Genomic DNA, 72,089 nt, shown 5'->3' with positions numbered 1-72,089 from the left:
ATGCGCAAACTTCCCCTATCGTGCACACAGGCAGGGTTGCCGAACGTCTTAATGTTGTGTGAGCACCGAGAAACAATGCGATCGACTTGCCTGTCTTCATTTAAAGTGTGTGTTTGTTTTGTGTGCAGTGTACTTGCTAGCATGGAAGCTTGCAGTTCAGAGAAAGCAAGTAAACTCGGTGGACGGAAAGTAATCCACAGCCAAGGGCGAGAAATTGTATATAATGTCAATGCATTTAAGAAAGCCCAGGTGGGAGTTCGTATGTCCGAAAACCAATTGCAAAGGAGGGTGGATCGCGCATGTGGTGTTTCCTTCAGCAGTGTGAGAAGAATTGTACTAATAGAAAGTAAAGCATGCACTACGTTGAAGAAACACTTTCATACGCCCCATAGAACACGATCTCGCCGAAAAATCAAAAGTCATATAGACGAGTTCGATAAGTGTGTTGTTAGGCGTGTTGTGCACGAATTTCACCTTACGGACGGGGAAGGTATCCGAAGGGTTTTGAAACAAAGAATAGAGTTCCAAGGCAGTGTCTGGTGTGTGCGGAAGATAATACGTGACCTAGAGTTTAAGTGGGAAAAGCAGAAAATAATAGACAATTGCTTATAGAAAAGGACGAAATAAGAAGTTTACGTTCATCGTACCTCAAAGCCATAAAAATCTTTCGTCGACAAGGACGACCCATTGTTTACGTTGACGGACTTATTTTCACAGCTCGACAACAAAGAAAGAAGCTTGGGTGGATGGAACCGCGGCTGCCGTCAAAGCACCGGTGTCTAAAGGGCAACGTGTAATTGTTGTACATGCTGGAGGTTAATGTTCAAATCTGGAAAATCTTTTGGCGATTAATACCACAAATTTGACACGAAACAGTGTTGTTGTTGTTGACAACGCCTCATGCCATAACGTACAAATAAATCCTGCGACTTCTTCCTCCTCCCGAAAAGACATTATGATTCATTCAGTGGCTCGTTCAAAACAACACCCCCTTTGACGCACACCAGAATTGCATTCCTTGGTGAAAATTAACAAACCCCGTTTGAAGATGTTCAAAATTGATTCCATCTTAGCAAAACGCGGTCATTCAGTTGTATGTTTACCACCATACCACTCAGATCGTCTTGCTTAGTTTTCTTGTGTTCTCGTTCTGCGTAGACATTTGACCCGTATGCACTGCCAACCCTGCTTCTGTGCGTCCTTCCCCTACGTATGGCTTGGGCGTGAGGCCGCGAGGAGTTTCTTGTCTTACCTATTCTACTGTACAATGGTCATTGATAAGATTACAAACAATGAGATTGCTCAGTGATCGTGATTGTTTAGTTTCTGGTAACTATTTATCACTACTCGCCGGCAGCGTTTGTCGTCGGGGGAAAGGGAGAGGAAGGCTTCTCCGTGTGAAAGATGAAAAGGCCACCGACTATTGTTATTCCTTGTTTATTGGACGCAGGAGACCGAATGGGCCAGTATAGAGCTTGACTTTTCCGTAGTGACTTTCTTTCGGTCCATGCAGTGGTATACCTTGTAGCATGGCATGGCCTTTTGCTATCAAAACGAGCTACGTAACATTGTACACGTAATTTTTAGTCAAGCAAAGCAAACTTACCTTTTCTTTCAAGTCACATGTGCATACTACGTGTACATGCACGCGTATACACCGTGTGCAAGTAATATAACTGTCCCCTTGCAATATGTTCTCGCCCCCTTCCCCCCCAGACATTTTCCCCGTAACCACGAAGCGCCGTCACTGTATATTAGTACCGCTGTTGTATTTGAATCAACGGGTCCGAGGTACGATCCCCGGTGGAGGAAAGTTGCACAGTGGTATGGATTGGTTTCCAATACTGTAGGGGGGGAAGGGGAGAAGCGAGGCAGAGATGTTTTGTGGGGTTTCAGTTCCCTATCCCGCCTGGAACACCGTCCCTGATAAGGTGGACATAAGGGAAGAGAACGAGGACAGTGCAGTTGGTAACAGAAAAGGCGTAACATCAAGTTGTTGAATGTGAAAGAACATTTTTCTACTTTGCAGCAAATGATGCAAACTAGAGGTTGAGTGCTCTATTTATTCCCTGAAATGTAACAGTTATTTAACAAAATAGTCCTGGACATTATTTTTATGGGATGGAAAAACTTTTTGATTCTCGGTTAGTGCAGTGGCGGCGATTAGGAAGGCATGGGAATTTTTCCCGCTTTTGCTCCCGCATTATGCTAAACTGTATGTACCAAGAGAAAGTAAATTGTTCTTGCCCCCCCCCCCCAAGTTTTGGAACCCAATCGCCTCCAATGCATTTAGCTGTTGATGAATAACACAAAGCTTCAACCATTGCAAGCAGTTGCTAAAGGGTTCTTATTTCTAATTCCCATCCATATCACAACAGAAGTGAGTGGCGGAAGACTTTAGCTTTCCGTAGTTCATAAATTTGGAACTTTTTGAACTGAAACGGCCAAATCATAATTTTAATATTCTCTTCACATGTAGCTCTTCTGTTTTCACATGCTGGAATCGAAATGGGCTACTATGACACTGGAGAAATTATTTTGTAACCTCAGGAAGGAGGTTAATATAAATCCAACCAACTAAATACTGCAATACGGTTCAAAAATCAGCACGCTTGCGAAATGTAGGCGTACTCCTAAGACTCCGAAAGAATTAAATTGTCCAAGCCACAGGCCCATAACCAGGGGGTGCAAGGGGTCATGCCTCCCCACCTCGAGCCATGAAATACTTTGATGCAAACCTACAAAAATAACATGGATAATTTTTAAGATTTTGCAAGAATTTAGATTTTCTTCTTGTATAAATGAATGGGTTGTCTCTAGAAAGAGGCAAACTCCAGAAGTCTTCAATCTACTATATTTAGTAATTTTTGTTTTATAACCATTTATGCGAAGCTACTAAATGTTCCAATTTGGTCGGGACAGTTCACCACATTTACTCCCTGTTTTGGCTTCTTTCGAACTGCAGTCTTGATGAGAAAGTGTCCTCTTTTTGTGGTTAATTCACATTCAAACGTGTTCTTCATTATAAGGATAATTCCATAGCATTGGTGGTCACATTCATGGTACGAATTCCCATGGCAGAAGGGAGATCTCTCACCTTCCACCAATGATCTTGTTCTATTAAAATGTTTCCCCCTATTAAAATTTTCCGAGGGTAAGAGTTTGTGGTATAACAAAGATAAGCAATTAGTTTGGACATCAAACATACTTTACTAAGAATAACATCATAAATACATACAAAGAAGGAATAACAAAGAATGGTGTCTGGCTGTGTGTGAATGTTGCTATTCTCTCTCTCTTTTTTTAGGGCTTGTAACAGCATGGGGTATAAACATACTTCTACAGTCATAGAAAAGATTTTAAAATTATATCAAATTGGACTAGTAAGGAATGGAGCCGTAGTTGGCTCCATTGTGGTTGTCATCGTCACCTTAGGCCTCTGGAACACAGAAAGTAGACCATCTTGTCATTTCTCCTCCATTTCTCACCTCCTTTCGTCGGGAATAAAACATAGCATTTACATGTTAATTTAATAGGAAACTAATGTTTTCTTAAAGTTTCTCATTTTTTGTCCCTCCACCAAGTTATATTTAATTTGCAGTCGATTTTGCAGATGTGAACAATAACACACCCTGCTTCAATGAAGATGGTGTGGGTTGCACAACCGACTGTCCTTTTATTAGCCACATTTCGTGAATGCTAAGTTTTCTTTCATCGGATTCAGCGGAAAAGAGTAAGTACATTTAGGAAGGGGGGGGGGGAGGGTGCGAAAATCATTCTCATCCTGGGTGCTGAAAACTTTAGCTACAACTCTGACAAGGAAATCCTTTCGAAAGACCATATAGATTTACACCATTATAAAAACATAACACAAAAAAAAGTATGAACATTTCATTATCATGAACATTTCATTATCATTTTTAATAAAAAGCAATAATGAAATAATATGCAACATTTATTAAAAACATTTCACTTATCTTCTAATTTCTTGACATTTTGAACCAGTGGTTAAAGGAATTAATTTGCTAGTTTATAAATGTAGCAAATTAATTTGCTTAAACATGTTTATATATATATATAAATGTATTAATTAATTATAATAATTATTTAATAATTGACATATATTTGATGACAATTATATATATAGCCAAGGTTTCGGGCTTGCCCCCCCCCCCTCAAAAAAATCCTGGGTACGGGCCTGCCCAAGCGTGCTGACTATTGCACAAATTGCAGTATTTTAATATTTTTAATTCATAGTTTGTTAACTCCTTGATTTCATAATATCGTATTTCTCTCTCTCGGAATTTTTAGCGATAAGGATATACGTATACAGTGCCTTTCACGGCCGAGGTGGTCGTGGGCGGCTAGCGCATCGGAAAGTTAAGAGCACATCTGTCGGCATTTAAACCCACAACTGTACACTGACCTTGGCATTGGACACGTCAGTGCTTCAGTATCCAGACAGCTGTTGTCCAGTTTACACGTGTTTGTGAAGTGCTAAATTATTAACAAGTGTTTTAGATTATTTTGTTTTAGTTTACGTACAGTATTACCGTTTTTCCTGCAGTCGAATAATGCCACGCTATCCGTACAATTTTAAACAACGAATTTTTATATACGACTCTTACGTCTACGAATTCTTGTAGGGAAGTTAGAATTCGTTTTGCAGCAGAATACCTAGATGTTCATGTTTCACACAGAGACAGTGTTCTGTTACTTGTGAACAAATTTACGAAAATAGGGTAAAAAGGCATGTGCTTACTTAGGATAAACTAGACGACGTTGGAACACGATTGAAACATACTCCTCAGAAATCTCTCTGGCGCCTTGCACAAGAAACAGACCCATTTTTATCGTCATCGTGCGAGCTACCAAGTTTTTATACCGGAAGCCATATATTAGAAGAATTGAAAGAAAATATGAAGAAATAAATTGAAGCAATTTCGGAAAATATGTGGATGCAGGAGAACATTTCAAACACCTTTTGTAACACGGTATGTGTTCATTTTAATTGTAACTGTCAATGCAATTGTTCGAGCTTATTTAATTACATAGTTGCAGATGCGTTCCTACTTTCCGGCGTGCTAGCCGCCGCTCCACGGCCACCTCTGCCGTGAAAGGCACTGTATAATTATGACACGAATGAGAGAACATTGCTAACACTAATATTGTCGGTACTTTAATGAGGAACTAACTAACAAACAAATAGAAAGGTAGTGCCTGCTGCCACCTTCCTTTTCTGCTGTAACCTCAAAAGAGACATGCGCGAGGCAGCAGACTCCGTCTTTGTTTTATTGTGATTTCATCATGATGCTATGTATGCAATTACGTCTGTAACACATACTGTGAAGTTTTAGCGATTACTTACACAAACATGTTTTAAGATTAGGTACCTTAGCATTCTTCTAATAATAAAACTAAATGCTCTCGTAATCAGGTTAGGTTCTGTTAGTATTAAAATAATATCGCTAAATGCTTTCTAAAAAAAAAAGGTTCTAAATTACCTGTACATTCTTTCCCACTAGTCATAAACTTGCATTTTTCTCGTCTTCATCTGTTCTTAAGATTTGTAACATCCTCTTAGCAGACGAATTACGTGGCAGGAGCAAATTTGATGCTTATTCTTACTGCTGACACGCGCATGGCAGCAGACTCGGCCAAACAGAAATGAAGCTTAAAGGTTCATTAGATGTTGAACGTCCTCCTGCTTAAAAAAATATTTTCTCACCTGTTAGACCTATTCTAAAAATAGCGATTCGATTTATAGGGGAATTACACACATTTAGCTGTATATGCACTGGCGCAGGAACGTTTTTCAATTGGGAGGGTACAAAATTTTATACATATATAAAAACACACACACTACCTAGCAGGCACGTATGTAGACATACATTTCGGGGGTCCAACCAAGTGTCGCAATAATAATTATATTTAATTAAATTAAAATATTAATTAATATTTAAATTAATTAATATTGTATTGTTATTATTACATGAACAGGTAAAAGATAGTAAAAGAATATAGATATAACAGCACGTATTCATTATCTAGCTTACGTGTAGTTAAGATCGCCAAGATTTGCATAAAACAACTGCCCTGGCAAGGATTATAATGTCAAATAGAAAAAGAATTGAATATTTATCGAATAACAAAAAAAGGAGTTACATCAAATTAGCGAAAAATGATGTTCCTCATTAATATTTTACGGATATTATCATTAGTAGTGTGCATAAATATTTGGAACCCTCAATGCCGTATGAGCCAAATTCCTTGTCTTCCAAAAAGTTCAGCGGAAATAACTATCGATTATATAACAAATGCTAAACAATTATATTTTGATTACTTACCATTACTACTTGGTAAGTCTTTCGGGGGGGGGGGGGCGTGGACTCCCTGGACCTCTCTCAATACAACATTGGTACCTAGATATAATGTGAAGCCATGAGAAATATTTTATTTTAGAACAGCATCCACGAATATCCTGTTGTTTAAATCAAAATTTGCATAAATATTTTTGTTTGTTTTTAGAATTCATGTTTATTTTTTTTAAAAAAAAAAAAAACAGATCTTAAAACCAGATAACAATTCTGAAACATAAAACTGTGGACCTCGTTCTGGATTTTTTTAATTTAACGGAACGGAAAATCAGGAGTTCGAAATGTGAAAAATGCAAACCAAGACACATCTATTCATTTGAATGCAGGTTGAGATTAAAGGGGGTGAGGAGGATCTTGAACCACCCCAACCATCCCACCCACTGGATATAGAAACCACATTATTGAATATATCATACTTATAGAGTTCCAGTTCAGTTCATTTTAATTTTAAAGTCCCATAGCTACGCATAAATACAATCTTAAAACATATTTATGGCGAATGTGTACCCCCATCCAATGCCTTTTAGAAGTCATGTATTTGGTATTTTCTCAGACATCTATAAGGTGTTGTATTAAAAAGGAAAAAAAACTGATTTGAGATGGTTCTTGATGAACTCGTAAGAAGGCTAACTTTGAAATATTTGTGAAACATTTGACAAAGCATTTATTTGTTATATTATTAGCTGTATCTAATGACACTCATCAAGCACTGAAAGTACTATCAATAAATATTCAAAACCGAAATCCTTCAGATCTCAGAGGAAGCAAGAAAAGCCATACGTTTAAAAGTTTTTTTTCTTTTCAATCGTTGGTGGACAATATGAAGAGCCGGCCAAGTTTTTTTCATATGTAATGTATTAAATGCAGGTGCATGCGTGTGTTTTTGGGTTACATGTCAATTTCTCGTTTATGTGAAAATGTTAACTTTAATATACGCAATAGCAAGTGTGCGTCACAGTTAAAGATTTTCGCATCTATAAAGCAAGTCCAATACACATTCCCACCTCGCCGGCCTCTGTGGCGGAGGGATTAGCATAGTGCGCTATGACGCCAGAGGTCCCAGGTTCGTATCCCGGCCTGGGCATGGGTGTTATTTGGGATTTGTGAGTGTCCATCAATTTCATAATATACTGACTCATCCTCATCTTCACGATTAGCCAAAAGTGGCAGAAAAGTGAAGTGAAATAAACCAAATAAATCAATCAAACATTCCAATATCACTTGAAGACCTTGTGAATTCAATCAAAAATCTACCAATAGAACCTGCAGTGAGTCTCACCTATCTGGTTCATTCATCTGACTAATGTAATTTCCTTACAGTTTGACTTTAGGGTCCAACTTAAAATTATATTATTTTCGTGTTGCATTCGATATCAAACTTAGATTTTAAGCAATTAATGTCCAATTATAAGTATACCTAATACATAGGTAAAAATACCCCTCCCCTGATAAAATCGCAAATTGCACTCTATTTAAATGTCTATGGAAAATGTCATTTCACCTAGGAATGATATGACTTTGCGATGGGTCGAGAATTTTCACAGCCTCAACTCGTCTCCTGTGTGATGAGATCCTTCTCGTTCTTATTTGTGTTTATTTTTGTTTCGGTTTCAACTCTGAAGTTATTAAAACTTATTCTAGATTCACATCATGCTCAGATAGGCTAGTCGGGACTCTATTTAAAAAAAATTAATATATAGGTTTAAGTATAGGTTTCCGAACACCCTCTTACAAAGTTATAAAAAATATGGATGAGGTACAGGAGTACATTTTAACTCCCAAGTTGGTCTGTCGTGTCTCGTCTCGTTCGTGTAAGTATTTCTATTTTAAATATGCAAAAGAAAATGGTGTCAGTCATATACTCTTCTAATGAAGATTCATATCTTATCTTCGAATCGACGTGACCACATCTTTAGAAAGTGTATCCACCCTTACGCAAAGAAGCATTCGTCTGCAGCGTGATTTTCTGAGAGCAAGTATGATTCCATCGTTCCACACACATTTAAACATTTTTCATCTCCTTAAAGAGGTTTGCAAGAACATGGGTCAATGAACTAACTAGTAGCAAGTACTAGAATAAGTTTACAATGGTTTGAATTTCTGTGCTAAGGAAGATAATACTTATAAGTTATAAACAATATCCAGTTTTTTTATTGGGTGAATTGAAAATAGGTTAACAGTAGCACCTTGCATCTGCTGTCAAATTACCAAAGGGATGGGAGGTACAGGGGGGTGCAAGTCGATTTATGGTTTTATAGGGTATAGTGCCCCCTTCAAAAATTTGAGGGTACAATGAACCCCTGTACCCCCCCTCCCCGCGGTTCTTGCGCCACTTTGTATATGCACATATTCTTCGTCACCCTTTGAACCTCCAACCAAAGAACAACCACCAAATACATCCAACTATTAAAAGATTGTACCAGTATATAAATATATGTGTTAAGTAATCACAAAATATGGTTTTCTCACTCAATATTGGTACAAAATCAATGGAAACTTAAATTTTGCTGTCTAATGCACGCAATTCCTTAAATTATTCTCCTTATTTCTTATGTTCATATAAGGCTGTGTATTTTGAAAAGGAAAACACGTTTGTTAAAACCTCTTCATGCACAATCTACATTTGTGACAAAAATTCTAGCAACCCTTCTGCTGTGAATTTATATCAGTTGCAGATAAACCCTGATGTTTGGGAGAGACGATGTTTTGAAAGCTTCTGTCCAGTGGCTATCACAAGGACTCTGTGTGAAGGTGGGCGGGAGAGATAAAGCAAAGGGACCCTCAGTCGGTTTCGTACCATAGTCATCAAGGAACATTTCTTCCTCATCAACAATATAACGAGCATACAACGTTCCCGTCTATGAAGTTAAAAGCAGCTTGCTAGAAAGCAGAAGGAAACATGACACTTCATATTGTTTACGAATCCATTGTTTGAGCTTTGGGGCAAGAATCAGGTGCTAATTATGATATTGTTTTGATGTCAGAAGGTACGCGTGCGGCGCGAAATCATCGAATCAATGAAAATACCACTCTTGCGCAACAACCATGGCTGATAAGAAATCTAAAAACAAGATCGACGAATGTAGGCATGTTTGGTCGAAACAAAGAACAGCTGTAGCTTCATGATGCTTTATCACAACACTAAATCCTATTCATGGAGCGAATCAAGATATAAATTGCACCTAGGCAAGTTGGAGTTTTAACGCCCCTCTACTTTCCACCCTAGTACTCACACCCGTCTTCTACTCTGCTCCTCCTACTTTCTGCCTTCCTCCAATACAAAACATGACTGCATTATAAATTAACTGATTTAATGACAAAAAATAAATAGAGATGTTTTTGCCATCCATGTTTTTGCCGTTCATGTTTTTGGCGTCGATGTTTTTGCCGTCAATGTTTTTGGCGTCGATGTTTTTGCCGTCAATGTTTTTGGTGTCGATGTTTTTGGCGTCGATGTTTTTGTCGTCAATGTTTTTGGCATCGATGTTTCTGCCGTCGATAATATGTCGCACGACCCCCTTCCCATTTAAATTTCTGAAGTTGATTTCAAGATGGCGGACATCAAGATGGCTGCCGACAATGCAGGTGACGTCAATGTGGTTCCCCCTTGGCCAGGCAACGATTGGTCATTGCCATTTTCAAGTTCCATGCCGTAGTGGCCTTGTACTGGGGGGTGTTAAGTGACGTATTGAGCCATAACTTTGTGGTATTGTTAACTCTGCAACAATTAAAGTTAGGTGAAAACAAATGTCTCAGTTGTTTTCCTGGTGAAATTCTAGCCGATTTTGATATGTCGCACGACCCCCTTCCCATTTAAATTTCTGAAGTTGATTTCAAGATGGCGGACATCAAGATGGCTGCCAACCATGCAGGTGACGTCAATGTGGTTCCCCCTTGGCCAGGCAACGATTCGTCATCGCCATTTTCACGTTCCATGCCCCAGTGACCTTGTACTGGGGGTGGTAAGTGACTTATTGAGCCACCCTGTATAACTGTTTTTGAGATATTTGACAATTAGTTATTTTTTTTTTCTACATGGGACAAAAATTTCCAAAGCAATAAATCTGGTGTGAGGGTGACATATGCCGAATGTAGTAGGACTTGTTAGAGAGTATCGATGCCATGCTAACAGTGAAATCCAGAGCTCTCTGCACGCAATAGTTAAAAAATTATGTACATTTTTAAAAAATCAATATTGGACGACGAAAGTTAATATCTATTTGTTGACATGATACATAGGAGAGACCATGATTTCCGGTTGAGGTTAGTTCTGTTCGGAGATAGACAGGACCCATATGATCCTTATCATGTCCCTTCATCAATTTCATCATATCATCACTTATTCTGATCTTCATGATTTGCTAAAAGTGGCAGAAATGCGAAGTAAAATAGATGGTAGGTGCCAATGGCAGTCAGGATTGGCAGAGGTTATAGAGACCACGGCAAGTGCAAATCTGAGTTCTCTGCGAGGGATGGTGTCGAAGATATTCGATAATTTGTGATTTTTTCACATGGGACTTGGGAAAAGTTCTGAGACAACAAAACTAGTGAAATGATAACAGGTCTTGATTATAACAAAGAGTATCGAGACCAGGTTAATCTTTCAAGTCCGGGCTCTCACCAGTCGATGATTCAGATATTACTGACATTTTTTAAATAATTGATGGCAGTTGAAAAAAGTTACTTTCTATTTGTTGATATGATACAGCGATGAGACCTTAATTTTCAGTTGAGCACAGTTCTGTTCAAGCTGCGGTGATCTAGCCGGTGGGCTGTTTGACTTCCATGTGGGAGACCCAGGTTCGATTCCCAGGCTGGGTGATCGGAGGATGGAATTTTCCAGCCTTGTCCCTGTATAAAGTGGTTCTGGGGCTCACCCAGCCTCAAATCAATGGGTATCTGGGGCAACCCTGTGGGGTAAAGGTGGCCAGAGTGTGGTGCTGATCACGTCACCTTCAAAATGGCCCAGATCGAGAATGTGTGGGGCCCTACCCCCACATTCCCTAATTATGCCTTCATGGCATGGTGCTATATGCATGGGGAACTTTACCTTTCTTACAGTTCTGTTTGGAAAAAAACAGGTCACCTATGATCTACAGGTAATGGACAAAATAATATGAAAACCTTGGTTTGCAAAGGCCTATATACGCCGTCGTGGAAAAGGAACAACACTCAGCAGAGATTCCAACCATCTAGTGGCGATGAAAGCAAACATATCAGTCTATCAGAAGCTGGCGTGAGAGTTGCATGCGAGCAGTCAGCTATCCGTCAAATGCAGGTATGTCCGACCTTTCAGACTTCAAAAGAGGCATGATCATAGGAGCCCGCCTGGCTGGAGCAACTGTGACAAAAACAGCTACACTTGTTGGTGTAGCACGGAGCACAGTGTCAACTGTTCTGACAGCCTACAGACAACATGGAAAGACAACGTCTGCAAAGGAGAATAGTGGGCGAAAAACAAAGTTATCCAACAGGGATCGACGTGTGTTGAAGCGAATAGGGACTCGAAAGCACAAGACAACACTGTCCCAGATAACCGCAGAGATGAACAATCACCTCCAGGACCCTGTATCAACGAAAACCATTCAAAGGGAGCTGCATTCTGTGAACATTCATGGCAGAGTTGCCATCCCCAAACCGTTGGTGACTCCACGTAATGCAGTGACACGAAGAAGGTGGTGCCAAGAGCACAAGAATTGGACACAGCAGCAATGGGAACATGTGATATGGTCAGACGAATCGTCTTTCACATTATTTCAGACCACAGGACGTGTTTATGTGTGGAGAACTCCTGCTGAAGCATTTGATATTGACTGCTTAGTGCCTACCGTGAAACATTGTGTGTGGGGGGTCTGTGATGGTTTGGGGGGCTATATCTTGGAATGGTGTTGGCCCACTTGTCGTCCTGCGTGGGAGAATCAACGCAGAGAAGTACTGCACCATCCTGGGTGACCACCTCCATCCCATGGTTCAGAGTTTGTTTCCCGATGCATGCCATCTTCCAAAATGATAACGCCCCTATTCACACTGCTAGGTGCGTTGATGCATGGTTTGATGAGCACAGTGATGAGGTAGAACATCTCATCTGGTGTCCACAGTCCCCCGATTTTAACATCATTGAGCCTTTGTGGGGTATTTTGGAGGCCAAAGTGCGTAATCGGTTTCCACCTGCAATGACACTTTCGGAACTTGAGACTGTTTTGTGCGAGGAGTGGCTACGTATTCCAGTTCACACTGTACAGGACCTTTATTTGTCTATCCCACGTAAGATACAAGCTGTCATTCAGGCAAGGGGGGGCCCAACCCCCTACTAATACACGTTTTCTGCAATTGCATTGGTGTTCATATTATTTTGTCCATTACCTGTATATCACTAAGCATTCTCAAGATACTCGACTATTTGTGGCTCTTTACATAGGACAAAAACATTTTGTAGCATCAAATCTGGTGACATGACAACTGGTGCCAATTGTGATCAGGATTGGCAGAGCAGCGTTCCATGCTAAGAATGCAAGTCCAGGATCTCTGCGGTTGACTGTACAGTAGATATTAACAATTTTAAACAACCGATAGCGGTTGAAAAAAATAACATTTATTTGATACGATACAGCACTGAGACCTTTATTTTCAGTTATCTAGTTCCATTCAGGAACAGGCCACACATGATCGGTATCTATAACCGTTCTCGAGATATTTGGTAATTTGTGATTTCTCTTTTAAAATGGGGCTTGGAAACATTTGCAAGGAATCAAAATTAGTGTCATGATAACATGTATTGATCATGGTCAGGATTGACAGAGAAGTTCGATTGATTGATTCATTCATTGATCTGGTGTTTTAAGTCCACTTTATGCAAATCGGCTAATCGGGACTGGACCTACAGTTTTAAAGTGGGATCCGAACCACTATGTACCTCCACCAGGTCAGAGAATTCGAGACCATCCTTAGAGTGAAAATTCAGACTCTCTGCTTCACACTGATATATTTTCGGATATTCTCCATAGATTTACCATACACTATGGTAAAAACCATTAGTTTTAAAAAGGCTTTGTTGAAATCAGATGTGGACAAGGTGGGATGTCTTGTGTTGGTTTCTACATGGGGCTTCAACCAGTCCAAGTGTTCGAATTTCAAAATGTGATGCACATTTGCTTTTTCAAGTCGCAGATTCATATATTGCAATTTTTTACAATATAGGATTCAACGTCATAAAAAGCTTGGACTGTTTTGAATCAGACAGGCAACATTCACTTGCTGGCAGCAGATCACTGCATTTAGTGCATCGTCCAAGTGTTTGGGTCATTTTTACGAACAGCTCACACGCAAAGAGGAGCCGAGCATCGACGCCATTTCAAACCTCCAAATGGAAATCAAAGATGTTATAGGTGAGAGAAAATTTGAAAATGCAAAAAAAATTCTCTTGAGTTCCAAAATATATATTCCGATTATTTTACATATTTTCACATACCTTCATACATCATAAAAACTACCGTTTACCTTACGTAATTGAAACTATCCATCATATGCTGGCAGACCAAACTGTTCAGGTTTAAAGTCATTTAAAGATTTCAACACAACAGTGGCTCCTTCATGCATGGATTCTGGAACATGAGGATCTGGGACCATCACCACCTGCATTCCAGCAGCCCTTGCTGCCTTTACACCATTAGGGGCATCTTCAAATACAAGGCACTAACGAAAAATAATTAGATATTAGTACACATTTAATAAAAAATCATTAAAAAAGTTTTATCACATTTATCAAGATACAGTAACAGTTTTCACCGATTCTGGTAATACAATCCATTTCCTTGGTTCTTCCAGGAAATTTCCGAAGTATTCTACAGTGCTTAAAGATGCTAATAACCAAGTTGTAAGTATTCACCTACACTTGTTATTCAAGAGGATCAAGTTGTTCAACCATATTCAATGTAAATAAACTATAAAAACTATAAATCTTTATTATATAAAATATCTTCCATAAAAAAAATGATTCAAAGAAAAAGTTGAATCTATTTCTTTTGACAAATCCTGGAAAGTACAAAACACTTGTTTTGTCGGACTTTTCCACACTTTTGAATTTTTCTTTTCTTTTTTTTTTTTCAAAATTCCTTTGCTCTTCTGTGAATTTAACTCATAAGTTGATTCTCCCTCCTGTCTCTTATGCTACAATTTCCGTTGATTCCAAAGAGAGGTACATGTTCCATACCAGAATTGAGTATCTATACAGTCATTGAAGAGCCAAGTAGCTTCAGAACAAATAGGTTTTTAGCCTACAAAAACTCAAGATGGGGTTTCTTCAGATGAGCATAATTTCTAGTGAAATCATGCATATTTCTGGCCAACTGAATAGGTCAATGTGTAAAGATGAAAAAAATGAACATTCACAGCAACAAAGAAACCCCAAAAGAAAAGGAGATATTAACATAACAAGCTCTTTGGACAGTGGCTCCTCTCCTTGTAGGAGAAGAAAAGGAAGATAGCCAACATTACGCTTTATATATCCTGGTACTACTACTACTACTACTAATGTCTAAATCACCATCCCTGAGACCTTCTGTAAACAAACGGTCTCACCGATTCGATGTATCACTCCGCGTCAGCTGATCCATGACCGCAATCATCTGCTGTTACACTCATAGTTCGCCGCACCTATTCATTTTATATAAGAGCCTCTGAATCTGAGAACCCGTTCTCAAAACATCAGACGAATATGCAACCGCATACATTGTTACTCTTCCGGTCATTCTCTCTTTCATAACCCTTAAAACTGCAGACACTGACACACCACTGCACTGGGATACCAACTTAACCACTTAATTACTGGTTTCTCAGGATACTACTGACAGAACGTTACATAAATATTGAGTAGAATCTGTTTCTCACCCCTTTTCAAAGGCTGTCCTTGCTGGTATTTTGAAAACAAGCTCGGAGAACACGGAGACTTTCCCTCGCGCATAGAACTCGGCATGTTATTTTTCTAAGGCTAAGTCAGGCAATATTATTAAGTTGCACTACTTCCTTGCTGTTCACATGATTATTTTTAGAAAATAACCAATGTTATAAAATATCATTATGTACACAAATCTCGAAGCTCATTGAAAGTTATATTACTACAAAATGTTCACACTTATCTTGCCTTGCCATGTCACCAAGTTATTTTACGAAGTGCACTATATTTGGCGGAACAAAAATCGTTATTAGGATGCTTGTCAAAGTTTCCAACCGCAATAAATTTACGAACTTTTTGTCTTGTTTTGATCATCATCAATATATTTATTGGACTTACAGCAATGCATATGGCTGTTTATGCCCATTATATATTTTATTTACATAAGATACAATTTACATAAAATGTACAAACAAATTTCAAATACACTCCTATCTATATCATCCTTAGAAATATACATTACCATGTTATATCATTTTGTCTAAAAAATGCAAGTAAAATATATTCAAAGAAAGAAGCCAAATTTATGGGAAATGATTACTGGTGCAAAGAGTTAACCATAAAGGTGAAGCAATAAGTAAAAAAAGAAAGAGCATTGGGTTTAAAGTGAGACGTCATTTGCGGCAGCGTATCCCATACTACAAATTTGCCATTGTTTTACCTTACGTAATGTATCCTGTAACATCGCTGGATTTTCGTGTGGATTATTTTACTTCTATGAGTTTGCAATGCTTTCTGCATGCAGGTGGTTTTGTTTACAGAAGGTGTCAGGGTTTGTGATTTAAACTATAGAATAGCAGGTCTAAACTCTATGATTGATTTGCTTTATTTTACTTCACTTTTTGTGCCACTTTTGGCTAATTTGCGAAGATGGAGATGAGTGATGATGTGATGAAATTGATGAATACACTCACAAACATCCATGAACAGGTCGGGAATCAAACCCGGGACCTGTAGCGTCGTACTGCAATGTGCTAATCACTCCGCCATGGGGGCCGGATAAATTCTATGAAAAAAAAATTATGGCAATATTATTTAAATTTTGGCTGAAATATATTTAAAGAAGCTAAATATTAACTTTGAAAATCTACAGATTCCTCAAGAATAAATGCTTGAAATTATTTCACATCTGCTAACTGGACTAGCATAAAATCCATATAAAGGACTTCTGCACTTCTCTGATATCTGCCAGAAGTTCAAGAAGAGTTTTGCAGCCACAGAAGTGATTGAGAATGAATTGGCATTTGTGAAGACCAAGTAGTAAAATAAGCAGAATGATAACAGCATAGATGGAATATGTTTTGTCAGAGTACTCCAATATAGATATTTGGGTAATTGTTGCACTGAACATGATGTAGTTAATCTTATCAATGGACAATTGCCTTTATAAAACAATTATACCTGGCTGGCTCAGTCAGTAGCGCGTATGACTACCATGCTAAAGGTCCCAGGTTCGATCCCCAGCTGGTTCAAATCCGGGAACTTTTTTAACATTGGAAGCGGCCCCGGCGCCCACCCAGCATCGAATGACATGGGTACCTGGGGAAACCCTGGGGGGTAAAGGCAGTCAGGGGTGCGATGCTGATCACATCACCCCCACTCACGACTGGATCAAGAAAGTGTGAGGTGTTACCCCCACACCCCCTATACTTCTTTATGGCATGGTGCTAAGCACATGGGAGCACTTTACCCTTTTTTTTTCATGCAATGAACATCATGTATCTGTTAGCTGATTTCATTAAAAGATATGAGCAAGCAGAACAGGATGCTTGGTGATTAGCATGAAATAAGAGAATGGGGCACAACGAAACACCAGAGGCGTGTAAAGTAGCTCTGAGGTTCACCTAGTTCAATGGCAAAACACCAGTAGAAACTATATTGAAGATTTGGTACCTAGAAAATGGTAATTGTTATGTCAGCAGCATTTGGTTAGGTAATGCATGATATATCCCAAACCCATATATGATCCTTAAAAGAGACCACATCCTAATAAGTTTTCTTTCACAAAGTTGATGCATATCTCTGCCAAGAGATGACTGCAGTGGTCTCAGAATTGAAATTACAAAAAGAGGCATACAGAGGGATGAAATATGTCCCAGTGCTGAGCAACAGAGTAAAGTGAAGTTAACAAGGAACTTCTGTTGGACAACATATACAGGGTGATTTTGTGACAGTGTTACAGACTTGCAGGGGTGATGGAAGGGAACAAACGCAACAAAACGATAGGGAACCCAGTCAAAAGTTACAAGCCAAAACACTCGAAGGGCAGGCAACCACGCACAATGCAGAGGGGAACCATAAAAGATGTATGGGAAACTGGAAAACAAACACAGATGCATGGGCGTAACTTGTCTCCTAATTTTGAGGTGGCAGAGGGGTAGAATCATACTGGGCCTAATTTTAAGGGGGTAGTATCAAACTGGTACTAATTTTGAGGGGGTAGAATCAAACAGATTAATTTTGAGGGGGTAGAATCAAACTGGGATTAATTTTGAGAGGGTAGATTAAAAAAAGAACTAATTTTGAATGGGGTAGAATCAAACTGGGACTAATTTTGAGGGGGTAGAATCAAACTCGGACTAATTTTTAGGGGGTAGAATCAGAATGGGATTAATTTTGAGGGGATAGGATCAAACTGGGCTTAATTTTGAGGGGGTAGAATCAAACTGGGATTAATTTTGAGGGGGTAGAATCAAACCGGGACTAATTTTGAGGGGGTAGAATCAAAATGGGACTAATTTTAAGTGGGTAGAATCAAACTGGGACTAATTTTGAGGGGGTAGAATCAAACTGGGACTAATTTTGAGGGGGTAAAATCAAACTGGGACTAATTTTGAGGCGTAGAATCAAACTGGGATTAATTTTGAGGGGGTAGAATCAAACTGGGACTAATTTTGAGGGGGTAGAATCAAACTGGGACTAATTTTGAGGGGGTAGAATCAAACTGGGACTAATTTTGAGAGGGTAGAATCAAACTGGGACTAATTTTGAGGGGGTAGAATCAAACTGGGATTAATTTCGAGGGGGTAGAATCAAACTGGGACTAATTTCGAGGGGGTAGAATCATAGAATCAAACTGGGACTAATTTCGAGGGGGTAGAAACAAACTGGGACTAAATTTGAGGGGGGCAGAATCAGACTTGGGGCCTAATTTTAAGGGGGTAGAATCAAACCTGGAGCTTAACTTTGTGGAAAGAGAATCAAAAAGTTTTCCATCTCATAAAAACAGCATCCAGGATTATTTGCTAAATAACTGTGACGTTTGCAAAATCACAAATATTAGTCTTTATTACCTTGCTCCTTAGGTCCCCTAACTTGTAAATTTAATAAACGTGGAAATTTGGGGGGGACAAGAGCCCCCCCTTGCCCCTTCCAAGTTACACCTATGCACAGAAGAATCACTGTAATGGCTTTAATGAGTAGTAACTGCAGCCATTATTACAGCAGTTGTTCAAAGTGATGCCCCCTGCCTCAATATAAGCATGACAGCATCGAAATACACTCTGTTGCATCCGCTCTAATATTCCAGGAGGCATTCAGACAAGATCACAGGTTGCAAGGATTCTTGCCAAGAGTTCCTCTATACTAGTCACAGGTGTCTCGTAGACAATACTTTTGACATGACCCCACCAAAAAAATCGAGTGAAACAGATCAGGTGAATGGGCAGGCCAAACAACAGGTCCGCCTCTCCCTACCATCGATGAGGGAAGGTCTGCATCAGAATATCACAAACACAAGCTACGAAGTAAACTGGGGCTCCATCATGCTGAAATCACATCCGTTGACAAACGATAAGTGGGACATGTTCACAGTGTACACTGGTCCAGTTAATCGTGGTGGTAAAAGATACGGATCTATTAAATGTTCGCCGACATTGCCCGCCCACATGTTTACAGCAAATCTGTTTTGATGGTCCTTCACGATTGGGGCATTGGGATTTTCATTGGCCCCTACATGGCTATTGCAACTATTCAGCATCCCATCTTGTGAAACATGCCTCATCATGCCCACGCACACAGGCATGGAACTGGAGGTTGACCACACAGCACTGCAGTAACCATTCAGTAAACATGACGCAGTGTGCGAAATCAACTGGACCCAAGGCATGGACACGCTGTGAATGGTGCTGCTGATGCTCCCTCAGAACTTTCCAAACAGTACTATGGGCCACACCAATTTCACGTGCCACAGCCATTAATGGATGGTTGTCCTTCCACCCGATCCAGCACTGCTTCTTCAAAGTCTGGTGTCCTTGCAGTTCTTCGTCCTCCTTGCTCGTGGAATTGAGGTCGCACTTGCCCCGTTTCCCGTAATCTTGGAAAAGTCTGGGAAACGTGGTGTGCACTGGATGTCTGCATCGTGGATACGTGGTCCAATACAACCTTTCTGCTTCCCTACAGTTCCCATTTGCTTGTGCATACACAAACACCATATCAGCCAGTTCCTCTACTGTACCTATATACTCCATTGCACTGATTACAGCTGCGCTATTCCTCCGTACACAGTGTTTCAAAATGAAGTGAACTATTTTAACTCGTTACATTTTATTCATAAATTGTTAAAATAAGACACAATTTCACACATATGTAAAGTAACTGTCCAAGTTTAAGTGACAATGTTTAACATGCAGTTAACTCACAAATGCTCAATGTGAGAACCCTTCGTTACTCTCCACATGTCAATACGGTAATCTAACTCCATCCAGGCACATTTCAGCATGTTGTTCCTGTCAATGGTTTGCACCGTAGCGCTAATGTGATGTAGTTATTTGCTGGTGGATCTTTGTGAAATCATATTTGAAATTTCCCTTTCCTGTTTTCTTGGGGGAATTTTTATCAGAAAATTTAAATTAAATTTTTGAGAAAAATTCTCAAAAGAAGAATCAAGTAATTAATTATGGCATATAACGTGCTTGTTACTCTACATAATACCAACAGTACGGATATATATATATATGTATGTAAATACACTAAAACTACTACTTAAGCTTTAGGGAAAGCCATACCCTTTTTCACCACAATAGCTTTTCTTTTCAATTTAAAAAAAGTTCGCACGAGTGGACTTGGTGATCCCACGGCACTCAAGTAGGTCGTGATATACCTTTATTACCTCTTCTTCTTCTCTCTTACGAGAAGCGAACTTCCAGCCCACCAAATCGTCTGCTGGTATGTTGTCGACGCCATGCATGCAAAAGTTTGGGTGGTTGGGTGATCCTACTTCACTATCTTCTCCTTCACTTAAGATTTCTCCAGGGCTCACTTCACTAAATCCTTGCACAGTTTCTTCTGGTTAAAAGGGTGTCACTGGTTCGGTTTGTACTCCCACAGACACTAACTCCAACCTTGGCGTGCAATATTTTGAACTGGCCTTTCTGAGCTCTCAAGAATCTATCATGTTCTTCCGTAAAAGCCGACACTGTCTGTTCAAACTTATTTTCCCATAAAGCCATCTCTGCTCGCCTCACCTTTTCCTCACCTTGGAACACTTTTCCCAGGGTCTGGGTTTGTCTTGCCATGTCAGTCTTCCACCAGTCTTGGACCACTGACTAAATGGTCGAATCCACTCATCATCGCCTTCTTAACCTCTTCTAACCCCGTTTCCTTTTGGCCAAACACAGTCAACCTTTCCATTAAAGTTCTCATGTCCTGTTGCACATTCTTGATTGTCTGAAGTACTTCGGTTCCATCACTATCCCAAAATTTTCCATCCATAAACACTCTTCGTAGTCTTGTAAACTTCCTCCAGGTCATTTTCAATCCACTTTTGATTTTCCATACTCAATTTCTCTTTTTCCTTCTTATAATCCTAAAAGAAAATACATACACACATATATATATATATTTACATTTATATCCATTTAATTTATACTATCATCATAGCTTTTATGCCAATTCCTGTATACTATTTTTTTATATATATATAAGCAGTGCAGATTCCCTTTCTCTTTCAAGCTCCAACGTTATGGCGCCACTTGCAACGAAACACGGCAGTCAGCCCATCTCCAGGCACACGACACACCGGCTCGGTCCCATCGAAAGACCAAGACCGGGCGTCGCTTCCTACCATTTTTCTTTTGTTATATGCCTCGACTATGATCAGTACCTGCGGGTCATGAGAGTCTGCATCTCAGAGTTCGGGTAAGGGTCTGCCTTTAAATAATAAAATTAAAAAAATATTAAGCTTACTTATCTAAGAACTTTAACTCTAATGCAAGGTAACCATTCTTATGATTAAATTCTCATCGTGACCGCACCCACATCCCACTGACCAGTGAGGTTACGCTTGCCAGTCGCAATGGAAATCAACATAATTGAAACTGACATCTTGTGGATCGATAAAGCCTCCGCCCCACTGAACATTGACGGCGGGACACCTCATCAAACCAAAAGGATGCCAGTTACTATGTACTTATAATCCTAATTTATCCTCAAGGAAATACCCATTAAGAATTACAGAATTTTATTTACATCTCAGATTTCAAATAAACATTCCAAGAATGACAGGAGAGAAAGTTCTATGTTTAATCCTTAATCAAAGTTTTCACAGTTCGCAACATAGTTAGAATACAAGAAAAATATACAAACTTCTGATCAAAAAAAAAAACTACGACAATGCCAAAATAAATTTATATCATAACGACTTCCGTAATATAGTCAGAAACTTGCTATTGAAAAAACATAAAACCAAGAGCACTCTCTTCTATTACATGTCCAAATCCCATCAAAGATCTAATACAGCTGTAACCTGATTTCAATAAACGGGTGACAATTTATTCACTTGCTAATGGTCGACAGTATTACTTGTAAACAAAACCAAAGAAAATTTGCATAACATCCATCGCAAATTCCTATTCATGCTTTCGTCATCTTTTCACATCTACATTACGTTCTATAGAATTCATGAGGTATACCACCATCTTCACAGTAGACCTCTAAAACATTCATAATAAAATATATGGGGAGCCTTTCTCTACCCTTAACCAACACCATATCTCGACCACAAATTATAAATGTTCACGTGGAATTCCTTTAACATAATAGGGGGATCTATGTCTACCCTTTATCAACGCCACTGGCTACTCACATCACGAAAGCAATACAATAGAATATTACGTAAATAATTTCTACAAAAACATATATTCGACCTGTCACCTATTGTGGCTGTTCAAAATTACATCTAACATCAACCCAAATAAAAGAAACCATAAACTTTCCTCACTGTTCCGGATACTCAGACTTTAAACGGATATGTAAACTATATAAGCTTTGAGATTTAAAATGCACCCTCTGACAAGCGGTATGCTCTCGGATTAATGTCATAAAGAATCAATTTTTTATTTAATTGAACCTCCTGACCAGGAGAATTCCAAATGATTTAGAATAAAAATTAACTCGACGAGAAGGTTGTATATCTTTGATGAGCCTCATTTCTTTATCTTGAATTTACATCGGAGTCACACTGACCAGTGCTAACTCAAACAGAAATTACAATTTATGAATGATTTTAAATTATTAAGATTAAATACTTATATAAGAATCAATTATTTATAAGCCCGCTAAATCCCCTTTAAGGAACATGCTGACCAGCACTAATCCTCAAAGGTGGCTTTCGGAAAATCTCGTACATTGTGGAAGGGAGAGCTGACCAGCCAATCCCCACATAAAGCCCGTATTCTCCAAGCCCTGGACCTCGACAAGCGATTTAATCACCTAAAAATTCCGGAATATACTACTTCTGCCAGCGAAACGGCTGGTATTTATAGTCGCGGGATTACACAATTCCTTCCCCTGAACAAAAGATTTGGACAACGGAAAGTTATTTTTAGCCTTCAACAATTACCCCTTCCAAAAACGCATAGCAAGAAAAATAATGCAGCGAAATTTACTGACAAACACACGTAGCGCCGACCGAAAAAAAAAGCATTGTTGATAAGAAAGAAATGAATGCAAGCTTCAACTTCCTTTGCGTTCTTTTAAGCTTAGCAGAAACTGCGTTACAATTTAACTAAGAACGAAATATGCATTCAAGAAAAATTTGAACTCTTTAAAGTACTTATATGAGGGCTGTCTAAAAATTAAATACAAAATCATGAAAATTTACCAAAATTTCTCAATCGTAACAAATTGAAGTTGCACAGTCACGACTGACCTACTCCCACAAAATGCTTTCTCCTCACCACTGACAGCCATTTCGAAACTGGTCAGCCTGGCACCGTTCCATTAAAAAAAGAACTTAAGGATCTGTTTGAATGCATTTCACTGGATATTCAATTGGGATTACGTTGTATTGTTAATGGAACGTGTTTTTATCGTTCAAATCATTTTGAAACACCCTGTATAATCACCAGCATTGTTAGGCAGTTACCATTCTGGGAAACAAGGTTTTGTAGAACCTCATTAAGAGCTATACCAGAGCTATTTTTGTACTTCATTCTTCATTTCAGTCAATCGACTTGGAACTTCAAGTGTAAGAGAGATGGAAGTCACTTGCTGTAAAATCCAGCCTTTACGGTGGTATGCTTAAATTATTCCCATCAAATGGCATGATAGGTGGCAGATACGGTAGCTGTCACCTATCCACATGGAAGTACCTCCCTTACCCCTCACAGCCTGTACCTCTCAAGTACTACATTCAAAAGCTCTATATTGTCAGAAATTTTGTGGCAATAGGGAATGTACAAGAAAAAATACTATGACTTACAATTTTCGTACAACATTCATACACATACACAGTACGTTCAGAAAGTAAGTTCCGTTTGCAATTTGTGCTGCAGCAGTATTGCAATCGTGAGGGTGCGCACGGGCACCGAGTTGGCAAGGCACAGATATCAGTGGGAGAAAAGATAGTAGTGCAGATACTTTACAGTGGTTTGTGATAATGTTCAAGAAAATTGAGACGACCGCACATGTGAAGTGCAGTCTGTCATCTGATATGTGGAATATGTCGGCAGCTGAAATTCACCATCAGATTGGTGAGGTGTATGGGGAATAGATCATGAGTGCCTCAATGATATGGAGATGGGTTCAATGAAGAGTGGAACAATATGTACGATGAGGAATGCAGTGGATGGCTAGCAACTTGGTCCATGTAATGGAAGAGTAGATTACAGACAAAAGACAATTCACCCTGTCAGCACTTGCAGTGCATTTTCAACACATTTCCTGGCCACTGCTTCATGAAATTATGTCTGACAAACTGAAGCTCCGTAAATTGCGTGTCCACTAGGTACCACACTTTGATACGCACCCACTTAATTTATGAATTCAGTGTTTAATATGTTAATTATAAAAAGAAATACTTGTGTTATTCTAAGACGTCATAATTTGTTTTACTCAGTTTTGTAGTATGTGTAATGGTTATTGACTAACCTTGTTATAATTGAATGTTGGTTGTTATGTAATGTATATTATTGATTCTGATGGCTGAAGTAAGTGACTTTTAAACTAAATGTTTTAATTTGTGTATTCGAGTAATAATTTCGAGCTTAATACAGTTTTAATTCCAAAAAGAAGTTTAATTTCAAGTGCAAGTGTGTGTTATGAAGATCAACTGAAGTTTTAAGGTATTTTAATTGCGAGAGATTTAATATATTTTACATAAACATACTCGTAAGTGATTCCCACGCCTTGAGAGGTCTCATAGTAGGCTGATATGTCTTGTGTTCACCGGAATGGATTAACTGTAAGTATATCCACAGAGTATAACAAGAACGTAACAAGTTGCCTACAGAAGAGAGCAGAAAGAAGTATCTAGACAGTGCATTACAGTCTTTGACACTGTACTGTGAAAAGGATGATGACTTTTTGAATTGTATCGTGACTGGGAATGAGAAATGGGTGTTGCATGAGACTCCTGAAACAAAACGACAGTCCATGGAGTGGAGGTACATGTCATCATCATGAAAGACCAAAGCCAAAGAGGGGCTGGCCACTCTGAAGTTCCTGTGCACAGTGTTTTGGGATAGACAAGGTGTTTTATGTGTGCACTTCTTGCCACGCAGTGACATCATTAAAGCCAACACCTATTGTAAAACACTGAGGAAATTGTATCGCACGATCCAAACAAGTGACGTGGCATATTGAGCTGGGTTGTTGTTTTCATTAATGAAAATGTTCATCCCCATATGACGGCTGCAACACAACACCTCCTTCAGACCTTTGGCTGGCAAAAATTTCCTCATTCCCCCATATATCCCAGACCTTGCCCTGCCTGATTTTCATTTCATTTTGCACCTGAAATCTATCCTTGGTGGCTTTGATGACAATGATTGTAGTCCACTTCGTTATCATCACAGACATCGCTCTACAATACAGGTATGCAAAAGTTGGTGCCTCGTTATGATAAGTGTCTGAACAGTGGTGTCAAATATGTTGAAAATTGGTCCAAGGTATGTACTTCAGTGTTCAATAAAGTTCTCTACATTTTCAGTTCTTTTCATTGGCAAACAGAACTTATTTTCTGGATGACCCCTGTATTTTGCTCCAAGCCTAATCTACCAATAAGTATTCTTGCATCTGTTTAAAGTAACTTTTTGCCACATCTGATTAATTGGGACAATGTGGATGAATGGTGAATAGATTAAATTAATAAAGGGCAATCACACAAGGAATGGTCATCTAATATAAATTTCACCTTTCTTACATCTTTCTTACATCACTTTTCAGTCCCTTTTAGTTAGTCATGTTGATAAGGATGAATGACATGAAACTGATAAATGGACACTCACAAAGGAGTACCCATTTCCAGCAGAGCACTCGAACCTATACCCTGTCACAGCTATCTCTAGAGCAAGGTTGCACATAGTGGCAGCGAAGGGAGGAAATCGAGTGGGCAGAGTGAAGCAATAAACGCTGCTGGGAAGGCTAGTAACTGCAGTCAATCCCCCCATGCAATGTCGTTCCTCTCGTGTTCATTAGTTGAGCCGTCTCGTGTCACTACCTGCGCAGAAAATTGTTTTCGTTCATCTGCTCCAGAGATAACTGGGACAAGAGTGTAGGGCGACAATGTTAGTGCATTATTTCAATGTCACCATATTTTTCTAGAGGCAGCAATGTTAATAACAAATACATAATATTACACACAAACAATCTTACTAACAGGTGTAGTACCCTTAGTTTCACAGGGTCATGTGCCCCTCCATCCTTTATGTATCTAAAAAGAACTACAATTATAACAATTTACGCTTGTGTGCAACGCTTGTATTTTATTTCCTTCGCCACACGCACTCTTTTTTCGGAGCGAAGACAGCCACAGTGGTTGAACGAAACTTGGCAACATAGCAAGGGTCACATTCTGGCTGTGGACTTCCTGTCTCACTGCTTTAGCATCATCCCTGCATTCCGAGCTGTGAGGGAGGTCAGAGGGTTTATGGGTGTTTTCATTGTGAATGGTCACAATATCGCTGAGACCCAGGACCCACACTTGGGACATTGTTTTTCGATTTCCCGCTAGATGGTGGCTGGGTCCATTTACCGTAGCTTACCGAAGGAAAGGAATGGGGGGAACTTTGGAAGATGGAGGTGGGGAAGTCTTATCGAGCTTCGATATGCTTTGAAAAGTTTTCATAAATTTGTGTTATGAGTTCTTTACTGGTGAGTTGCCGTGCGCGTGAAAGCGAAATTAATCAGGTGAGATATTACAAAGTCAAATTTTAAATCACCAAGACCAATTGTTGGTCAAAGAATTGAGATCGCCAAAACCACAGCTTTGCCTAAATCAAGTGTTCATTGTTCAAAGATAAAAACAGAGCAGAACATACAACAAAAAAATAGCTAATTCTCCCCTTTTTTCTCATGTAATACAAGTATTACATATTTTTAACTTGATATTTATTAAATGCCGCTGGTATGACTTCATTAGTTCTAAGATGTAACCTATATTATGAATGTTCCCTACACCTTGCAGACCCCACGAGCCACCACTGCTTACTAATAATTACAAGTATGTGCGACTAATTTTGATACTCACCTTGGCATTGTCTGGCTTATCTGGGAAACGTGAAGCACATACAAGAAATATACAAGGATCAGGTTTTCCCTTTAGTACTTCAGGATCGGTACTTCCCATCACTATGTGGTGGAATAAGGAGAAGAATTCCTTGTGTCTGGTAGTTTTCAAGTCAAAACTTTCCTTACTACTACTTGTGGCTACTGCAATTGGGATTCCTTTCTTGTGTAAATGTCGGACTAGTTTTTCAGCTCCTATTTGTGGAAACAAATATGTAAATTAAGATCACTGAAAACATGTGAAATTTTATCTTCTACAACTATGTGGAATACCTACACTAAATTAAACTCTATGGTACAACAGCCCTCTGAGGGGTTACCAAGCAGCTTTTCATTCATTCTTGCATGGTCAGTAGGGGTGTGCGGAACAGGATTTTTTGGGTCAGGACGGGAAATGTTTTAAATCCAGACATTCAGGCTGGGAAAAATTCGCCACGGGAAATGTTCAAAATTTCCCGAAGCTCTGGAAATCTCGAATTCTACACATCGTTTTCACTTTAAGTGATTGTTTTTGCATTTTTAGTACAAGAACTAACAATTTCCGATAAGTTCCAGACATTTACAATGCCAAAAACGTCGAGAATTAACCACTTTTTAAAATGATTATTTGGTATTCCCAATCCCGGTCCCAACTTTTCAGGATCCCGCACATCCCTAATGGTCAGTGTATCGAGTCACATCGCCGCAGTTTTCTGGCTTTTGAGACCGGAGCCCACTGCTTCTTTTCAAGCAGCTCCCCAATTGTGTTGCCATGCTGTCTCAACAATGGAACTTTGTGTTCCCACCAGAAATCGAACTGGGTTCACTTGCACAAAAGATAACTGTGCTAAGCGTGTGGCTATGCAGAAGGGCCTCCCGATGGGAGCCGTGGTGTCATTGCTGCCTTGTAATCAAGGGGTCCCAGGTTCGGTACCCAGTGGAGGCACAAGTGGTTTGCATCCCACTTTAAACTGTAGGTCAAGTCCCAATTAGCCTTACTGTGCATAAAGTGGACTTAAAACACCAACTCAACTCAACTCAAAGCTATGCAGGACCCCTCTTGCGTATTACCCCCAATGAAGATATTACCATTCACCATGCTACCAATTAGCAACACAAATTATTATTATGAAACGTTCTGAAAACTTTCAATTGAAAATTATAATAATTGATATGATACTCAATTTCTTTCAATCACCAGCTTCCTGTCCCTTTGCTGTTTCTCCTTGGTACAATCTGTGGAATATTCTTTAAATTTTTCTGATTATTCTTATGTCTCAATTCATTTTGCTTCTAAAATAATTTTATTCAGACATCTGATAAAATATAATTTTCATGTCTTATGAATGTAATTGTTTATATTAACTCTTTCTTTCTTACAATTCTATAAACTTATAATATCCAATTAATTTTCCAGCTCATCACAGTTCTGTCACAAGTTTATTTATTTATTTATGTACCTAGTACCTAGTACAGGGTGTTCCATTCAAACCTCCCACAGTTCGTCATTGCTAAAAGGTTATGAAACATAATGGAATGCGAGTGGTACTAGACGAAGGAGAAACTCAAGAATTTTATTGCATGAAGCACTAAACACGAATACACCAGTATACCTCTACACTGAACTCTAATACACCTCTATGTATGCACCGTTTGTAGCACGAATAATATCCAATCTGACAACCTCCGGATTGTTTATTAACACTTCCAGTTGCCAAAAACTTTGCACACCATGACTTAATGGTTTTCCCATCAGGTGCTTCACCTCCATTTTCTCTCCGGTAATTTCTTTGCATTGTAATGATTGATTTTGTCTCTGCATACCAGAATGCAGATTGTGTGTGATCCTACGTAGTCGCCACTGTGCTTTATGCGATTGTGGCACTGCATAGTGAGAGAACGGCAAACTTCAAGGTCATGCAATAAAATTCTTTGAGTTTTATCTTTCGTCTAGTACCTAGCATTCCATTATGTTTCATAACCTTTTAGCAATGATGAATTGAAATGTGGGAAGTTTGAATGGAACATGCTGTACATGTAAGCATCATTCACGTAATCATCACAATTAAATCTCCTATGGTAGAAACACAATTTACAACAAACAAAAAAAAATACAATGCAATATTAACCTTTTCTTAGTCTTTTGTGTCTCTCTTTTCAATTCTATAATATAAAGGGTACAAAATATTCACTGATTTTGGGCCTCTTAATCTACAGTTTTCATTTTCTGCATTTCTTTTATTCTTTTCTGCAAACACAAATCTGGCAGACTCACAAATAATTAATAATTTAGAAAATAAACAATTGAAGAATTCAAAAGATATTCGCTCAAAATACACATATTATTAATGTTGATTATCTCTTTACGTTCTATAGCTAGGGTTTGAAGAGTTACTGGTAAATATTTTCTAGTTAATCTACCCAAAATAGGTAAGTAACAGGGTAAATATTACTAATGAAGTTCCTGGAGTTCATAATAACTAATAACTAGACACACTACTAAATCTTGGAACCCAGCAAATGCATTTTTAAATTTTGATTTCAAACACAATTCATGTGATTTTTCTATTTCTTATATGCATGTAATAAAAACTGTTAATAAAATGTCTACTTTTTGTGTATTGTTGCCCTTATAAATGGTGGTAAACTGATATGAATAGGTTTCAACTTTAATCTTACTCTTTTGCTTGTGGGTAGCATACATTCTTGTTATTTCAGTGTCTTGCAGAAATTGAATGATCTCAGCTATGATTAACCACAAAGACCTGAGATATAAAACAATCTTTTTCATTAAAGCACAAGGTCCAATTTGAGTTCTAAAAAAGTGTATCAAACTTCATCCTCAATGCTAAACTTTCAGCATAACTTCATCCTGATTATTTTTTTTCAGGAGGAAAGAAGAAATATATTTTCAATTTAACTCCAGCAGGAGACATGAAAGAGTAAATGCAGAAGACTTCAAAGCTTAAATAGTTTTTCAGCATCCTAAATTTGCCAAGTTTTCATTATTTTTTGTTTTAAATTTTGGAGTTCATTACCTTTAGCAAGGTATTAAAATGATGTTAAGTGACTGGCTTGAGTGAGATAATTAAAATTAATGGGTGTATCTTCACATACAGCCATTTTGCACCCTACACATTACACACCCCTTATTAAAAATCCTTACCTAAAATTGAAAAAAAAAAAAGCAGTGTAAAATTACTATGTAAGACTAATAAGGGTTAATGGGTAAGGTAAGGTCCTGATTATGGACTGGATAGAGGAATGAGATATGCCAGGTACAAATATGTGGAACAAAATAGCGTAACTATTAAAATTGAAATAAATGGAACATGTAATTTCAAAATATATAATTTTAAGTGCAAACAACACAAAAACAATATTTCACTGTCAATATAAACTAATATTAATGAATTACATCAAGAGAAATAGCTACAAAATAATAAAAATTAGATGAATGAAAATATTCACTTTTAAAAAAAAAAAAAATCAGTTCTTACTAATTTGTTGATTCAAACTACCTTAGAACTTAATTTAGTGTATAATTTGATTTGGTTGGGTTGGGTTGGGAAGATGAGGATGAGTAATGAAATTGATGGACATACATAGACAGGCCAGGATTCAAACAGGGGAACCCCTGGCATCATAGCATGCTGTGCTAACCACTCTGCCACACAGAGGTCGGCTTTAGTGTGTAGAGAATAAAATTACATTTATTGTCATAAATGTTTGCCACATGTAAATGTAAACAAAATAGGTACAGAGCATTCCGACATTCGCTACGAGACTCTGTGGCAAGCGGCCCGACCTTGTCATTGTATACTTTATTTTTTAGATTTCCCCATAAATAAAAATCGCAGGCTGACAAATCGACTGAGTGCTGTTAGCAATTTTGTTTTGCGTCATAACATGACGATGTAAGTAAAACCATGCTTCATCTGTAAAAATCAAAAATAATAATAAATTTTGGATCCACAATGCCATCGACAACACTTTGTAAAACCAAGTTACAAAAATTCACACGACTCGCATTATCTCTAGGCTGTAATTCATGCACTATTGTCACTCTGTAGGGCTTAAATTTAAGAATTTTAGCGGCTCTAAATGCTGTGGTTTTTGAAACACCTGTTTCTTGTGAGAGGCAGCAGATAGATTTCCGAGGAGACTGTTCTAACCTTTGTCTTATCTCAAGAGTAGATAAATTTCCGAGATTTCCTATCTCAAGAGTTTTTCCTCAGTAAGTACACGTGGGTTTTTCTTTCCACTTTTATTCAGAACTGACCCTGTTACTCTAAACTTTTTTACGAGGTTTAATATAGTGGTCCTATGTGGAATGGGAACACCAGGAAATTTTGTTGCAAAATGTCGTCGCACTTCTCCACAATTCCTCTTTCCGAAGTAACACTCGACAAGATAAATCCTTTGTTGTAATGTAAACTTTTGTGGTGCCATATTAAGCCACAATCTTCACACACGGACGCGACACAACACAACTTCCAAGGGAGGATTATACTGGCGTTAGTCTGCAACCTCAACAGAAAGGAAAAGAGAGCGAAGGCAAGGAGAGAGAAAAAAACAGACTGTCGCAGATCCCGTTCACCGGGAAAGACAATCGCTGTCGCTGGGCCGCTTGCTGCTGAGTCTCGTAGCGAATGTCAGGGAATGCTCTGTATAATATAAATAAACGAAGACCTACTTCAAACTTCCGACACATCAAGGTAATGGCATATAACAAATTATTTTTCTTTTAAATGGTTGGGCAAAGTTTGCTGAACCATTGCACAAGAAATGACCCAGCTGCATATTTACACGATATAAAATTGTGGCAATAATATGTGTAGAGTATTTCAATAAAATGGGCATCTTTATATGCAACACAAGAGAGAGACCCATTTTATTGAAACAAACACATTACAGTCTTACACATTGCTATATCTCAACAACAGACACAATCATTGATTGTTTTTCTTGTATGTACGCATTGCTTGCATGATAGAATTATTTTCCTGTAGTTTACGGTTATTACAAGCATAAGAAAACAGTTTTTTCTTTGTGACGTTTCAGGAGAACACACGCTCCTTTCATCAGACATTTATTTTCATTTTGACTAAAGATACAGTTATAACAATGGTTAGTAATTTTTAAACAAAAAGAATCTGTTATATAATGGATGTTGTCAATGTTACATTGTTGTAATATAGCAACTTAACTGTGAAAAAAGCAGTCTATTTTTTAAATTATGAATCCCAAATATCATCAGGTAATTCAAATTCATCATTGTTTTCACAAAGTCTCTTGATGTTTTCTGTTACATTAAATTTTAAAGATGGTGGCTTACTCCATTTGTGAAAAAGAAAACTCCACACTGGATCTATATTACCATTTTCATTATTTAATTTATTCCAGTGTTCTTCCGCAATGAACGAGGCTTCCCAGACATTCAACTCTGTGTTTCCCGTTAATCTTTTTAAAACCCTTCTCTTTTTAATCAAATGCTTCTCTTCGATGATATGAGTTGACAAACCTGTTCTTGGGTTTAGATTTATAATGTCCAAATCATGTTCGTGCCATCTTATTGCCATTTTCCTTGCTGTTTGTCCCACATAATCTTTTGAACATGAACAACTTATATTATATATTCCTGTGGTTTCCACATCTGGTAGCGAGTTTCTCATTTTGAATTCATTAAATGTACATTCCAAACTTCTTGGTGATTTAAAAACAATTTTGAAATTAAAACTTCTAAAAATTTTTGCAATTTTATGTGAGAATCCCTTGTGGAATGGAATGCACACAAATTTCTTTTCAACAGATTTTTCATCTTTGTCTGTATTTCTCTTTTCCTTTAGTTTTCTTGCAACTTGTTTTTTGATTTGGTTTATTCTGGTAGTGTGAAAGCCATTTTCTTTTGCTATATTAAAGAGCCTTTCTTCTTCATTTTTGATATCCTCATTATTAGAACATAGTCTTTGTGCTCTCAGGAAAAAATTTAAAAATATGTTATCCATTGTTATACGCGAATGTTCTGATTTGGCATGGATGTATTTTTCCCCCGCTAATTTTTTTCTATGGACTGATGTTTGAATTATTGAGTCAGTTGTCTTAATTTGCAGATCAAGGAAAGAAATTACATTGTTATTCATGGGTTCGCAAGTGAATTTTATGCGACGATGTGATTCATTTAACGATTTAAATACGTCCATGATGGTGTTCTCATTTTTAGCAATAATTAGCACATCATCTACATATCTGATGTAGAGTTTGATATCCGCACCTATCGCATTAACAATTGGAGATTCTATGTAATGAAGAAAAATGCTGGAGATGATTCCGGATACTGGGTTTCCCATTGATAGACCATTATTTTGCTGATAGATTTTGCCATCAAATAGAAAGTAATTGTAATTTGCACATACAGTAAACCATCGAACCATTTCCCATGATTCTACTGGGTTAACCTTCATCTCAATAAGCCATCTGTGTAATGCATCTGTGGCACCTTCTATTGGGACACTAGGATATAAATTTTCTACATCAAAACTTGCAATACGATACTCACTATTCCAAACAATATTTTTTAGTTTCTGTTTCACTTCATATGCATTTTTAACACTGAATGGTGTTTGTTGTTTAATTACATATTACATATATTACAACAATGTAACATTGACAACATCCATTATATAACAGATTCTTTTTGTTTAAAAATTACTAACCATTGTTATAACTGTATCTTTAGTCAAAATGAAAATAAATGTCTGATGAAAGGAGCGTGTGTTCTCCTGAAACGTCACAAAGAAAAAACTGTTTTCTTATGCTTGTAATAACCGTAAACTACAGGAAAATAATTCAATCAATCATTGATTGATTGATTGAATGAATTAGGTTAGTTTGAATGAATTAGGTTAGTTTACGTCACTTTCGACTGATTGCCGCAATGAGGATGAGTGGTGATATGATGAAATTGATGAATAAACACTCAGAAACAACACACATGCCAAGGCAGTGCTTTGGACCAAGAACCCCTGGTATCGTAGTGCTCTGTGCTAACCACCATGCCACGGAGTTCGACGTAGTCACTTCATTGCCTTCAAAATTATGTCTAACAGGTGACCAAATATCTTGAAGAAGTTCATCAACCATGATATTTGCAATATCTAAATTGTGTGGATTTCCACATGAATATTTGTTTTTGAGTTCCTCAATAGTCTGTGGTTCACTTGCACTTCTGATGCCTCACAAAGAAAGTAATCAGAAGGAATGAAATCAAGTGACAGCAATCACTGCATCACTATTTTTATATGATGCTATACCAGGAACTCCATGTTGCAATCTATTCCACCAATCCAAGTAGTGAAAAATGGCATAGTTTTGTCAAACACATGACAGTTAATAAGTATTGTCAATACAGTGAGGGCGATATTTCCTGCTACAAAAAAAACTGCACTTCTTATTGAGACACCTTGTATATACTTTTAAAAATATACTTGTAATTACACAAACACACACACATATGAATGGCTTATTGCAGAAAGGGACCTGAGTCACATTTTTGAGGTATCGGAGTTAATGGTATTTTTGATTTTCCTAGTTCTAGTTACAGACACATCTTTTAGTGCAGAAAGGACGTCAGTCTCACGAGGCCATAGCCAAGAAAATACACAGTGAAAAGTGTACTTTAATGCAGAAAGGTACCTGAGTTACTGACTCGGGTCCTTTTCTGCAATAAACTTAGCCGTATTTATACGTTGTATGAACTGTGTACGCTGATCTGTAATGCAGCTCGGGGCGGTAAAAATACTGTCAAACTTATTGACACCAGTAACATTATTGGTTTCGCAACGTGGTGACCTCATGTCTACAAAAAAAATGTGGCATCAGTGAAAACTACCATGTGTTCCTACAAGAATAGGCAGTATTTTCAGATTTCCAAGTATCATTACTTTGAATACTGTGTTCAACATAAGGACACTGTCAAGGTTTCCAAATTCATCAAAGGTTTGACGTCTCACACCTTCTATCTGTCCAAAGGTGCAAGAATTGTAATTGCTACGCCACGTACGTTCCCAGTTGCACGTATGACGATCAAGCTTACTAAATTGAAAGGCATATGAACTGCCTTGTCGTATGTACCAGATGATGTCAAAGGATTTTATGAATAGTCTTCAGTGGCCCACTACACATGGCAATGAAACAGACTCAGATGTAGAATAACACATGCATGTATGAGCTCGTACATTATTGTACTTCAAACACCGCCAATAAAAACCAGAAAGTGCAATACACTCTCATTTATTGCTGAATCTATAATTTTCTGTGGCATATATAACATAACCTAACCTAACCTAGCTTATGTGACAATGAAACGGGCGTTTGTAGGATATTTCTCATCTTATTTCTCAAAGTTTCCACTTTTATTGCAGAAAGGTACCGGAGTCACAACCTTTTCATCTCCACCGCATTGAGGGTTGCAAAATTAACTATTCTTTATGCTGAATATTTGAGCCAACAGCACTACATTTCTTTCTTACACTATCAATATCATACGATTTTTCTTGTTTTTCTCAGAATTGTGCATAAGTGACTCAGGTCCCTTTCTGCAATAAGCCATTCATATATATATCTAAGAAGCTCACATGTTCTGGCAGTATCAGCTTCCAACAAATATTTCAGTTCTAGTTTCTTAGCTCAAACCAGAGTTAAGACAACATGAAATTAAATTAAAAGACAGCTAGAAATTAATGCTTTAATTTTGCTAGACAAAAACTTATTTCAATATACATGAGGAAATAAAATACAGTTACCAACTTTTTCTTTTCTTGCTGCAACTATGTGCACCCATATGTGCGTTTATGTATTAGCACCCACCTGGCAGTATTTGTGATGTAGGAAATAATTCCTTATATAATTCCACAGCTTTCACATTGTATTCCTCTGCTGTCATTGGTAGGCCTAATTCTCTCACAATATGGTTTGCTGAATCCAATCCAATTAGTCCCATAGCACCAGCTTTTATGGCCCAGGTGTATGTTTTCCCATAAGGATCACAAATTTTTTGCGTAGCTTTTGTGTACAGATTTTCTGTGTCTGAAAATGCAACAGATTTAGTAGTAAGATAGATATTTAAATTTACAAATGAATTCATGGATGAATAATGCTGTAAGCTATTCAATTTTTTTTCTTTTCCACAATAGAATATCACTACACTTTTTTCACACACTCTACGGCCCTGTATGTACTAGTTACAGAGTGAGTGTATGATCATGTTTGGAGCCAATAGTTGATTTGATACCTAAGCAAATGTGACATACCATAGTCTATATATCAGGTGGTCATAATTTGTCCCCCTTCTCAGAGTTCTCTGTAGTCCATTTGAAGCATTGGATTGTGACAAAACTTCATATACAGGGTATGGAGACCATGGGCAAGTGAATGCTGAAGAAAAATAGTTCCATCGCCAGGTGGAAATATGACGCTGAAATAACAACCAGAAGTCAGATGTGAAACACTTTATTTTTTAATTGATGTCCATAGAACAGTGTTCAATATGCACAACATCAATGTGAATGACCATTTGGAAGCATAAGGCAGCATTATCAATGGTACAACAAAATGTTTCTCGGAATGTTGTTCACTATGCACCACATTTCCACCTGGTGGTGAAAGTTTGAACTTCTTGTTTAATCAGCATTAGGGCTGGGCCGATACAATGCCCATGTATCGGTATGGGTCGATATCAACAGTTTGAATTTATTTACCGATACCGGCAGATTCTTTCCCCGCATTTTGATCTTTCACAGTCAGCAAAAAAAGTTGCGGGACACTTTCGCAGTCTAATTATCCTAAAAATTCGAAGTTCCTTTTTGATTTTCACCAGATTTGTATGAAAGAATGAATTTTTTGATAACATAGCATGTAATGTAATATTCTGGTGAAATTCTTGAGTTTTTAAAGTAAAATCTTCGTACATTGACTCATGTACTAATTCGAGTGGAATATTTACACACAAATGTTAATCAATATTTAGAACAACTTTTTATTATTACAATTTTCAAGTATCGGTATCGGTGGGAATCGATGAGAGCATCGGTATCGGTTCAAAGTGGTATCAGCTCAGCCCTAGTCAACATTCACTTTTCCACTGTCCATATCCACTATACCAAGTTTAACAACAATCTCATTCTGTGAACTGGCTCTGAATAGGGAAACATTAATTATGACCAGGAAGTTAAAGTTCATAAGCTCAAATACTTTTGTCTCTTCTTATAGTTATTTGATGCTGTGATGGCATAGAACATGGTTAAGAAGAGCTATTACCACAATAATCAGGGTTTTCCTTAGAAATGGAAAAAAAAACTGCTACTGTACTTGGATCAAGCAATACTGATACTAGTATTGATACTGAAAAATACTGGCTCATAATTTCTGGAGTCTGCAAAAATGTTGCACAACACTTTCATGGAGTCAATTTTTCCTGCAAAATGATGCCAAATTCACAACTCTATTCAATTTTACACCAGTGCTGTGTTTCACAAGTGAATTTCGTAATTAAATGCTACAGATTTTAAAAATCCAGGGCTTAGTGGGCAGGGCATCTGACTGCCAAATAGAAGTCCTGGGTTCTATTTCTCAATTGATTTATTGATTGAGTTGGTGTTTTAAGTTTTAAGAATGGGAAAATTGGGGTTTTGTGAAGATTTTGCTATCACATCAAGCACTATACCAAAGGGTGTGTGCAAGTGATAAAGTGACAATGGGTGCGTTCCAAAAGTCTTAACGAAACGAACGAATAAAACGAAAGTAACTGGCCTCGTGAACCTGGTGAAACCAGTCATTTTTAAGACTTATGGGACGCTCTTGACGAAAGCGCAGGCCCAGAGAAATTTTTGTTTCGAGAAATTTTCCGCATGGCATCCAGCGGAAGGCATGGCATTCCGACAGAAATAAACTGCAAACACTGTTACTCCTTTTAATCAGATTGTAAGAAGAGTTAAGACACACTCATCTTGCACATGTTGCCTCATATCGCTCTCTGTTAAAATTATAATACATTTTCCAAACTAATGCAGTTTGAAGCCATCATGCACGCACGTTGTCTCCAAGCAGCAGACGTTTCTCACAGAACAAACCAGCCTCCTGGCCCATGCATTGCTGAATCTCGTTCTTTCATGATGCACGGAATGCAACTTTTGGGACAGCATAATGAACCTCACAAGATGCACAGAAACACTTATGAGACAGCCAGTTACCATAACTCGTTTAATGGGTTAAACTCGTGCAACTTCCAGAACGGGCCCAATATTCAGTGCCAACAATTGAAAGTGGCAGTATGGCATGGAGACTCAACTGAACTGCTCACTAGGTTCAATAATGCTGTTCACGTTCCAATTGTGAGATGTAAAGTACTGAAATATCCATTAGTAGTTTTGAACACAACGACTACAAAATTAGTGTTCCTAGTACAATTACACAGGCACATAAAAAAAAATTACATCACATAGTAGGTCACTGCACCATTGTACCACAGGAACTGGAAGCTACTTATGCATACTTCCCTCAAATATATTGTTGTGGAGAATACCATACCACCTGAAGTCTTAAATTCTAATGAACTGCCTTTCATCCTCCCCCCCCCCCAAAAAAAAACACACAGAAACACTGAACAATTATATTATGAACAGCAAATGTTGCATGCTCCTAGACTGTTTGCAAATAAGCATTAAGCTGAATTGATATCTTAAGTAAGAATTCCATATTTTTTTCTCCTTATTCAAATTCTTCAGAGACATTTTGAGATGAATTTTATTTTAGAAATCTTGTGCAAAAGTCAAAGTTTCCACAATGCACCATAAAAATTTATAAACTGTTTTGTAGGATCAGGATAGCATAAAATGTACTCTATCTGTATAACAGGGTGTTTACCAAAATTACAAATCCAAAATTCTTGACTTTTCAATGACTTTCCTTGACCTTATTTCCTTTTTCTTCACCATTTTCTCCTTTCTCTTGCCAATCACTTAATTATTCTTGACAGTTTTTACCTTTTTCTTAACATTTATTTAATCGCCACCTACTCAATTTATTCAATGAAAAACCACTACCACAATGACGGTTAAGATGAAAATTGAAGCTGTATTTAACAAGAGATTTAGACTTCGTTTAATTATTGCTTCAGACATCATCCTAGAATGGGGAATGGCCACAATACTTTATTAAATAATTTTATAAAACTTTACGCATCAAGAATGCAATTCTTAAGAAACAATGTGAACAAATCTTAATGACAACTCAATAAAATTTTAGATTTCCAAATATTCAATTTTATCAAATCCCAGTACAGGATCTAACCCCTGTGTCCCCCTCCGATTTCCATGAAACTTGGCAGGTGTATAGAGGCCCCCCCTCAAATGTCAAGATTAGGAGACATTGAAGTGGGGATCTGACCCCGAAACCACGTAAATATGGCATAGGAAGAAACAGGGAGCATAGGGCCTCTCTATACACGTGTCAAATTTCATGAGATTCGGAGGGGGACACAGGGGTCAGATGATCCTCACGTCAATTTGTCCTCATCTTGACATTTGAGGCGGGTTTTGCCCCCTAAAACAGTTTTTTAGCCGAAACAAAAAGAAACACGTATTTCTTCCTTTGGGCCCCTCTATACACCTGCCAAGTTTCATGAAAATCGGAGGGGGACACAGGGGTCAGATCCTTACTTCAATTTGTCCTCATATTGACATTTGAGGGGATTTTGCCAACTAAAACTGTTTTTTAGCCGAAACAAAAAGAAACACGTATTTCTTCCTTTGGGCCCCTCTATACACCTGCCAAGTTTCATGAAAATCGGAAGGGGACACAGGGGTTAGATCCTTATTCAATTTGTCCTCATCTTGACATTTGAGGGGATTTTGCCCCCTAAAACAGGTTTTAGCTGAAACAAAAAAACACGTATTTCTTCCTTTGGGTCCCTCTATACACCTGCCACGTTTCATGGAAATCGGAGGGGAACACAGGGGTCAGATCCCCACTTCAATTTGTCCTCATCTTGATATTTGAGAGGAGGTTGCCCCCTAGAACAGATTTTTAGCCGAAACAAAAAAACATGTATTTCTTCATTTGGGCCCGTTTATACACACACCTGCCAAGTTTCATAGAAATCGGAGGGGGACACAGGGGTCAGATCCCCACTTCAATTTGTCCTCATCTTGACACTTGAGTGGGTTTCGGCCTGTAAAACTGTTTTTTAGCTGAAACAAAAAAAACACGAATTTCTTCCTTTGGGTCCCACTATACACCTGCCAAGTTTCATGGAAATCGGAGGGGGACACATACGTCAAATGCCCACTTAAATTTGTTCTCATATTGAAATTGAGGGGGTGGGAGGGTTGTCCCCTAAAACAGTTTTTTGGCCGAAACAAAAAAAACATGCATTTCTTCATTTGGGCCCGTTTATACACACACCTGCCAAGTACCATGGAAATCGGAGGGGGACACAGGGGTCAGATCCCCACTTCAATTTGTCCTCATCTCGACATTTGAGGGGGTTTTGCCCCCTAAAACCGTTTTTTAGCTGAAACAAAAAAAAAAACGTATTTCTTCCATTGGGCTCCACTATACACCTGCCAAGTTTCATGGAAATCGGAGGGACACAGGGGTCAGATCCTCACTTCAATTTGTCCTCATCTTGACATATGAGGGGGTTTTGCCCCCTAAAACCGTTTTTTAGCTGAAACAAAAAAACACGTAATTCTTCCTTTGGGCCCCACTATACTGCCAAGTTTCATGGAAATCGGAGGGAGACACTTAGATAACCACCCTTGTTAGTCTTACACTTTGTAATTATATAACACTGCATATATTATAATGTAATTTGTAAAACTGTAACTGTAGAACAATTGTAAAATTTTTGTATAACATTTCTATCTTGTTATATGTGTTAAAGGTTTCATCCTGGAATGGAATGTCTCACATTTATGTGTGTTTTCATTTCCAATACATTCGAATTCGAATACATTCAAATACATATTCGTTTCAATGGCATTTACAAAATCACCTCTGACATTTTATGTTAAACAAGTAAGATTATTTTTGTGCACGAGTGTGTTAGCCGATGCGTAGCAAAGTATTTTATGAACAACACTTGAAAAAAATTCTTGTAGGACTAACGAAAAATTTCTTTGTAATCGAAGATCATAATACCTTTTAAGGTGTGGTAATATTATAATGGGATTGAGATACGAAACTCTCAGATCCGGATCCAGATCCGAAACTCTCGGGCCCGGATCCGGATTTGAAATTTTCTGATCCGGAACTCTCGGATCCGGATCCAGATCCAAAACTTTCAAACCAGGATCCGGAACTTTCGGATCCGGAATTTTCTGATCCGGATCCGTTTGGCCATCCCTATTCCACACCACACTGTGACACGAGAACTATGCAATGGCTTGATGTGCAGTTCATGCGGGTTTACATCACTCCAATAACGCAAATTCTGTTTATTCACTGAACCACATAACTCTAAATGAGCTTCATCTGACATCATGATGGTGTCCAACATTTTGGGATTTTGGCGAAGGAGATCACGCATCGTTAAGCAGAATGTTTCTCGTGAAACCCAATCGCGAGGCTTAATTTCCTGCACAATCTGCAGCTTATATGGGTGAAAATGGAGATCTTCATGCAATATTCTCCTGAATGAGCGATCTGACATTTGCAAATTTGCGAATGTCGGCGAGCAGATTTTTTTGGGCTACGCAATATTGCAGCACGAACTTTTTCCACGGCTTCTGGTGTCCGCACAGTTCTTTTACTTCTTCCTGGTTAACGATTACATGCAGCGGCCGTTAATCGAAATGCACTAACCCACCTCAGAATGGTCCGTCTATCTGGAACTTTCCCATGACGTCCCACGTTGAAATGTTGCCTAAATAGAGGCTGGGTAGCAATTACAGTCATTATTCTCGAAATAACTTTCCACAACAAAGGCACGATGCTATACATTCCACCGATCCATCTCACTCTAACAATCGAAATGGCACCTCATTAGTACACGAATGCTGCACGAGATGGCACGCATTCATACATTACGTCATTGTACTACGAAAGCCAAAATAAGCTATGAACGCTGCTGCACCCTGTACTAATCTACGAAAAAGTGTTAATTGTATAAAAATTTCAAACTTAATTCATTGATTGATTTGGTGTTTTAAGTCCACTTTATCCACAGTAAGGCTAATCGGGACTGGACCTACCGTTTAAAGTGTAATCCGAACCACTATCTGCCTTCACCGGGTAATTTCAAACATAAATTTAACTAATCAACTTTATGATATCTAATATTGCAATAATCTTTGTGTCTGTCAGATTGTTCTGCAAAGGACAATAACAAAGTAAACAGATTGAGAGAATTCTGTTTCTGCTGGAATTTTCATTAACCAAAGTAGTAGTAATAGTACATTTTTTTAAGATTTCTGCCTGTGTGTCTGTTCGAGGTGGTCACACACTGTATTGACAGCCTTTGCCCTCCCAGATTCAAGCTTTTCATGTAGGGTTATAGTGATACTGAACTTTTGGCCACCCTGTACACCATATCTGCATTGTTGGTGTTCATTTGTGTTGCATTGTGCATCTGTACCTTCCTTATATTCATTAAACTTTGTAAATTGACATTTTCTTTTAATTTATTCCTACTTCGTTCGAGTTGCTTAAGTTTTGTGGAGTAGTGTAAAATCTAATAGTATAATTTTCAATGTTTCACTTGTTTGTTGAGTCCACTTTTGCACAGATAGGATAATTGGGACTGGACCTACAGTTTAAAGTGGGATCAAAACCACTGCGCAACGTGCCTCCTCCGGATATTAAACCTGGGATTCCTTGATTACAAGCCCCCACCCCTAAAAGCAAAAACTTAATTCACACACTGCTTAGATGTACATACTGTTGCAGTAGACATCCAAGAGTGAATGGAGTGTACATGTTTCGATCAGGAGTATCAAGATTTCAGAATTCCATTTTTTCAGTTTCCCAAGAAATTTGACATTTGTTTTTGAAAAATAGTCCAGCATCTGAATTAATGAAAATTAAAATCTGCATCAAAATCTAGATGTTACTTGTCAACCCACAAATACAACTGCTGTAACTTTGTTCTCACCCAACTTTGTTTTGATTGATTTGCTTTATTTTACTTCGCATCTTGTACCACACTTTTTGGATAATTTGCGAAGATGGCGATGTGTGATGATACGATGAAATTGATGAATTGACACTCACAAATATCCATGCCAAGGCCGGGATTCGAATCCAGGGCACTCATCTAACTTTGGAAATATTGCAAATACTAAACAGTACTTCATGATCTCCGGCAGTATACCTGAACACAATGCAGTAATTTTGAAATCTGCCATTGGTACATCTTATACTTACATTTACCCCCAACGAACAGTCCATTCTTTCATTTCAATGGAATAAATATTGTCACAGGTGTGAAATGTTGTCACTGAGTAATAGGGCAGATTGCAGTCCAGTTTTTGATATTTTGATTTGATAGTTTCACTTAGAGCACCTTATAGCATTTGTTTTGCCACCGATGGCATTGGTGGTGAAGTGAAAATTCAGGAATGCTTGGCCATTCTATCAGGTTCAACATGTATTACTAATGCCATGGCTAAGCATGAATATTGTGAAGGCGGGAATGCAAAATTTGTGTTAGAAATCTATCAGCTGTTGACATTCAAAAAACACAACATGGTCTTGATTCCGGATGGGATACTCTAAGTTACTGGCACGAGAAGCACACACAGTCTATTCTTGTACAGGATCATACCACCATCTTGCTGAAGGAATATCCGGGCCTCCCCAATGGCGCATTGGTAGCGTCGTCTCCTTGTAATCAAGGGGTCCCGGGTTCGATACCCGGTGGAGCACAAGTGGTTCGGATCCCACTTCAAAGTATAGGTCCAGTCCCGATTAGCCTTACTGTGCATAAAGTGGACTTAAAACACCAAATCAATCAATCAATCAATCTGAAGGAATATCATGAGGCTGCAACTGTAATACTTTTTAGTTTGGTAGATACTAATGTGAGGTTCATGGCCTGATGCTTACAGGATCCCAGCCTGGAACATTTACAGCCAGTGTAGGAAGCTTGGACCTGGCAATCTATGCTGATAAGATAAGCAAAACATCCTATGCTGCACAAATAACTGTAACAATGGCAGAGTATTCATTGTTTAATCTGTAAGGATGCGTGTATGGGTCAAAATTAACCACGGATGACTGTCTGAGGTCACCCTTCTCAATACCTTTCCAGTGAACCCTTCAGAGTGCCAGGATCTTCAATTGGCTGCTAGTTCAGCTCACAGGGCCGCAAAAAAATTGCCTAGGTAAATTTCACCCAATGCAAGCTCATACGTTTCAGTTTGGTATTTCAACATTGTTTATTTTTTCTCGTTTTTATCAATTTTGTGATTCAAATTCAAATGTTCAAAATTAATAAAATTACATTCATCAAGGAAGGTATTTATTACTATACTGTAAAACAATTAAATTTTGGACTTCAATAGTAATTATCTTTCTGGGTATTACTTACCTAGCACATGTACTCATAGGCGTAGCTACGGGGCGTGCCGGGTGTGCCTAGGCACACCCTAATGGGCTGCTTTATCAAGGAGAATTAAAGACAGATATTTCAATAAGAGAGAAAATAAGTGACAGTTTGTAAGAAGTTGAAAATGTCATTACTTGGTACAAACGTGTGCATTATCGCTGATGAAACGAGTGTCTATAGTTTTTCGATATTTTGATGTTATTGGAGAAAGAAGATATTTACTGCATTCTACTCTGTACTGCAGCGCTTTTCTTTTATACCTGTCACAAGTTTCACGTGTGAGAGAGCTTTCTCCAAGCTTACTCAAGTTAAAACTAAATTAAGAGCAACTCAGAAGCAGGAACATTGTACATTTTGACAGACGTCTCTTGTTATAGATGACGTGTATTCTGATGTATTTGTTTGCATTTATGAACATTTTGTGTGTGTGTGTAATTTCTATGCAATTTGATTTTTTTCTACTACATATATTCAGAAATTTTCAACACTGTCATTTAGTGAATTTATATTCCTTTACAAACATCAGTTTAGTGAAAGAGCCAAGTGATTGTGTTGCAAAATATGCTATTAAAAAGGTACAAGACCTCATTTTTTTTCTTTGTGCACACCCAAATATAAAGTTCTAGCTACGCCTATGCATGTACTTAAGAAGAAAAAATGTTCAAACTTAATAAAATTAGCTAAATAATTGAAGGTTAATAATGCTTTGATACAATTAAAATTTGGATTTAATAGCTATTTTTGGTACTACTTTACTATAGGGTGACACCTATAAATCATTTCTTTCGCAATTTTTTACATTGCTAACGTACTATTCTGCATTGCGGAACATTTCTTTAGGTGAAATAATTAATTTCTAACGGAAATAATGTCTATTTCATACATTTACGAGTACTTACTGTTACTCGTTATTTCGATTCTGTAACACACATTATGGCGATAGCATACTGGTTCATCGCATGTTGTGTGTTTTGTCGATTTATGCAGTGTTGCAACCTTGTTCACCGGAAAATACCTACTTTCATGCCCAGATTTGAAATTATGCTAATAAATCGCAAACCATTGATGTTAGCCCCACAAACCATTTTCCCCATAAGGTTAGGTTAGGTTAGGCAATCATAGTTAAAAAAATAATTAAAATATTAAAAATACTCGACACGTCATGTTATAGTGAAAACACGGCAAGTTTGAAACACTGACTATGGGGTTTACGTCATCTAACACACGGAACATTGTGCTCTTGTGCAGAAAGCAAATGGCGGCAGCAGAAACAGCGTGTCGGACAGAGATTTTCGCAGAAAACAACATGCATTCGCATTGAGATGGATCAAAACTACATTCACACAACACTACATAAAATGATTTGCGTAAAAAATCCCTCACCCCTATAGTAAAGTGTTACCCTATTTTCTTGTGGGTATTTCTTACCCAGCAGACGTCCTTATGTTCTAGTGGAGAGCACGACGACTTGCCTGGTTAATCTGTGTGGTAAGTCCTTGTATTCCCGGATCCAGAAGTTCATTGATGGGTTGATGCACACAAGATGCAAATGACAGGACAACATGTTTATTACATTCACCAGTTATAATCTGGGATGGTAACCAATGGAGAGCATTGGTAATCATGCCAAACAAGTGAATGACATATACATATACATCATTTTCAATTTATGTTTAATTTCAAACTTTTTACTTGTTTTGTATGTACATTAGTTATGTTGGACAAATTCTGATTCCCTGACATGACATCTTTCAGGATATTGTTTGAGAAATCTGTACACCTTAAGTTAAGAGTTCTTGCATTTGTTTGCATCATGTAATTGTTTCTGAATAATATATTTCCCCTCCTTATGCATATCATAGATATATATTACTGTCACTACACGTTATCATATTGTGGTTGCCTTTCAGATGGCATAGTGGTAAAGTCATCGCCTTGTAATCAAGGTCATGGGTTCGATACCTAGTGAAGGCATTTAGTGTTTCGGATTACACTTTAAACTGTAGGTCCAGTCCCAATTAACCTATCAGTGCATAAAGTGGACTCAAAACGACAATTCAATCATACTGTAGTTGACACGTAGATGGTTACATGACATTGACATTAATAATGTCTTTGCTTATTGTATGCTGTCTTCACCTCATTGTGTCATGTTTCCTTGATGTAGGCTACATAGTTAACTCTACAAGAAAATGCGAAAAAAACAATTTTATTATTAAATATATATATATATTGGATAAAAGCAAAGAGGGCTAAAAGGGCTAAGTAAAAATCAAAGAAGGTAAAAGGAAACACTCACCGGACAGTAGAAAGATTCAAAATTTTCGGTAATTTCATAGCACCATCGGTGTGAGGAGAAATAGACGGAAGTTAAGAAGTTAAAGCATATATATATATGCTTAGAATGCTTAGAAACTATCAGTCAGTCAGGTGTTTGCTGACAGCTCCAAGCTGACTCCGTGACAAGTGGAATACACCTAGTAACATTTTAACAAATATTTCCCAAATGGCAAATTGTTTATGAAAGAAGAATATTTCATACAAAAGTACAATCACTCTTGTAAATATTTTAGGTACTAGTCTGGCTATTTGCTAACAAGACGCTGATATATTAATAATTTAATGCAAGAGATTGCAATAAGATGAAAATATTTGCATCATTGCAAGGCTCCTCATTTCATGATTCTGACATTAAATCCTTAATGAATGATCCAACAAATGTTAATTTCATTCTTGTCTATGAAAGAAGTGTCAAGCAAATTAAATAATGCACGGGTAACGGTTCCAATTGTTTTATGATTTTTTTTCAAATTCTTCTATCAGGAAGACTATTTATCATATAATTTTGGCCTTCCTTAAATAAATTTCAACCTTCCTTAAAGTAACGAGCACTGTTTGGATTTCGAAAAACATTGATTATGTTGAAAAAAACAACTTAAAAATTACCTTACGCAAGCATTCGCGCTTCTCGTGGACAATGTATTTTCTGTTGGCAAGCGACTGTATGTATTGTAGACTAGTGGGCATTAATGTAGAAGAAAATCAGAATCTTAGTAGAATGCATTTATGGACTTTATTTGAATGCTAAGAGAACCAAACCTGCCCTGCCTAAATTAACTACGAAAGTATATATTGAAGAAAATATTAAGTAACCGCAAAAACTCTGCATTATGTTTTAACAGAAGTAAATCGAAGTTGAATCACGTTAAAACTGTATTCGTAGAATGCTGAAATCGCAATAAAACGAAAGGAACTTGGGCCAGATGTTTTAATAATATGTACTTATCTCAGATAGAAATGGGTGAATTTCCTTGTAAATGAATGCACTTCGTATTTACACTTTCAACATGGCAATTTATGATATCCCCTTCCCTCCCCCAAAGTAAACAGTTGAATTCACATGCTTCTGCTTCTGCCTAACTAGCTATGCATCTTTAGCCACATACGCAATTCATGTCGATCAAGCTTGGGTATAATAAAAAGGTTAGCACTTAGCAATGAAGGTAGTGTTCTGAGGTTTTCTAAACATTACCCATTTAGCACGTGAATGCTTAAGCAGTATAATGTAAACATAAGATGTGTAATAAATTTTGAGATATTGGATTACAAATGTGTGGCAAAATGTACAAGATAGGTAGTTTACTATCCTTCGGACACATTTATTTATTTTTACAGAAGAAACTACTGACCGTAATAAGTTCTTGTACTATTGTCGAACATTGGGAAGGTGTTTTGTGTGATGTGGGAATGTTTCATATATCAAATTCATGTTTTTCGTTGAAAATTAATTCTCCGACGGAGAATAGCGTTTGGCGCGTACACCTTCGAACACCATCACGCGTCGTGACTTTATCATGACGCGTCCTGATTGTGTTTTGTTCATGTTCATTGGGTATCCAGTGTTTCGAACTGTCTGCGTTTGCAACGAGAGTTAGAAGGATGAAACAAGAGTTAGAAGGATGGTGTGTCGCTAGCCCCATGAACCATTGGTGCGTGGTTAGGTTAGTTCGGTTAGGTTAGGCAAACATAGTTAAAATTTGGTGTCGTGTTAGTATCAGGATCTAGAAATTGGAAATAATTATGAACCATTGACGCTAGCCCCACGAACCATTGGCACTAGCCCCACAAACCATTGACGCTAGCCCCACGAACCATTGACGCTAGCCCCACGAACCATTGACGCTAGCCCCACAAATTCATTGACGCTAGCCCAACAAACCATTGACGCTAGCCCCACGAACCATTGGCACTAGCCCCACGAACCATTGACGCTAGCCCCACGAACCATTGACGCAAGCCCCACAAACCATTGGTGCTAGCCCCACGAGCCATTGGCGCTAGCCCCACGAACCATTGACGCTAGCCCCACGAACCATTGACGCTAGCCCCACGAACCATTGATGATAGCCCCACGAACCATTGACGCTAGCCCCACGAACCATTGACGCAAGCTGCACGAAACATTGGTGCTAGCCCCATGAACCATTGGCACTAGCCCCACGAACCATTGGCGCTAGCCTCACGAACCATTGGCACATGGTTAGGTTAGTTCTGTTAGGTTAGGCAAACATAGTTAAAATTTGGTGTCTTGGTAGTATCAGGAATATATATATATTTGGTTGTGGAACAAAAAAAATCGCGAAAATCGACAGTTTCCATTCCAAAAACTAAGGCCTTATTTTTGCTTATTTTGCAATTTCTTGATGTTTCCCACATATTCGAGGATGGATAGCTCCAAAAACCATTCACGGATAGCGCTACGAAAGATTACAATTTTCTTCGTAATACAACACGAAAAAAAAATTAAAAAGAAATAGATGTGATGAACTTTGTTCACAGGCATAGCTTGGGTTCCGAAGGTTGAAACACTGCATAACAATTGAAAATCGAGAAAAGACAAGCCCGACGCGTCATTATGTAGGAAGGTGTACGTGCCATATTGTGTGTGAGGCAAGCCGAAAGGCTAGGAGAAAGAAGTACTGGTAATGTGAAAAATTGCTCTTACTTTCATCAAAACAACATCAATACATCTTCAGGAATGTTCTGCGAAGCAGATACGTAAGTACGAATGTCAAAAATTGACAAAACGAAAAAAATAGAGGTGTCCGAAGGATAGTAAATTTTTACCATTCTTTCAATTTTATGTTCTCACAATGAATAAATTGAATTACTTAATAAGTTAATGAAATACAAAATGTTTCAATACTATTCGGCATGTTAAATTTCTAGATGCTTAACTAGGCTAGATACACATTACTTCCACCAATCTAAAAAATTACCAAACAGATTTCCATTCAGATGTATCTATATTTGGTAGAACTGTACTTTTGCATCAAATGTCACTTCCCTTGAAGGTGTACAGTTCAAAGGTACAGGTTATTATTTTTAAAAATGTAATTCAATAGTTTATCACCGAGGTAGTTTAAAAATAACAAAATTCAATAGTACACAATACAACAAAAAATCATAATATATAATTATTTACAAAGCTCAAATATTCAAAAACATTAATTACCAAGAAGCAATCCGTCCATATCAAATAGAACATGCGTAACTGGACTGTAGCTAGCCATAATTCTTTATAGGATTGATCAAATTGTTCTTCCACTGCACAAACTTGAATGAATGTGTGATAGTATTAGCCAGATTATTAGGATCACAGTTCAAACTATCTTACGTAAGTGGCTGGTTTTGGAAGATTCGAATTAGCTTCGATCTGCGATAAGAGGGGGGGGAAAAGTAGAAGTCAAGCATGCAGAAGATACTAAAAAACACTATGTTGGCTTCGAATATTTGTCATAATTCTTACTTCATCGACAAGAATTGACAGCACGTTATACAGCCACGTCCTGATTTTTTTTTTCTTAATTTGTCATTTCTATTTCCTCACAACCGGCATAATGGACGTATGTAAAAATATATGATATAGGTCTCACTTATTGAACAACACTTGAGCAACACTGTGTTCTGACGTCACCGAAGAAAGTTTTTAATTTTAGGCTACATGCTTACTTTGTAAGGTTAGGCTAGCTAGGTTTAGTTCTCTTAGCGTAAATAATAATTCTTCATTGTATTTATGCTAATGGAACCTAACCTAACTACGTAGATTCTATGCTCGTACGGAATGCTTATCTGACGTCAGAACGTAACGTTGCTCAAGTGTTGTGCAATAAGGAACAACCGTGTGATATCCTTGAGGTAGGATGCTGTGTTTTATACGACGTATATCGATACTCTTGTATATATGCTGTATAAACAAACTGATGGAGTACTTGTCAAGTGTAGCCAGACAACTATAAGATATTTCTGATCCGGCTTTTTTGCCACGGAAATCCTGGAAAACGTGTTAAAAATTTGCATATAACGTTAAACATTTGATGACGTCTTCGCCTGGGTCGCGCTTTTTCCTTTTCCAGTCAACTTGTGATTGCGGGTTCATTACTTGCTCTCTGATTGCCTGTTGGAAATTTACGGTGCTCTGATTGTGAGAATATCTTATTTGCGCTGTGCGTTAGGTTAGGTTAGATTAGATTAGAGAGCAGCAAATTTGCGCTGAAAATTCGAAATAAGATCAATAAGATTTTCTCACAATTAGAGCACTGTAACTTATCAACAGCAAATCAGAGAGCAAGAAAAGAACCCGCATTCACAAGTTGTCTGGAAAAAAAAATCGAGCCCGAGTCCCCCAAAGCGAGATTTTTTTCTTTTACAAATAGCTATGCCCATGGAGGTAAGAAGGGGGAGGAGCCAGCTCCGTGGATTTTTCTGAAGCCAGGTCACGTGACAGGACATGCGAAGTCAGACCAAAACATTCGTGGTCGCTAGCGGAGTGCGGGATCCCCGAAAAGTAGAAACAGGGATAGGGAAAAAAAATTCCCATCAAGATCCCGACTTCGGGAAATAACTTCCCGACTTTTCGGTATCCTGAGCAGTCGGGAAATGGATGGTTTCTCAAGTTTTAAAAGATTTGGATTGGATTGATTTCTTGTTTTAAGTCCACTTTATGCACAGTAAGGCTAATCGGGACTGGACCTACACTTATAGTGGGATCCGAACCACTATGTGCCTCCACCGGGAATCGAACCCGGGACCCCTTGATTACAAGGCGACGACGCTACCACTGCGCCATCGGGGAGGCCGAGTTTTAAAAGAAGGAAAAGAGTCGTTGGCTAAAGCTGAGCTGAATTTCTGTACTCCGACAGGTAGAAAACAGCCCAGGAAAAAGCTAATACATATTGCGTTGAAAATATTCAGACCATTCCGCTACCTACAGGTTGCAACAATGCGAACCAACGTCGCTGCAGAGAATGGAGTGAGGGTATGTGGTGTGAGATGCGCAACAGCTATTTGCAGCGTCTTGTTTTTAAACTTGTCAAGTTATAGATATGGGGGTTATTCCTGAGTAAACAAAAAATGATCGATCAGACAGTTCGATTATTGATGGCGGGGAAAGAACTTCCGGTTTGGCGAATTTACCAATGTGAACAAATGGAATACATATCGCCACCGCGCTTATTTTCTTATAAAAGATCGGCAACAAAATGGATCACTTGAAATTTTTGAGTGATATAGAGAAAGAAAGGTACCTAGAAAAGATTGACAATTCCCTGGATCCTTTGGATGCAGATATAAGGGACAATACTAATATTTTCCAAGGCAATGTTGATCTTCTACCAAAAGTTTCGTTTTTGAAAAGACTTCTCCAGGTTAAAATTAAACTTACATTAATTATAAACATTGAAATACTTCTATTACAACAGTAAGAGAAATAATAATAAGTACTACGGTTAAAATTATTATTATACATAAATAATATATAGCTAATTAAATCAATTTTATTATTATTGTTGTTGTTTATTATTATCATGCTATTCGATCCACAAGCCGAGTGAATATCCAGCACAAGTATTTTCCATGAATTATTTTACATTTCATAGTTACTATACTGAAATGCACAGTTATTGTATTTTGTTATTAACTTTTGCAAGTGTCGTTCAGGAAAGAACATTAGACCTTAGAAAAAATACTCACAAAGTTTATATTGTACGACGTCATCTAAAATTATAGTTTTTCGAATTCTGAAAACTGTGGAACCATTTATTCTTTGTATTAAATTGTAGAATATGAAAATATAGCTTTGTGCCTGTATGTTTCATTCATTTTTTCGATCTAATGCATATTTTACATTGATTACTCTGTTCGAATACTAACCAAGTGCACTTTATTTCTATTAACAATAAAAATAACAAACTTCCTGAGTAGTAGAGGGTGACCCCGCCAAGGCCGGTCGGTGTTTAATATTCATAATTTGTTTGCATGTACTTAGAATTTAATTGCATGTATTTAGAATTCATTTGCATAATTTAGAATGAATTTGCATATCATTAGAATAATTTACATTTATGTATTTGCATGTTTATAACTTTTATGAATTTTTAATTTTTAATTTTATGAAAAATATGTATATAGAAGGTAATTAGAAGTACTAACCGTTATGCATATGATGTTACATTCATTACTGCAAAGTATGTAATGTATGAATCGATAATATTAATGTTCATAATATTGATAATAAGAGTTTACGGTTTATGAACTGCTATGAAGGATGATAAAGGTCCAATTACGATTTGGGACGGTCCCGGTACTCGAACCCGCGATATGTAACGGTAATAAATGGTTAGGCATATAGTGTACTATGTAATAATAATGCTATTATGGTATGAAAAACGGTGGTCTGAAATAGGAGATGGTCAACTCCGCGCTGAGGGTAGACAGAGGAATTTGGGGAGTGTGCGGTCAAAGTCAAATGACGTCAGAACGTTAGAACAAAGAAAGAACGCGAGAACCTGATTCACCAATCAGAGAACGCATCTGTTTTATTTCAGATCCGGTTTTTTTTTTAAGATTAATCAGAACGGAAGAACATGGGAAAGGTATGCAACGCCGTAGGGCAGGCGAGGGACTGAACCAGATAACAAAGGATGTCTGGGAATGCGCAGTCAGGATCAATTTTTTGAACTGTGCGTCGCTTAAATGCTAGAACATGTTTCTGTCAAAGTAGGCCAAAGTTTTCTAGAACACTAAAACAAAGGATGATGGGAAGGAGTTCAAGGTAAACTAGACCGCAAGAACAAAGAAAGCGTCGGTTTTATTTCAACCACTCAGAAAACGCGTCGGTTTTATTTCAACCAATCAGAGAACGCGTCGGTTTTGTTTATGAAGTATAAAAAAGCGCGTAAAGGCGAAAAGATGTTGGTTTGAGAAAAAATTCTGAAGTATTGTGTCAGAAAAGATATCAACTTGTGTTCATTGTCTGAGAGTTGAAGACAAAGAACTCAAAAGAAGCTATAATTAAGGTAAGTGATCTCTATTATGTAGTGCTTCTAAATAATATGCAAATCCAAATAATGAACCGAAGCAAGAAACAAATATGCGTAAGAAGAAGTACTACAAGTATTTTTCTATTTTTTACAGGTTATTCTATTTTCTATGGACGTGCGAGTGGAAGGAAGGTGGCGTCTACAAGCTCTACTAACGAGGTGAGTACTTCGGATGAGATTATACGCAATTTTACCTCTGGAATGTATATTTCCCCCACTAGAACTGGTTAATGCATATTACGATATGTGTGACAGGGTTGTGTTCCACGACGATATCCCTACATAACAGACAGTGCAAACAGCAATGTGGCAATTAGGAGTGGGGTCAAGTCAATTTTAAATTGTGGATGAAAGAGAAAGATATTTTAGACGATTTGGAATGTTCGGACGGGAGGTATCCATTGAAATACCTAATCAGGTTCTGGAAGACCCTGAATATTTGGTTGGGTCTATGTTCCAATTTTTGATGAGAAAGATTTTCTTTGATGTGTCACCGGACAGTCAGGTTGGACTAATTATTTTCGGCAATGAAACCAATAAGAATATTTATATCCCTTGGCGCCCTCTTTCGGCATTAAATCCTAAAATTATTCAGCACTATGTGAACAAAGTGCTGAACAGCAATGAAACCTTCTTTGTGGATAACACTATGAAATGAATGGCGCATATTGTAGAACCCAAACGCTGTAGAGGGAAGAAAAAATATCCACTTTACAGAAAGTATGCCTCTTTACTATCAATAAACAATCATAACCAGAGACAGACTGCGTTTACTATTATGACTAACGATGACAATTTGTGCTTGCCACGCGCTATTGCATTGTCCCAAGTCAAAGTTGACAAGAACACAAACAAAATCAAATCGTTCCGAAGATTTGACAATAAGCTGAAAGAAACGGCTATGCGGTTATGCCATGAAGCACGCGTTGATCCAACCAAGTCAAAAAACCAATAATATCAAATTTAAATTTAATATTGGTAATTACGTAAGAATAAGTAAAGCCAAAATGAAATTCGAGAAAGGATAGGCTATCTACCTCGTTGGACAGAGGAAATTTTTATAATTAGTGATCGTATGAGTACTGATCCCCCTACATATCGTATAAAAGACTGGAGTAACGAGCCTGTCAAGGGCATTTTCTATGAACCAGAATTACAAAAAATTACACTTGATCCAGACAAACCATTTACTATCGATAAAATTGTAAAACGAAAGGGAGACTTTGTTCTAGTAAAATGGAAAAACTACCCCCTCCCATGTGCAAGTTATAAATCAGATATTACGCGTGTTTAGGTTAGTTGCCATTATGCCGCTGGACGAATTCTATATTACATTACCTTCCAATGTAAACTTGAATTTGTTTCCTGATAATAAAATAGCACATTACCGTACTAAGCTGAGTGAACCAATAGAATTAAATGAACAGTGGGTGGTGGCGGCCACAGAGCTTCATTTAACTTGGAGTTTTTGTAATATTGTTTCCGATACAAATAGCATTTCATATGAATTTAAACCGAAAAAGAAGGACCAGATTTTTTATAGTGAAAGTATAGTTCCTAAAGGTTACTACTCTAATATTCCATTATTATTATTAAACAATATTCCTCCTTCAAAAAGAAAACTGCTTGCTCAACATGTTCGATTTGGCAATACTTTGTCCACGCATAGTATGTATACACAAACAACACTAGAGGAAGATGAAATTATGAAAGTGTATATATATCTCCACAATTAGCTCCAGTGTTTGGTTTTCGTTGGATACTCCTCAGTCAGAATATTTACACATTCGGATATTGGTCCAGGTACAGCAAGATCAAGTTCTATTTATCCTTGTAATTTAGATTATCATATTCCCCGTGAAATCAACATATGCACAGATATTGTCAAATATCAAGCAAATTTAGGCCCTGTAATACGAACGGTTAGTGTGGCTGATTATGAATATGGAGCAATGAAAAGTTATATATTTGAGCCCAGGCAGTATCCAAAAGTCGAGAAGCGTTACTTGGGAACAATTGAAATTATATTAAAAACAGAGCATGGAACTTTGCTTCAATTTGAGTTTGGAGCGTCAAGCTTTACATTACATTTTAAAAAAGTGGAATGATTTCTGAAGGCAGTGATAATGATTACTATGAAACTTTGGTTTCAAAGGCATCCAATAATATTTTTTCGACTAATACACCTTCTCATTTTTTAACTAAACTTTCTAATGCTGTTGAGCTCGAGTCTAGAGGCTGGTTAGTGGGTCTGTCTGAAATTCATTTCACAAACAGTCTGTCTAATATTCAAAAAGGACAAAATGAAAATATGTGGACTTATTATAACCAAGACTCGGATCAGTCAAGTAAACAGAGCGGTAAAACAATTGTTCCCCTGGGATATTATTCAAGTGTGGACTCTGTTTTACAAGTTTTAAATCAAGATCATATTGGAGAAGGGCTTTTTCGATTCGGTTATAACCCATCCAGCAATATTGTTGAGGGAAAATACAATGCACAATTATCTACACTGAACTTCTCTGATATTTTGGCTCTGCAGTTAGGATTCGAACCAAATAGAAATCTTGTTAAACAACAACAACATAGTTCAAAACAAACCAACCTAAATATTGGGTACCCCCAGCAGATTATGGTATACACTAATGTACTCAGTTACCAGTTTGTAGGAGATACAAAGGCACCTCTTTTAAGAATGTTTACATTTTCTTCGGTCCTTTGTGACGGTCACAATCTATAATATTTAACCCTGTTCATTATATGCCTGTATCGAAATATTTATTTGATATAAAATAAATAGTTTTAAGAGACAACACTGGTCGTAAACTCTCATACGATAGACGTCAGTTATATCGAGATTATTATCTCAACCAGGCGGGAACAGGTTTACCTTATTTTTCCGGTCCGCCGTATCAGAAAGGCCACGGAGACCTCGGTTCAATATTTAAAAGCTTGTTTCGTTTTGCTGCCCCTTTATTAAAAAAAGGAGCTAAAGCAATTGGTCAGCAAGCTTTACATTCTGGAATGGAGTTTGTTGGGGATGTTCTACAAAACAGACCTCTCAAACAATCTTTCAGAGATCGAGTAAATGAAGCCGGGCAAACTCTTCGTGAAAAGGGGGAGAGAAAAATTTCTCAGATTCTTTCAGGAAAAGGGAAACAAAAACGAAAGGCTAAAACTATAAAATTCGACCACCATTTATTACCTGCCAGTCACGCAAAAAGAGACAAAGGGTACACAGAGATATATTCGCTAATTAACTACCATGTCTTTAGTAAACTGTAACTCATCAGAATGCACCAATACAGAATTGGATTTGTATTCTCTGCCATTAACTCAAACTAGCATTAAAAATTCTTGTTTACTGGAGTATCGTCCCATTTCATCTTTAACTAGTAACAATCCAGTCGAGTTTGTCATTACTGGAGACAGTGGGGAATAAATTGATCTAGCACCTATTTATCTGTACCTAAAATGTAAAATAACTAAACCAGATGGTACGACCTTAGCTGCCGATAACCTGGTTGCCCCTGGAAACATTTTTATACATTCAGCATTCAGTCAGGTCAACGTTTCGTTAAATGACAAATTGATTTCGTCCTCTGCAGGGTGTTACGCTTACAGAGCATACATTGAAACATTACTCAACTATTCTAATGAGGCTAAAAAATCTCATTTCACTGCTGCTCTCTGGTATCGCGATACGCCTAGAAAATTAGAAAATCTAACTGAAAATAAAGGATTGAAAAACGAATGAGTCTTGCTGCGCAAAGTCGGTCATTCGACATGTATGGTCGACTGTATTCTGATTTTATGTGCCAACCTCGTCTTCTCTTGAACAACGTGTTCATGAGAATTAAATTACGTACATCGAACGATGCATTTTCATTGATGGCCGCCGAGAATACTTCTTATCGTGTAGAAATACAGGACATTTCTCTTTATGTAAAGAGAGTATCTGTATCACCAGATATAGGTCTTGCTCATGGAAACGCTCTTGAAACTACTACAGCTAGATACCCAATTACACGCGTGGAAGTAAAATCAATAACTATCCCTCAAAATATTACATCTTATAATCTAGATAATATATTTTTAGGCACTGCTCCGAAACGTGTAATATTAGGGTTTGTTGAAAATTCAGCTTTCAATGGTCAAATACATAAAAACTCCTTTAATTTCCATCATTTTGGATTGAATAAAATTCAACTCCAAGTTGGAACTAGAACTATTCCAAACCAACATCTCTGCCCAAGCTTCACAGACAAAAATATTATTCAAGCATATTACAATTTATTCTCTGGAACAGGAATACATTACCAGGATACAGGAAACAGTCTCTCCCGAGAAGATTTTGATAATGGATTTACTTTGTATCCCTTTATACTTTCACCCACAATGGAAATTGACTCTACTTGGGACATATTACGTGATGGGAGTGTAAGTGCTAAACTGTCCTTCTCTGCTCCATTGTCTACGGCGGTCACGTGCATTATTTATGGAGAATATGATTCTTTACTGCAGATAGATAAACACCGTGGTAACATCCCAGATAATACAAAATAATAATCATTTGAGTACCAGCCTGGAGGGAGTATGGATCACAATATGAGGGCTGTCGTTGATTTCAAAGGATTCCGAGACAATTCTGGCAACTTCATTCCTAAAGAACTCGCTCTTGTGGATGCAGACTCAGATAGTATGCAATCATGGATTTTTCTACCATCTTACGAATGGGATACTTTAGATATTGGAGCAAAAAACGAAAAAAATATGTGGAAAACACAAAACAAGCATTCTCTCAAATGGCCTAGCGTGGAAATTTGTTATTCAAAATTGTTTTCTATCCTTTCGCAGTACACCGAAAGAGCCTGAGTTATTTATTCATTTGGAGCTGACAAATGCAAATTTCTGATTGAAGTACTTCACCGCACTGTGGTTAACCTCGAGGACCTAGGATGCCCTAAAGCGTCGCTGTTAGCCTTCACTGCACAAAATTGCTGTCGCAATTATCACAGATTAAGGACAATCAAATGTGATCTTAGACACGCACATTTATATGCATCTTATCTCCGTAGCTTCATGCTCCAACAGCATGTTATAGGAGAAGCCACAAGGACTTCACCTAACCAGGACACCTCAACATTGGACAGTGGATATTCATCATTAGCATCGTTTTACAACAACGCTGCAAGTATGTATTATTTATCTGAGCATGGCTGCTAGTAGATGTAATTGGCCGCTTCACCAATACCAAGTGGGTCTCAGTGTTGCCAACCCACCCCTAGAAAATTTCACCATATGATATTTTACAGGCGAAGCTAACCTACAAATAGGAGTTGACAAAACTGACTAGTTGCTTAACAACGTCTTGGAAAACGTCTTAAGACAAATATCTTAATCTTTAAGAAAGTCGACTTCCGGTTTGTCAAGATGTTACTTCCAGTCTGTCAAGAAAATTTTCTGAAGACAAATATCTTAAGACGTTTTCCAAGATATTGATTTTCTTGGCTCCTAATTGAGCTAGGAAGATGATTTTAGGTTTGTTGGATAGGATTCGACGAGAACTATTCGACTAGCAAATAAAATCGATTCTACCCCCCTCTATTTTTTCTAGCATACTGATCTATTGCATGCTAACCAAACCTCTTGGGAGGCAGGCTTTTGTAACGCCACGGGTCCTCCACATATATGTATGTATATATGTATGTAATGCTATTTGGGGGGAAGAGGGGGGCCAAAATTTTGAACTTACGGCTGGAAAATGTTTCTATAACATGTTTTGTTCGAAGCAAATTCATAGATGTTGTTAAATATATACTAATATTTTGCTATTAATTGTAAATATATACTTATTGTATTGTAGCAATTAGTTTTTGGTATCGAAAAGCGACTGTTATCGTATTTGAAAATTATTTTTCCGTAGACATCTAGTTTTTTTAGTTATTTTATTTGATTTAGTTTATCTTACTTCGCGTTTTGTGCCTCTTGGCTAATTTGCGAAGATGGGGATGAGTGATGAAATGATGAAATTGATGAATGGACATTCACAAACAACCAAGCCCAACCGGGATTCCAACCCGGGACCCTTGCCGTGGACATCTAGAAACGACAATTTCGTCATTCTCCGTGCTAACAATGTTGACAGAATACAGAATGAACAATAGGTAGGGCCTTGGGGCGGCGGCAAGTTGGAAAATCTAAACACCGAATCAGAGTTGTCGCATTTTCATCACTTGATCGACGACATACAGGCTAAGTTGGAAACTTTGCAACAATCCACCCCCACCCAGGACGATATAACACAATTACAAGAAGGCATACGCGCTGCTGCTGCTGCCTCAGAGTTGGACGCGATGAAAAAAGTTTTGGAGTCGCTCCAAAACACGGTGGCCACCCTGCCTACCTCGCAGGAACTGAAAAGCGTGAAGAGGGCTCTCAACCGAATACTCAAATCCGACGGCATCAAAAACATCCAAACCGAAATTGAATTGCTTCGGGAGTCTGTTGCAACCTTACCCACCAACCAGAACATCAGCGAGCTACATGGCATGTTTGCGGAAATTAGAACCCAGGGCCACGACCGCAACCCAGAGCTCCAAGTTGACACTCGTGGAAAGTCTACAGCAGATTATTGCCAATGTGAAAGAGCAAATTGGCAGCATTGAGGCGAGCCAGGAATCGGCCATAACCAATTTCAATACCCAACTACATGAGTTAAACGAAAAATTCAAGAGGCTTATTGTCGATGTGAAGATGAAGCCCGGTTACGACACTGTTGTCCGTGCTATCGAGGAACACCTGGAATCGGTGAACGGTAGATTGGAGGATGTGGAGAGCGAGGTTCGAACCAATGTAAACACCCTGAACGCCAGCATCGACAATCTCAAGTCCACTGTTGTCATCGAACTGTACACCATTCCAAACAGGGAATTTTCCTCGCTCTTCCATCCGGGTGCCAAACCCTACATGCTGATTCCTGCCAAAGCCTATCACCAGTTTTTCATCGCTGGCACACTTCAGTTCGTCAAGGTTTCATACTGGTCTTTGCCTCACGCAACCCACTACCCAACCATGACCTTGACGAACATCAGTGACGAGCCTAAAATAAGAGGAGTGGAGTTGGTCGATTTTACCCACCTCGAAACTCGCGAGACTACCTATGCCGAAGATGCTACTAAAATTATCGAAATAGAAATAGGTGATAAACTGTACATAGAAAACCAGGCATTGTCTGCAGCCAGAAATCCCATCCAAGCTATATTCTTATTTTCGCGCAATGTCTAGGCAAGCTATTGTGAACTAGCTGGAAAAACCTGCACGGCGAAACTACAAACGACTGCCGGTAGTGACCAAAGGCATAGACGACCTGTGGGAAGCTGACCTTTTGGAAATAAGCAGTGGCAACTTAAAAAATTTACATTAAATCAACAAGGGATACAAGTATCTTCTCACCGTTATAGATATATTTTCAAAATATGCGTGGGGATTTACCCCTCAAGGCAAAAACAGGAACCTGTGTAGTGGAAGCATTGAAAACTATTTTCGATGAAAGTGGCAGGCGACCTCGATTTCTTCAAACAGACAACGGAAAAGAATTCGACAACTCTGTCTTTCAGAAATTTATTCAAAAACAAAATATTCAACATTACTTCAACTTTAGTCACATCAAAGCCAGAATAGTGGAACGTTTCAACCGAACTCTCAAAACACGCATGTGGAAACAATTCACGCTTCACGGGAATTACAAGTGGCTCGACATGCTTCCGGAACTCGTTACCAGCTATAATCACAGTTTGCATCGTACGATAAACATGAAACCAGCTGACGTCAACAAATCTGACGAGCGGCGTTTAATTTCTACGGTTTATTGCCCTAAGTACAAACTTACAAGCAAGAAACCGAAATACAAAATTGGAGATCAGGTGAGAATCAGTAAATTTAAGCGTGCGTTTGAAAAAGGCTTCACTAAACATTGGAGTACGGAACTTTTCACCGTAGTTCGAGTCTTAACCGGAAACCGTCACACGTATATAATAAACGATAATCGCGACGAAATTCTGAAAGGAAGATTTTACGAAGAGGAAATTTCTAAAACAAAATACCCCAACACGTATCTTATTGAAAAAGTATTACGTAGAAAAGGTGACAAACTGTTGGTGAAATGGCTGGGTCTCGAGGGAAAAAGTTGGATAGACGCAAACGAGATCATTTTGTAACGGGTGTTTGGGATGTGGTACGGCGACTGCCAGATTTTCCATCGGAACGTCAGGATAGGAAAAATGGCGAGCTTCTACCCGACAACATTCGCAGCCTCATTGTTGGACCTTCTGGATGTGGAAAAACAACGTTACTTATTGATAATTTTCTTCTTGCACCCAACTGGTTAAACTGGAAGAACAGGCACCTGTATGTTTTCTCCAAAAGTTTGGAGCAACCGAAGTATCGCCAGCTGCGAAACTGTACGAGGGACTAGGCATAGCTATATTTGCTTCTGAAGTGATACCACAAGACTGCTGTCTCGAAAATTCGGTGGTGGTTTTTGACGATGTGATCCTGGAGAACCAGAACGAAATTCGCAATTTTTTTACTCAGGATCGGCACAGAGGCATGGACTGCTTCTACCTTGCTCAGACGTTTTCCAAAATCCCCCAAGCAGGTACTCCGAGAAAATGCTAATTTCATTTGTTTGTTTCGTCAAGACTACACCAATTTAAAACACGCTCACGATGATTATGTAGGTGGGGACATAAACTACAATCAGTTTTCCAAATTTTGCTCTTCATGCTGGAACCAGGATGATTTCGAATTTGTCACAATAGACATGACGAGGAAACCCAATAACGGAAAATACAGAAACAAAATTAATAATTTTCTAAACGTTGCAACGTTACAAGAAACGTCTTGACTTATTATAAATAACTACATACAAAAAAAATGAAACGCAAACTTGCAGGCGACAACCTGAAGCTGCTTAGCTACCTGGCAAAACGGTTTAAGGGTTGGAAATCCAAGAATCGTGGAATTTACGAAGAGAAAAAGCGTCAGGACCAACCTATCATCGATGCCATCAGTGGACTTGGTAAAGAAATCAAAGATGTCACCGAACAAAACAAAGAGTTAATCAAAGAGCTTGTGCCACTTACTGCTCAAAATTATACCATACCTACACCGATATCCAGCATTTACACTACTCCGTTCGAACTTCCTCTGGCTCCGAGACATCAGGCCCTAGGCAGTACCTCTTCGGACAAGCTAGTCGAGCTGGGTCCGTTGGCGAGGGATTACCTAAGCACCAGGAAATTCAAAAAAGACGAGGTATTCGGAATGTACCCGACCATGGAACATAACGAGGGTGTGGTTTAGAAAATTGGAAATTCGAAAGTCAAGTTCGAGGGTGACGACGTGAAAATCAATTTGGGCGAGAAGAACAGCTGGACCAGGTATCCCGGCACGGTGGGACTGTGGGAGCTCATCACCAAAAAGCAACCTAAAGATTATGCAGACGAGGATTACCAAAGTTACACAGAAATTTTGATCATGACGGACGCCCTGTACCAAAAGAACGATGCAACACAGAATCGCGTGAAATCTAGCAGTGGAGAAAAGTACAGGAACCTCATCAAGCCAATATGGACCCAGCTCAAGACTGGCAGGGGTGTCAAACTCTACAATACCCTACCTAAAGAGTTTGTATGGGTAGACGACGTAAGGAAGCTTGTAGATCGATTGCTGGTTATCGCAGGCGAAGAAAATGCAGGCAATCGCAACTTCCACAACGAGAAGGTGGGCATCATGGACATGGTTAGCACCAAGCTTGCCAACTTCATTGTCAACGACAACAAAGGTATAGGTTATCTTATCAAAATCATCAAAATCCTGCCTCCCAAATTCTGTAATGTAGACGAGGGTCGAGATTTGATGAACGATATTATCAACAAGCTACTCTTCGAGATGCACCTGCCAGGTTACCAGTACTGCGGTCCGGGTACGAAAATCCAACAGCGACTGGAAAGAGGAGACAAGGGTGTGAATCCCCTGGACGCAGCATGCAAGGACCACGACATTGCTTACAACACACACACAGATCTCGACGCACGCCACGATGCCGACAGGAAGTTGGAGCATGCAGCTTTCGGGAGACTCGTTAGCAGAGATGCCTCGCTAGGTGAACGGGTTGCCTCATTGGGTACGACCATCGCCATGAACACAAAACAAAAATTAGGGTGGGGATTGTAACTAAATAACTCTTGTGAAAAAAGCAACTTGCATAACCAACCTATCATCACTTCATTGCATTAGGGGCAAAGCCTTTGCTCACCAAAAAGCAGAACGAGAAGAAACATTCCTGCTTGGCAAAAGGTCATGGAATGAAATTGCTGCTTAGCATTCCTCAGTTGAGGAGGTTATAAGGTTCGCGAAAGCAGCAGAAGACTGGAGGTTTCATATTAAGCATCCCGGCTATCTTGGAAGCATTGGGTGCTGTATGCAGCTTGGCAGCAGGCAGTGCCGCCATTTCCATGACTGCCATGGATGCAAAAAAGAACAAGGCCGAGTTAGAAGAGCAGAAACGCTACATCCTGGCTATGGAGAAGAAGGGGAGAGGTGTGACCAAAAAGCGAATTAACAACCTCGAAGCTTTGAAAAAGTTTAAAACAAGAAGAGCCCTTGTCCAACTTCGATATTGAATCTTTGATCAAATTGTTGAGGGTCAAGCAGTTCAGGGGTGTTTTCATGTCTGATTCTCTACCCTTTGTTGTGAAGAAAAAAGAGTGTGGTGTGGTTAACCTAGACAGTTACGAAAATCCAGGTACACATTGGATATGCTACCTCAAAGCCAACAACAACAAAGCATTTGTTTTCGATTCATTCGGAGGCACACCACCTGCTGGGTTGGTAAAGTATCTCAGTGTTGTCAACCTCTACTACAATGACGAACGCATCCAGGGTTTCAGCGATGTGAACTGTGGCCATCTCTGCGTTTCCATGCTTGTCTTCCTCTCGCAATTAAATAACCCAACAATCGAGGATTTCCAGAAAGCATTGTGGCACCTAAAGCACTATGGGAGTATTCCATCTCACAAGCGAGACTTCGCTTCTGAAACTCGCATTGCATGACGATATCATCTATCCTAAATCTACTGCTCTTCGTACATTCTACAGCATGTACCTTATACCTAATGTGACGGTACACAACAATACCATCAAAATTGGCAGCGAAAAAATCAGCATCACCCCTGGCCAGTACAACCTGTCTACCTTGCAGGCTCAATTGCCAAGAAGTGTACTGCTGTCGCAAAATTCTGTAACTCACAGAGTGGAACTGGTGTCTGCCACGGAAACCGTAGACCTGGGTACCATCGGAGAGCTTTTGGGATTCGAGAACAACACAAAGCTTGAACCTGGCATCAAGCACATCGATGCTAACATTCCTAAATTTCTAGCCATCGAGACTTTGAATATACATTGCAATGTGGCAGAAGGTATGATCACCAAATCCTCGGACGGCATCCCAGGGAGACACAAGCAGACAGGTATTATCGCTACGTTCAAATCAAACTCTGAGTTCATGGAGCCAATTATCTACACACCCTCCCCACCGATATACTTTCCTGTATCTCGTAATCTCATAGACAACATAGAATTGGCAATTACCATCGAGAAGAGGAAGTGGTTGATTTTGCAGGAGCCACGACCACTGCTGTCGTGAAGATTAACATATAATAAATAACAATTATGGAGCAAATCGAAAGTTACGAGTTGCAGTCCTTTCCTCCCAATCGTCGCACGTTTGCCAACCTCAATGAAGCAAATCGAGAGATAGAATACGACGTGGACGTCGGGGATGGATTCATTCACCCTCACAGAGCTAATTTGTATATCAAGTTTGATGTTGTGTAGAGAGATAACGGCGAAGCATTTCTCTAGAGCTGTGGGAACACTGAAACTCTCCAAGACCGATGCAGCATACTACCAGACAGGGGGATTCGAAGAAGGTACAAAAATCAAAACTCAAAGTCACACAGTACTGTTTCCCATGCGCCTGCTTCCTGGCTTCTTCTCCGACTACACAGAGATTATGTGGAAGGGTGGTTTGTGCGTCACTTTTCGCAGAAGCGCCAACGACAACGATGCGCTGATGCGTTACAGCACCTTGAGTGCAGACGGTTCAGCACTTCCCAACACACTACCCGTTCCTGCCAAGTGCATCATCCAGTCCATGGAGCTGCGCATGCCCGTAGTGGAATAAGAAACTAACTACGCTCTCAAGTACAAAGCAGATATTTTGAAGAACCCCAAGTACCCATCCAATTTTACGGTTACCAGTGCGTGCAGAAACCTGCCTCCGGCAACCATTTTGAATTTGACGTGACCACACAGTTTATCAGCATCCGGTACGATATGCCAGAGTTTGTGGTCGTGCTCTTCCAGACGCGGGAGGACAGCAACCAAGAAAAGATTCGAGCCAGTTCGACAATTGCAAGATCAAGAACATCTACCTCAAAAATGGCAGGAATGAGATATTCCAGTGTGAGAACTACAACCTGAACATAGCAAACAACGACTATCTGAAACTGTACGAGGCATACACAGCTTACAAGAGAGTGACCTCCGGCAATGTGGACGTGTACTACAACCCCAATGAGTTCATAGCTCGGAGACCCATGTTCGTCATTAACACATCGAAGAGAAAGCAGGTGGTTGTTAACGATGGCACCAACATCAAGATTGTATGTGAATTCCATGATGCCTTGCCCGCCAACACCTTGTGCAGCGTCATCCTTATTGCAGAGAAAACTTTTGTGTATGATGTCAAGAATGAAAGAGTGACCGAACAGTTTTAAGTACAAGAAAAAAATTAGATTTTTTGTTAACCTGCAACGCAGTGTCCAGGATGTACTGCAAAGAGTGGAGGTTGATAATTAAGCATACTTCATGGAACATCTTCTTACATTTGTGCAGAAAATTTTTTTGAGAATAATCTGGAAAAAATAATAAAATTTAATTTTGATGCATTTTAGAAATAATCACACTTGAGCGCTCAAAAGAAACTTCCTCTTTTGGTTCTGCGTGTGACCCTTTTTTTGTCCCGTAGGAAACGGCAGGGAGTTTGTTCCGTTAAAAAATCCCAAACCTCCACCTGTTTGCATTTGAAGATAAACACTATTGTCCCACGAACGGCGCAACTGGGAATTAAGAGTGGCGTTACTTTGTAACCGAAACCTGTGCATACATAAGTCATACACCAAATGTTAGCCCTGTCCAAGTAGATATTTTTAAACATAGAAACAACAAACGGGGTGCAGTGTTGTTCATGCAGTGTTGCCAAATGTAAGTGAAAGTGTAAATTTATTTTTCCACAAAGCATGGAAAATTGCATGTCAAACATTCGTACGGAAATTTGGACGTCAATTTCCACCTTGGGTAGGTGGACTATTTCGCCATCTATAGTTCAGAGAAGAAAACCGATCGTTTTCGCGTATAGCCAATCCTGAAATGCCTCGTAAAGGCGTGCCGGTCCAAATGGGTGTTTTAAAAAAATATGAGGTACAGTGGCAACACTGTTGATGTTTGAAGGCAACAAAAGGTGTGTTTAGTGATGGTCTATGACATGGAAATACTGGAAACAGGAAAAAAGAAAATGAAAATTATGGTGACAAAAGTGTTAGAGTAGGTAAGTAACACTTGTGGGTTCATGTGGGCTGATCCCTCCAAATTTAATGTTGAAGATTTCTGCGATTTGCATTTCGGATTTTTTGCCGAGGTGGACCTTGAGTTCTCCAAGAAGCTGCAGGATTTTTTCTGCGACCTTCCCCCAGTCCCGGAATTCAAATGCCCGCCTGGCTCGAACCAATCAAAGCTCGTCATGGTCTTCAAGCCCAAAGAGCGTTATGTTCTGCACTACCAAAACCCCTGGTGGTTGATGAAACGAGGGATTACCGTCCGCACAGTACATCGAGTTCTTATGTTCGTGCATTCTCCATGGTTGAGGCCATACATCGAGCTCAACACCGAACACCGCACAGTCGCTACTTCTGATTTCGATCGCGATTTCTTCAAGTTAATGAACAACGCAGTGTTTGGAAAACCATGGAGAATGTGCGAAATCGTGTGGATGTGAGGCTAATATAAAAAAAAGCACAATGTCGCAAGCTTGTAGCAAGGCCGTTAATCAAGTCACGTACTATTTACAATGAGCATCTTGCTCTGGTGCATATGAAGAAGAGCGAGGTGATGCTCAACAAGCCAATCTATGTTGGTGCCTCAGTATTAGACCTGAGCAATCTGCGCATGTTTCAAATATATTATGGTTCGAGCCAGGCGGGCATTTGAATTCCGGGACTGGGGGAAGGTCGCAGAAAAAATCCTGCAGCTTCTTGGAGAACTCAAGGTCCACCTCGGCAAAAAATCCGAAATGCAAATCGCAGAAATCTTCAACATTAAATTTGGAGGGATCAGCCCACATGAACCCTCCGGAGGGGAGTGGCAGCATCATGGAGTGTCCGTAGAGGTTGTTGACGTCTGTGTACATGATGTAGCTGGACGGTTGGGAGGGGTCGTAATCGGTGGCTATGTGGTGACTGTTGGCGTGCGAGTGTCGCTGCGACACCTGGACCATTCCACCTCGGACGGCACGTTCTACAAACAGCATCATGTCCACGTCCGAAAGAAGCTCAAGCCTAACTTTTGTAACAAGGAGCATGGCCGACCATGCCAGTCTGGGAAGACTGTATAAGTATACAGGGTCCAGCTTGTAGATGGTCATCGCAGTTGCACGAAGGGCCTGGATCACATTAGCGACGAGCGTCACATCGAGTTTTAGGTAGGCATCGTGGTAGTCCCCAAGATTTTGGTAATCCAGCTCGCGCCACATGGACTGAGCATGGTTGTAGTCGTCCTCAGAGATGCCTGAGCCTCGCAGCGTGCTGTAGAATTTCGCTCAAGGAGGCAGGGACTTCTCCGCAAACTTGGTAGAGTCGGTGAGGTATTCGTAGGGGTAGACCCCTTACGCCTGAAGAGACCGGCGTCCAAGTTTGGAAAGATGGCAGAGGTGATGAGCGTTTGCTCGTCGTTGAGCTTTTTCGCCAGGGCATCGAGGCTGGCCGGGAGGAATCTTAGGGAGTCGAGGAAACGAAGTTCGATGCGAGAGCCTAATTCTGGGATTCGCACCCACTTGCTCAAGATAATACAACGCTCCTCGTTCTGCGCCAGGACGTTGATTCGCATGTCGTCGTACCCAAGATGTGACACCAGATGGTGGAAGTCGTACCCCAAGCCATTGTGGAAAAACACGGGGATGAAGCGCGAGTCCCGGGCCAACAAATTACACCGGTTGCACCAAGGACCAATGTATCTGCCGCTGAAGTGATCATGATGTTGAACTTTACGGTTGTTGGTGCTAAACTCCCTGTTGCACACAGAACAGGTGCTCGATTTCGTCGTCAGGAGACAGCGATATTATAGACTTGGGGGTCAACAGGAACTCCCCTATCTCGTTGGCTTCCACAACCATTCTTTCTAGAAAATGTTTGACTGCGTCGGGACCGCGATACACATAGGGCTCGGGGTCTCGCCACACCACAACATAAGCAAAACTCGAGGCCTCGTGGAGTTGGTAAGGGGTAGTAGAGGAAATTTTGGGATTGGGAACGCATGTGGACATAGGTTTGAGGAAGGCCTCAAAATCGGCGATGATGATAGCAGGGTGCTCTACCATGGCAGTGTGCATGTGAAATGTTTCTACAGTGCCAGGTTTGGGCAAGACTGCCAACCCCGGCTCGTTGGCATTGCAATAAGTTTGTGGCTAGCAAGCTTCTCGGCAGCAATGTTGGTGACTTCTGATGCTCTCATAATCCAGCTGTTTTCGATTATCAAAAGTGGACAAGCACCTGCGACAAACTTCTATGTGGTGTTTTTGTGTGCTTGTTTGGCTAGAAACAAGCCGAGAGAGAGAGCGAATAAGAGTGTAGTGATGGTGAGTTTCATTCTTGATGAGTAGGAGATGGATTTCTTGTGTATTATTGGCGCCCACGTCGCTTACCTGAATAGGGTACACCACATTTTTCTCAGTGAGGCCATAAACATTGATAGCCAACTGCGGGTTGTGTGTACGAGCCTCGAACTTGCGAACATCCGAGACCCCCACCGGGTAGTCGATCCCAACCATCGCATCTTCCAGCTCTGGCTCGTACTGCTTGTAGTGGGCAACACGATGCGGTTGTTTTTTCCAGTGGACAGGGTGCAACGCTGCAAGCACCAACCAGAGGAAGCACTTGGCGTCACTGTTCTGAATATTCAGGACAGCCTTTTTGTCGCAATAGTACGTGGTAAGGGGACGTAGCTGGACGCGGAGAGAGGCACAAACTTGTTAAGTTTGATACACAGTTCGTGAGGTTCACCACACAGCGAACCTCCTGAGCCCATAGCTTGATGTTCCTCCTGCTTGGCCACCAGCTCCTCGGCAAACTCGTTGTAGATGACCTTTAGGTTGTCGACATCCGCCAGATGCAGCGTCTTTGCCTTGGTATTGTGGTAGAAGCTATAAATTTCATCAGACGGCTTCTTGTATTGGCAGCATAGCGATGCGTAGAATTTGGTGGAGTGCGTTGCAAGCGCATCGCTGAGGATGGAAATAATTTCGGCTTGCACGTTCTCCAAAAATCTACGCACGTCACATGAGCCCTCCAAAGTGAGGAAAAAGTCCTCTAACAAACGCTCGAAAGCAGACTGGTTTGCTTTCGCCACAGGCTTGACACGTTTGGCGAATGGTGGCGAGTTGGCTTTCGCTTTTTCTCTTGTTCGAGCTGGTCGACGGTTGTGGGACAGGTGCTCCGACGACTTTGCAAGTTGTTTTATGCCTTTTCAGATGACCAATAGTAATATGTTTACCGCACCTGGGACATGGTTCTGTAGCGATCGCATTCTTAACAGGTACACAGGCACGGCAGTGTCTTTTGAAATGTTTACTTCAAACATCAGTTTCACACATAGGGCAAATTTTCACAGATTGCATCTTGTTGAAAAATATTTGTGGGGTATGTTGTTTTTATATATTTAGTGGAGTGTCACAAAATAAATACTTTGCAATAAAACAAACCCTTGGAAGGCTAATTCACCATGGTGCTGTTTTTTTTGGTTTGTGTTATTTATGTATATGCTATTCTTGCTCCTTAATCAATCACCACAAATCGCATTACATACATATGTACATGTGGAGGACCCGTGGCATTACAAGAGCCTGCCTCCCAAGCGGTTTGGTTAGCATGCAATAGATCAGTATGCTAGAAAAAAAATAGAGGGGGGTAGAATCGATTTTATTTGCTAGTCGAATAGTTCTCGTCGAATCCTATCCAACAAATCTAAAATCATCATCCTAGCTCAAGTAGGAGCCAAGAAAATCAATATCTTGGAAAACGTCTTAAGATATTTGTCTTCAGAAAATTTTCTTGACAGACCGGAAGTAACATCTTGACAAACCGGAAGTCGACTTTCTTAAAGATTAAAATATTTGTCTTAAGACGTTTTCCAAGACGTTGAGAAGCAACTAGTCAGTGTTGCCAACTCCTATTTGTAGGTTAGCTTCGCCTGTAAAATATCATATGGTGAAATTTTCTAGGGGTGGGTTGGCAACACTGAGACCCACTTGGTGTTGGTGAAGCGGCCAATTACATCTACTGCTGCTGTTCCTAGGATAGTGCATTTTCGGATGGTGAACAATAAATAACATTGAAATTGAAAAACTGTTCATCAGAAACATATCTGTCTTATTTTTCGAGGTGTTGTTGCTAATA

General features: G+C 39.0%; 1 protein-coding gene across 1 annotated transcript; it reads right to left on the bottom strand.

Annotated features, from left to right (window-relative positions):
- Positions 1-13,798: 13,798 nt before the first annotated feature.
- Positions 13,799-50,838, bottom strand: LOC145979510 (pseudouridine-5'-phosphatase-like). The gene is made up of 4 exons (XM_083112450.1): positions 50,433-50,838; positions 36,181-36,399; positions 27,296-27,528; positions 13,799-14,069 (listed from the first exon to the last, which is right to left on the bottom strand). Exons 1-4 carry the CDS (start codon positions 50,488-50,490, stop codon positions 13,890-13,892), a joined length of 690 nt encoding a protein of 229 aa, XP_082968576.1. The 5' UTR covers positions 50,491-50,838; the 3' UTR covers positions 13,799-13,889.
- Between the last annotated feature and the right edge of the window lie 21,251 nt (positions 50,839-72,089).

This window comes from Lepisma saccharinum, chromosome 26 (assembly GCF_977018435.1).
Source record: "Lepisma saccharinum chromosome 26, izLepSacc3.1, whole genome shotgun sequence".
Classification (NCBI taxonomy): domain Eukaryota; kingdom Metazoa; phylum Arthropoda; class Insecta; order Zygentoma; family Lepismatidae; genus Lepisma; species Lepisma saccharinum.
Note: the sequence above shows the minus strand (reverse complement) of the source record. Positions and strands in the feature narration are given on the sequence as shown.

What these genes read in the sequence shown, in the direction of transcription:
- LOC145979510 (XM_083112450.1), bottom strand. Translation starts at nt 50,490, where the DNA reads ATGGCTAGCTACAGTCCAGTTACGCATGTTCTATTTGATATGGACGGA. An exon ending in TATGGACGGATTGCTTCTTG is followed by an intron (nt 36,400 to 50,432) that starts GTAATTAATGTT and finishes TTGCATTTTCAG; the next exon opens with ACACAGAAAATCTGTACACA. An exon ending in ATAAGCCAGACAATGCCAAG is followed by an intron (nt 14,070 to 27,295) that starts GTGAGTATCAAA and finishes ATTTTTCGTTAG; the next exon opens with TGCCTTGTATTTGAAGATGC.